Here is a 60,948-nt window from a genome sequence, read left to right on the forward strand (position 1 = left end):
CACCTTGCATCAACTATTAACCCCGTTTGTTACTAATTACGTGACTAAATTAGATTCACACACGCTTTCATATACAAGTGGAGATGGTCCACTGTAGCTTTAGGCGTGATCCGTGCATCATCATGAGCAGAACAGCGCAAGAAGGAATAATAAAGCATCCCATATACAGTATTTTTTTTTAATAAACCTTGTAAGTCTGCTTCTGTGTAGTCCGGCAGGCTGACTTAGTCATAAAACATTTAAAAAGAAAATATGCTGCTGTAGGACACTGAGTTCAAGGACAGTGCTTGTCTTAAGCATGATAGTTTAGTCATAATTTAGTAACGACTTTAAGTAGTCTCGCCAGATCATATATTTAGAGGTATTCAAATCCTGGCTTCGGCATGGCAAAACCACCCTTATTAAAAATGACAATTATTTGGTGGACAGCATATACAGTGGACCCCCGGGTTATGGCTGTTTACGTTTTTTTCACGTTACGAAGTGGAATACTAAGTTTTGTCATCCCCTTTTTACAGCATTTTTCCCGCTTTACGGCATCAAAAAATGTCATGACTTGTGGCGTTGGCTATGTTTATGTTGTTTTGCCTCCCTCTTCAGGCGTTTTGAGGTAATTGCTCTTATTTTTTTTGGTCACGTCGCTAAGATGCTGGTCTGCTATTGGTCGACGTCACACTGTATATATATTTTCTCGCATGTCACGGAAATGCGGATATGCTATTGGTCGATTAAGGCAGTCACTAAGATGCAGACATGCTAAATACTTGATCTCGTGTGAGTGCTTACAATATCATATTCATTGTGCATTTTAGCGCTTAATTCAAACTTTAATTGGTTAACTATGGGTCCCAAGATTGCAACTGATGTTATAGGAAGACGTAAGAAAATAATTACAATGGAAACGAAGCGGGAGATAATCAAGAAATACAAAGAAGGCTAAGCTAGGCTCGCTAGGGCTAATGGCTGCGAGTAGCTCGAGTCAATGTCACTCAAAGGTAAATAAAATGTCCTTTTTCCTTTATATATTATTGATGATGTTATTTGATACGTGTATTTTATATACGTTTAATATGTTTATACATTTTTTTGGATGGAAAAACTTGCTTCAAACTTCTAAAGCTGTTTAGAGTCACGAATGTGGAAAGAACAAAATATTTAGCCCATATGCTGGAAAAACAGAAAGCCTCAGTTGATTTGGGTTTTTCGGATCATCAAAACACACCATTACAAAGACATAATATAAAGTCCCCACAGACTGTGTTAATTAAGAAGAGAATTGCAATAATAATCATAGTCGTATTGAGGGAACGAACCAACCCCAATGCCAAAACACAAGGGTCAAATTACACACTCGAACTCTGATTGAGGAAACTGTTGGGACCAAGATAGTGTGAAATTAAAAGATGTATCTTAGCAAGAGTAATTCTACAGATTGTTGGGACAATCTGCAGCGTACCAAGGAAAAGCGTCCTAGAGTTTTTTTCCCCTCATTTTCAACCCCCATATTCGGGTTGTCGACTTATAACGCATAACTCAAAAGCAGACCAATTTTCTCTGCATATCTTAGTTTGAATAACATCAATTCGAATGCGAAATGAGTAATATCATGTCATGTATGAATCAGATTATTTCTTTTTGATAACAGAAGATCCAAAAGTGGACAATTTATGTTATTTTTTTATGGACTAATACAAATGAATATTGAGGGGTTCTGAAGTTTAAAAATCGGACACTGGTGGCATGTTTTAAACCTTTTTTTTTAACCCCAAAATTATTTGCACTGATTAAGGGGTAGATGGCTGAAAACATTCCACAAAAAGGTTGCGAACCTCTGATCTATGTAAACACTAAAATCAGAGGTACTTATTGCGTTTTTATAAAAGTCACCCAAATTACAGTAAAAAAAAAATTGAGGTTTGACTTAAGATTCAAGATTGAAGAGTTTCATTGTCAGATGCATAAGTAATATTACCACACATTGAAATTTTTATTCTGTTCACTTCCCCGAGCAGACCATAATCGAGCAAATAATAAGGTAGGCAATAAAACAAAACAAAAAAATAAAAAAGGTGAGTCATAAGCGAGGTTGACTTGTACTCAGAGTTCATTCTTGGACCTGTTCTTGCTACTTTTAAAAGCTTATCTTCTCAACTCGAAAGCCACTCACTGTTCGTCTCATTCACAACCAACCTATAATAAAAAAACAACCTTTGACGTCTTTAGCCGTCAATGGCAGTCAATGTCTCCGGTAGTCTGTTGAAAATCCAATTATTTTCTAATCTTGACTCTCAAGGGTCACTTCTTGTTTACGTGGCACAAGTGGAGGTTCAACACAACGTTCCTCCGCCCTGCAACAGCATGACGGTTATATAACAAAATAACATCCAGACCGCTGCGAGAACGTCGATCAATCGGAGAGAGAGAGAAAAAAAAATCCCTTGCTTTGAAGATACAAGCCTGATAGGAAAACTAATTGCTATTAGTGATGATGAAATTGCCATTTTAATCAAGAGTTCATCTCCGCAAGATAAAAGTCTATTCAGAAAGGGGCGTTCAATCAGATGTGCTTGGGAGGCTTTGACTACTCGAAACTGGTGGACGCTTGGAAAATCGGTGGTCTGAATCCACTCCATATGCGTTAACGGCAACGCTTTCAACTCATTTTTGGTTGAATTCCCATTTCAATGACCTTTGGGACGTTTCAAGTTCTACTGCAGCCATAAAAAAAAATGAAAGTACTTTCGTTTTTTTTTTTCCTAGTCTGTGAAAGTCCTCTATTGATCCAAAATGTTATTTCTCACAAAAAAAAAAGTTCTTATGAAGTGTTCTATCTTGTCTAACGGGCTTCATTGTTTTCTCTGATCTAATACAAATTGAACGGTGGCTCCCACTTGGTTCATTATAGTTGTCGCTTACAATGAAGCTCTTGCAATGCCAAGCATATTAACGAGATGTCGGATCGAGCGTGGTGACAAGTACGAATGGCTAGAAAAACAAGTAAAACTGCAAAGAGCAAAGCAACTATGACAACCGCGGATGAATCAACCGTTTATGCAAAACGTGTCAGGAAAAATAATGGCCTGACACTTCTAATTGGTAGATTGCATTTTTTCGGTGGTTTGCAGTCAAAATTATAATCAAATTTACTGTATACATTTGAATATTTGTAGTCAGGTTTGGTAAGAACTGAGCTTGATAATGTTTGTGTGAAATTATCAAAAAATAGTCCCCCCCGAAAAATGACTCATAATACACAGTTTACTCTAGTTTTGATCATCATTTGCTGGCATTGCTCTTTTCATGGAATTCTCAACGACACTACAATTATTATTAACAGCTGTCTTCTTAATCCCATTTGCGTGGTGAATGCAGTGAGTCTTTTGCTGGAGCATAAATGATTGCATAAGCTAAAATTCATTAGAAGAATAATTATGCAAAACTTATTTTTGTTTTTGATCAGTGGTACGATCATATTTAATATCTGGTTTGGTCATGCTTTTTAGCAAGCACAATAGTTCTACAGTGCGATACCCCAGCGTCTACTTAGTAAACAAACAATGACTCAGCATTGGACTACTGGACATCATTATTAATATGTTTTTAGTAGTGCGTTAAAAGTATGCAGATATGAATATTATTGCACCACGGGGGGAAAAAATCGTGCATTTTGACTTCCAGCAAGATTTACAGAGCCTCTTCCATGTTTTGGTGTTTTTTACAGCATAGTGAGTCACTGTTCAAACGATGACTATTGCACTTGTCTGCGTCATTTCTTTCTTTCTTGAAAAGAAGACAAAGCATAGATGTTGCACTTCCCCGCAGAGATCAGCGCCATGAAATAAGGGACATTTTCTGCAGTATATTGTACAGTTTTGAAACTTCGAATTACAAGACATAATTGAATCTCTTTTATTATTTCAAGAATGGACAATGTAGCTTATAATTGTCTGCTTTTCAGTTTGCCATCTCTAATTCAAATGTCTTCATATTTACCTTCACCTTTTGGTGCAAAAAACATGGTGCCTTCCATCTGCCTCCGAATGATTACATTCTTGTAAAAATTCAATCAAAGATCAATCTAGAGTTGAAGTGAAGTTTGACTTATTTGCTTTACTGGTTTCTTTATCTTAATGTGTACTAATGCGCTAAATAACCTTGTACACCTTATGAATAGGTAACAATAAAGGGCAATAAATACACATGTTTGACCAAACACGATGAATAATCGTGATTTTAATATTGACCAAAATAATCACCCTAATATATACAGTGGGCCCCCGTGTTACGACCTTAATCTGTTCAGCGGCTAGCCTCGTAACTCGAACTGCCCGTATGACGGGCAATCCAAACCTATGTTAATTCGTGAATGCGTGCAACGCGTGCAAAAACTTTAGGTAAAAACATCACGACTTTATACACATATTAAAAATGAGTAACATAATCTACTGTACAGTTAAATTAAATAACATATACAAAGGAAAAATGACATTTACCTTTGGGGTGACGTGACTTGAGCTGGGTGGAGGCGGAGGGGAGCAGAGACCAACCCGCAGAATTTATTGATTTATTTTCTTAAATGAGAACTTTTCTCAAACGAGAACATATCACCGGCGATTTTCTTCTCTTTAATCCATAATAGAAGAAGCCTCTCCATTTTGTTGTTGACCGAGGTCCGTCCCCTGGCAAGGAAAGTCATGCCCTTGGAAGACTTGCTTGCTTTAATAGCTTCCTTGTTCTTGAGAATTGTACCGATTGTCGAGCAATTACGGCCATACTCACTTATTAATTATGCGTGCGCCTCTTTCATATTTTTTTATTATCTCCTGCTTCATTTCTATTGTCATCATCCTCTTACTTCTTCCTTTACCACTACTTGCAATTTTAGAAGCCATGTCTAACAGATAAAGTTTGCAAAGTCTTCACAACACACCGACCAGCTCGTGCCATCTAGCAAGATGAGGGAGTTCGGCCAATAGCATATCGGCATTTCTGTGATTGACGTGACGCCGGCCAGTAGCATATCTGCATCTCCGTGACTGCCTTAATCGACCAATAGCATATCGGCATTTCCCTGACATGCGAGAAAAGTTGTTTTTGTCGATGCAGCAAGGCGAAAAAAATAGTGCGGACACACTGACCGGCATGTTGGATGGTTCGTAAGACGAAAGGTTTTTGCGTAAGAGGGGGACAAAAAAATGCCGCGGCCCACGTCGTAAGATGAAAAATACGTAAGACAGGGGGTTCATAAACTGGGGGCCCACTGTGTGTGTGTGTGTGTGTATATATATATATATATATATATATATATATATATATATATATATATATATATTATACACACACACTGTGGTAAAATCTTCATTAACCATACAGGCAATTTTGAGTAAACCTTTTAACTGCCACGCAAGTACAGAAATAAGTGACTTTGTGTTTGACGATTTTCCGTCCATGCCCTTGTTGGTCAATCCACCGCCATCATCCATCAGCTCTCCGCCATCGCTTAGCAACCGTTGCCAAAACACGCAGAATCGACGGCGGGTTAATGAGGCCAAAACCAATGAGAGGTGGCTATAGACTGATGGAGCGTCAGGAAGCGAAAGACCTCCAAGTTCCTGACAGTAAGTCCCCCGTGATTGATGTGTGACCAGCGAGTATAATCTCAGAAAGCCTTGGCTCACCTCAATAACAACCTTGCACAGCAATACTCTCTCACATATCGTCTCTCTTACTCCACTAATCCGTCTCTCTTGTCTTCTTCCCATACTTCCACTTGCTTTAATCTCATAGCCTCCCACATGTTCCAGCGCTCTCCAACAGATCCATTTAATTCATCGGCGCAATTCACTTTCATCATTAGCGCGGGACAACAAATGCTTATCGAGCCAAAACACGTACAGAGGAAATAAATTGAAAAATAAATAAATAAGCAACCCAAGGAGGGCATAAATATGAATAAGGATTTAAGTTGCTAGAGTTATTTTGGCACTCTGCTTTACGTGCGCTCGGTATGCAAATTATTTTTTTGTTCAAATAACTAATTCTGCTGAAAAAACTAAAATATTTCAATATGCTGATCCAAGTGGAGTTTTATCTTGGAACGTGTCATCTGACTCCCCACAGAGTGCCAGGCAGGCTTATATTGCACTTTAACACCTCCACTCACATATCAGCGCACTTACACACAATACACACACAAACCCATTTTTAAGTCTCTTGCTGTCATCCAAATGTCTGCATTAATAATCATAATCACTGTTCAGTCACATACACGCTTAACTCGCATATTTACCATGCAAGCACTTTGTCATACCTTGTGCAAAAATCCCCATGTTAATGCATAATATGAGTTAAGGAAAAGGTGTAAAATTTTTGGAACTTCAAAGAAGTTGCTCCTCTACTTAAATGGGGGGGGTGTGAAATTATGCACCATCAGCAGTGACTCAAATTTTTGACCAACCACAAAAAAAAACATGTTAGATTATCTATCTATCTTCTGCAGCTCCTAAATTTTATGGGTATACGGATATCATGACAAATGTTGTTCCAAAGTTTAATCAATCAGACACAGATGGTGCAGCACTGTTTTAACTCATGTTTTTTTTTGTTTTTTTTAATCAAAAAATGCTTTGCGCTAGGGGACAGTTGGCTGAAAAAAAGATTTCACAGGCTATACATGAAGAAGACATTATGGAAGAATTGATTTTGAGTTTAACTGCTATTTAATTCTGCAATACTCTGTCAGTGTTATGTTGAAAATATCTATTTTTGTCTAAATATGTTGGTGCTAGGCATGTTCAGTCTCGTGAAGAATGTTGCTGTAAGCAGACAATAAAAAAAAGTTCAAAAAAAGAAAGAAAAGAAGGAAAAAGAAAGAAAACCTACAGCCATTTTTCTGCGTCAATATATGATGTTATGACCAAAAATGGGTTTTTGGCTCAATTTTTGCTCCTGCGGCTTATATGGCAGTGCGGCTTATAGTCTGAAAAATACGGCGAATTAAAAATCATGAGTAAAAAAATAAACAAGCCAAGGACTTTTCATTTGAAACACAAACAATCAAACTTTTTTTTTTTTTAAAATCTGATTCAGTACTGGTTAACTTTAACGGGGTTGCAGTCCACTGTTGCTTTCGTATGACACCCCATTCTAAGTGTGGCCATCCTTGCGTTTTCAAGCGTTACCTGGCCTGATGCCGCTCCAGATGGCATGCGAGGGAGTGGAGACGTTGTAGTTGCAGCTTTGAAATGGAAAGAAGCTCTGTTGCGCGCAGATGAAAGTAAGGAGATACACAAGGCCGAGGAAGTCGACATCATTATGTATGAATGTGTACTTATGCGCAGTATGTATCTGCAAAGGTAGGGGTGGGGGTGTTGGATTTTACTCGTACTGCATCGCTACATTTTTAGACCACACTCAAAAACCAAATCTCACCTCAGGGGATCATTAAAATTTCATATTATTGCCCCTTTCAATGTAGCGAACCGTTTAATTATGGGAGTTTATGTTGAAAAGCATTCTTAGATGGACAGCAAACATAATGATTTTAAAGGTGACAGAAGAATCAAAGAATCAGCTGGGAAGTGAGATGGTCGGAAACTCTATATTATATTAATGATCCTTTTGGAAGGGAACTTCTGATAACCGGAAGCTGCACGGAAGCGGCAGTGGCGCAAACGCCGGAGGATCCCGCTCAATACTACCGAATAACTGTGTCCGCTCCTCATTTTTCAATCTTCTATCATCAGATCTAAAACGGCGACATGTGACTCTTTATTCTCACGAGTTTGCCTGCAATTACGAAAGATTTTAATGTTATTCGTTTACGTCCTGTAGATCATGGCGTCCATAAGATAAAGAAAGGATGAAGATGATGTGCACAGTTCAAGCTATGGAGATGGCTTTAAAATATGCATACGAAGAACCAGACATCAGCCATGATCAACTGAACAATTACTTGCAATCAGCAACGCAACTGTATGATACCCAGGCAAACAGTTTCATAACGCAAAAAATGAAGCCAACACAACAACTCATAATACTCTATTTTTTTTCCCCAAAATGGACAAAACTCTACATTAAAAATACAGTGGCGTATACAATACTGTAGTTAAGTACAGTACTGTATTTGGGTTATTTTATAAACACTACAGTATTTAGACCTTGTTTTTGCGTTCATATACCGTACATGATCCAAATACAGCAGTTTTTGTTGACTAGATAGATAGATAGATAGATAGATAGATAGATAGATAGATAGATAGATAGATAGATATAAATTCTATTATAATGGAAGAACGGATAATTATCTGGACCTGGTACCAGATCTAACAGCCTGTTAATGCTCGATCTTGTTAGACAGACAGACAGACAGACAGACAGACAGACAGACAGACAGACAGACAGATAGATAGATAGATAGATAGATAGATAGATAGATAGATAGATAGATAGATAGATAGATAGATATAAATTCTATTATAATGGAAGAACGGATAATTATCTGGACCTGGTACCAATGCGCCTTGTGCATTCACGTGTCAAAATGGGCGCTTTTCAGTAAGACAGGAAATGATCCGCGTAATGTTCTGATTGACTGTATTTTAGTCAAGGCGAAAGCACGTGCGAGTTCCTTTTGGGGTCAAACGCACTTGAAATGTTCTAAAAGCTGTGAAAAAGTCCAACAAAATCTCACCTTGTCCAGGCAGCTGCTTGTGGGCTGGCACCATGACTTCAAAGCGGAGCTGAGAGGAAACGCAGAAGGGAAGCTGGGGAGAAATAAAAAGTTAACATGAGAGCAAGCCTAAAAGCGAGAAACTGCACGCTGTGTGCGCGGAAAACATGAATAATGGATAGAAATGGAGATGAGGACAAATTGACTCCCCATTAGAAGTGCATTGAAAATAGAGAATGACACAAATTGTGAAGGAGATATTTACTGATGCTGATGTATGCACGGTACTGTACTTATGCATTTATTTGACGGAGTCAAAGGCAACGTCGGCACGGGATGCAGCAGACAGGCAAACAGAGCATGTCAAATCATTCTAATATGCGACAAAAATCATAATGTCACCACCTAATCTGGCAGACGCACGCTGCAAGTGGCGATTTGGCAAAACAACGGTCGGCGGCAGATGGTTTAAGGCCGCATCTGCGAACGAGCGTCTGGACAGCGCACAGAGAGAGAAAAAAAAAAGCTAACCTCATTTATAACAGTTTTTTTGGGGCTCCCCGGGGTTCAACTTAAAAGTTCTAAACACGAGTAAATTGAGGCCGCGGAAGCCCGAGGAGACGGTGGCCTCAACGCCTTGGTTTTCTGGCGAGCTACTTGCAGCTGGTGCACGTCACGCGTTATCAATACACTTTGGAACAATTTGGGCGGCGCTCAAGAATATAAGCGTGACAAAAAAACGGCGTTTCGAAAAATCTGAGTTTCTGGAGTTGGTTTCAGACCATGACGCCTCCTGAATCTCAAGATCTTATTGTGCGAATGTCACATTACCAGAACACAGGTGAAATGTGATTGGTTGTTACCAGAGACTGGCGCGTAAGTAATTTCCGGTCAACATCAAGTGGCAAAAAGCGTTGAAATGATTCGGACGATATTAACTTTTCACTGCTTGGAATGACAAATTGTTTTACCGTGACGCCTGAAAATAATCGTACCCTTGCACATAAATACCCAACAACTCCAAAGGTCTCTAAAATAAGTGGAAATTGAAAAACAGAGTTCCTCGACTTACGGCGTGGATCCGTTTTTAAGAAGCAGTATAATTTTTTTTAATATTCAACATATCCTACATTTCCTTTGGATGCAAGCCGAGGTAAAAAGGTCTGATGTCCGCTCATCAAATACAAATGCACCAAGGTCACCTCACGTCTTCCTTCATCCTCGACTCGAGGGCCCCGATTGGCCCATTAAAGGCTATTCATTGAAAATTCCTCGTAGGATAATCATGTCTGAGTGTGTCTTGGTTCTGAATTACTTAAAAAATAACAAGTAGAGGAAGAAGTACTTTTCTGTGCCAGCTCATTTGAAAGACGTAATGTGTGGCCACTATATGGATGAGGTTGGGAAACCCAATGAACAGCAGCAGATTCTTCTCCATGGGGAAAAGGAAAAAATTCAAACCCTTGACAGAGAAACACTGTAACACTCCCCACAGGAACACAACTGGGCTACGTGCTGCATATAATATTTCTTCAACTGACTTTACGGTCAACTTGATCGTATTTTATATCTTTAATTAGCTCGTATACCTTCTCTCTTGGTTCATAGTAATCCGGTGGCATTTTTTACAGCGCTAAACCCCCAACAACTGTGAATTTAGAGCCGAATGAGGTTTTAACGCCTCCCGGTATCATTTAGAATATACACTAAAATGATTGGATTTGCTTTTGTGGATTTTTAGAAGGTGACCTCAAAATCATATCAAATCATATACAGCTGCGTTTCTCCAATGGGGTGTGTGTGAAAGCATTTCAGGGGTTACGTGCGATTCTAACTGGGTTTCTGCAGATATCAGCAAATCCAAATGTCATGGTTTTTAATGCAGAGAAAGGAACAGTACATTTTCCTTTTCAAATTAAGAGCAAATGTATTTGAACATGCTGCAACTTATTGCTAAATGACGTTATAACAATGCTTTTATTTTGGAAAAACGTAAATATATTGTCATTAGTGTGGTGATGCATTTTTTTTTCCCCAACGGACAAACCAGAAATAAAATGGATAAAATGCAGTTAGAGATTCCACTACAAAGGTAGTTCCGAAGTTTAACACTTGTCTAGTTTTATCGGCAAATGAAAACCACTGAGGCAAGTATATTTAGCATTTTCATTTACCTTTCAAGGCCAATAGAATATTGTGTGCTATTTTATGTAAATAAGGCCGCTGCCATATGAAAGATTGACTTCTATTCTTCAGTTACACATGCATGTAGGTAAAAGCTGTGTTGTAAGTGTGAAAACACTGCCATCTAATGGTCACAGTTAGCACTACATTGCTCAATTGGCTTCTATTAGGTAAGCATTAGTCAAGTGTGTTAGCTCCTCTCCAAAAAAATATTTGTTCCAGAATTGTATGATTTATTATTGTTACTACATTTTTCAAAGATGAGAATTCTCGTCCATGGCACTGAATGAGTTAATGAATTAGAAGCCGATGACACAGCCCTCTGTTTGAATGTCATTAGCTGAAAAAATATTTCCCTGGGAATATATTAATCAAAAATGGATGATTACCAGTGATATACAGTATACGTTGGAAAATTTGAGAGAATTTCAGACACTTTCAGTTATACACGTATGGCATTTATGATGACTTTACATGATTTGATATTATGCAACTAGGAATTTCAGCAGCATCATAGAAATCATTGTATTCGACTTTAGAGGATGTCAGTATGCGCGAGTAATTTCCATGAACGAGTAGTCCATTACTCTAAAATTCAGGATGAAAAATTGTAACCAATATCGCGTAAGCAAGGACGAGGGGCATTTGCATTAAAGCGAGGCCGCCAAAGTCCCATTTGTCATCACTCGTCACTTGTGGTGAATGAATATCGTTCGCGTTGAGGATAAAGGAGTGCTGTTTTCATCCTGGATGAAAATTGATGTTTTGCCTGCAAAAGGTTTTCATATGCGCAAATTTCCATCCGCTTGAATGAGAAGCTCTTTGTGTGACTTTATATTTTTAATGTGACCATGGCAACCAAGCTACAAGATCAATGTGAAAGGAGTGTTGCTTTATTAACAATTAAAGCGAACACATTCATATTACGCAATTTTAATTACTATGATTCAACTAGTGGCACAGCATAGAACATTCAATTGTATCGAAAATTGATGCACCCTTAAAAATAAGTTTAGTAAACATCCATTAAAATTTCAAAATGTAAAATTGAATAAAACTTAAGTTTGGCAAATTCCTGCTCCAAAGGACATCTACATGTCAAAAAGAGATCAATTAAAACATAAACAGTAGTTTCCTACAGTTTTTCATTTCAAAACAAGAAAAACCTGAAACTTTCCATATTTTTTTTTTCAAAAACAAACAAAACAACAACTAAAGTTAACTGAAAATGAATGAATGAAGAATGAGTACCATTCTTTTCGGATTATAAACCACACCTTTTTTCTCATGATTTGATCCCTGCAGTTTATAGTCAGCTGCAAACTTTGTTAATTTTTTTAACTATTACCCACCCTCATTGTCACATCATTGCTTCCAAAATAAAAGCCTTTCAAAGTCATTCATTTCGTACATGACTTGATACCTCACATTTTATTTTGAAACATTGTCTGGATTCTCCACGAGCCTCATTAAATTAAGCTGATTAATATTCATTCTTATGACCAAAATAATCACAATCATTTACTATCCCCCCCATTGTCACATCATTGCTTCCAAAATAAAAGCCTTCCAAAGTCATTCATTTCATACATGACTTGATACCCCACATTTTATTTTTAAACATTGTCTGGTTTCTCCGCCATTTTCATTCAATTAAGGTGAATAATATTCATTCTTACGACCAAAATAATCATGATTATTTATTATCCCCCCCATTGTCACATCATTACTTTCAAAATAGAAGCATTCCAAAGACATTAATTTCATACATGACTTGATACCCCCCATTTTATTTTGAAACATTGTCTGGATTCTCATTAAATTAAGCTGATTAATATTCATTCTTATGACATAAGAATGAATATTAATCGTCAAAATTAAATATTTTTTTAAATTTGAAAACCAGATGCATCTGCCTCTGTCAAAACGCTCAACTAAAATCATTTAATAGGAGTAAGTAAGTCCCAAAGCTAACAATATGAAAAAAAAAAAAGGATCATCTTACTGATGATTACAAACAATCCGTGGCGCAAAATGATATTTGGATCAGGTACATAAATGGTTGGAGTCACGTCTCCATCAACAACATTTCCAGCAGGCAGCGTTTTGCCATGACACTGTTAACATGCTGACCTTAGCGATTAACGTGCCCATCAAAACGGCTATTATAGTTGATCGCTCTATTTCCGGAGGGGCGGCACCACTTACGGGCCCAAGGCGCTCAATTGTGAGCTTTTGACCTATGCGTATATAATAGGATTTTAATATCTAATCGCATAATTCAATGTAGATTACGTGAGTTGGCGTCGCATGCCAAATCACTTTGTTCCTCCATCCATCCACTTTATATACCGCTTATCACAACCGACGAAGGGCGAGGGGTATTCCGGACCCGTCACAAATTTTAACACTGACGGGGAATTGAACCTGCATGCGTGAAAGGCAAAAATATGAATCCAATACCTCAACATCGGGCAAGACCTTGGTTCAAATTATTTAAATGTCAAACTGCAAATATGGACTGTTTTATTATGCGCAAACGGCGATATTAAGTTGTAATGTCAACATTCACCACTAGATGGCAGACACGGACTAGTTATTGATCTTCAACTATAAAATTATACAGAGAATGTTTTTGCAAAGTTTGTTTGATTTCAAAGACAAACATAGCGCTCAATTATATAATAAAATTTTGGATTAGTTGAAAAGAAAGCATGCAAAATGAGTCGTTGCTGTTCAGCACATTTCTGCCACTCTTGAAAATCGTGTTAATGATTGCACCAGGAGAAAGAAAAATAATAATTGCATAAATGCGGAGCTGCCAATGTGGAGTAAATATTTCTGGCTAGCAAATGTCTTCAAGTGTAAGTACGTTTAAATGAGGGGTGCAATTACTTGACAGTCAATTTTCAAATCAGTCAAAATAAAATAAAAATATATTTTTTTAAACTACAAAGATATTTCGGGCCAAACATTTTCTGCGCTGTCAATTTAAATGTTTTTATTCATTAAAGGATAGAAATTAAGACTGTTTTTACTGTGAATTCATCAAGTAACCAAGAGAATAATGAATCAAATTTATTGAGATAATAATTACAATCATCATTAGTTGCTAGTTTTTAACATATTTAAATATGTTTTTTCAAATTTAGCTGTGATATTTGAAGACACTTTTTAACGTACCTGTAAATACGTCTGAATGACTCGGCCATTCAAAAATGTATACTTGCATTCGGGGAACAAATGCAATGAATATGAATTACATTAAAGGGGACGTCAATCAAAAACATATTTACAATAATATATGCAAAATCTACCAATTTGATCCATTTCAGGGAGTGGATATCGTTGACTGAAAATGACAGTTGCGGCTTAATTGCTTTTTTATGGTCATGTGACTTTGGCACGCTGAGGCGCAGGTGGATTTTTCCTATTCCGCAAATTCAATATTAATGAGAATCCCACATTTAGACCAGTAGGGCGGTGTATACTCTCTGCCATTTAGAAAAAACTATAAATATTGCAAACAATAGAGGCATAATTGCAAAATGGAAGCGAGCTAAATGGTGACATTTCCATCTTATTGTATTAGCACCCCAGGAGATGCTGTGATACGTTTCAATTTGCACTCGCAAATTAATTAGAAAAGTCATTCTTTCGCTGAGAAACTAATCCTACTTACACAATCCTGCCAATTTTTTATGGCGCATCCTCTTGCAAACTGTTGCTCCCTTCTTATGGTGGCAGGGCAGGGCAGGGCAGGGCAGGGGCTGCTCGATCCAGATGGCTGCTCCTCCTATATAAACAAAGTGGCCATTAATTCAATTCTTTTCTGCAAAATGTGTGCGCTATTAGTGGAAGATGGCTTTCTTGCTCGCTCTATTTTACATGCAGGGGGAGCTGGATTTTTTTTTTTTTTTTTTGCTTTGGCACTGTTGCAATCAATTAACTTAAATTGAATACTTCTTGAGCACATCATTGCCAAGAAGGCAAATGCCCTCTGTTTAGCGAGAGGGGAGGGGGGTGAGAGAGAGGAGAGAGAGAGAGAGAGAGAGAGAGAGAGAGAGAGAGAGAGAGAGAGAGAGAGAGAGAGAGAGAGAGAGAGAGAGAGAGAGAGAGAGAGAGAGAGAGAGAGAGAGGTTTAGTTGAAGCTTGACTGTAGTCTGTGGATTGGACTCGCGTGTGTGTCTGAATTCTTTCTTGTCGGACACGCGACTGAGGATGGGACGTTCCTCCGTGTAGAGTATTAGTTTGGACCATCTCATTTGTAGATTTTTTTTTAAAATTAGTATACTGTATTTTGATTTTTTGCATCAGCACGGTACGGATTTACAAAGCCTCTGCAATGAGAGTGAAGACTTTGGACAGATTCGTCCATTAACGGTAAGCAGAGTTCAGGTTCGCTTGTGTCATGGAAAGATGGGGGGAGTAAAATATACTGTTGAACATGACATGACAAAAATTTACAGGAGCAGTAAAAAAGCTGATTTTTATCATCGCTCTTACTTCCTACCGGTTCCAGTTTGTGACTCTTTCCGCTTCTTTCTTTCTATCTCCCTTGGTGATAAACGATGCGTTTATGCGCGGTGGTTTTTTTTTTTTTTTTAAGCAATTCTCGTCACTGTCTTTAAAATGGCATTATCATTTTGTTGAACGCGATTTCCCGTGAAGCGATCTTGGTGCACGAGTTTTCCTAGCTGCTTGTCAGTTTTGTTAAAAGCCAACTGTTCATTTTGAAGAGTCAGCGAGCGCGTGCCCGACTCGTGCTCGCGCACACGGGCGCGCGCACGCACAACGACAAGCAGGGTCACCGAGAAAATATATGGACGCGACCACCAGACTACCAACACCAATCATATTTCAAAAGAGACTGCCTGATAATGAGAAAGTCACCCCGGGTCTTCCTTGTTGACGGTGCATGAATCTTCAATGAAGTAACTAAAAATATGTTGAACTAATGTGATACTTTTTGCCACTATGACGTCAACAGGAAATTAGTGTGCTGCATCATTAGTGTCCAACTTGCTGTTAATCTTTTTCACGCATTAGCATGCCAAGAAAGCAGCAGTCATGTCACATCACTTTTGACTGATTACCTTGAAATATTGCATCAATAAATTTATAATGACTCGACAGTAATGATGGCTTTATACGGATTGATTAACTGGCCTATTAATTAATGCCAGGACATCCTCAGTTTATATCTAGTTCTATTGCCATGGTGGGAATGTGTGTGTGTGTGTGTATATATATATATATATATATATATATATATATGTGTGTGTGGAGCCACTTATCCTCACTAGGGTTGCAGGCCTGCTGATGCCTATCCCAGCCAACTATGGGCAGTAAACGTGGACAGCCTGAACCGGTTGCCAGCCAATTGCAAGGCACAGAAGGACAAATATGCACCCAATCACACCTAGGAACAATTTATTATGTCCAATGCCATGTTTGTTTTTGGAGTGTGGGAGGAAGCCCAGCGAGAACCCACGCGGGCTCAGGGAGAACATGCTCAACGCCACATATACATTGATCAGTCACACCTTGAAGTGGACACTGATTGGCTGTCATTGTATTTGGACTAGCACAGTAAGCTCCTGTTGTGGGTCGGAGAGTAAAATTAGAAACAGCATCCAGCTGTGATTGCAGCCACAGCTAACGATTGCAGCAAAGCCGTAGCATTTTTGCAAACTGAACTCTAGGGCATCCTACACATGTGCAAGTGAGTTGGACGGGTTATGCAATTTTGATATTTTTGAATTATTTGGCGATTGACAAAGGAAAACAGCAAAATTATTCAACGCTAAAGATCGCAGGCGGGATTTGGGATGAGTCTCACAGCAGAAAATGCATGTTTACAAGTCTAGGAAAATAAAATAACTCAGGCCATTTCTTTATTGTATATCAACCATCAAATCTATTCCTTGACAAAACATTCAATGAACCGTTATAATTGTTAAAGAATGACAAATAAAACTAGTTTTAAATGCAAAGTATAATTCGCAGCAGTCGTCAAGCGCTGCTAAATATCATAAAGTTGAACACTGACCATATCAGGTCTTTTATACCATTTGAATTCTTACTTAACGCGGTCTTTTAGCCGGGATTAAATGTTTGACCTTTTATTTATGATAGCTGAGTGCCGCGGCCACCCGCTATCGCTTTTCGCCGCCTCCATGCTTCGGTGCTGCAGCTGTTTTGCACAGAGAAATTAATTCACACTCTATAAAGGAAGAAAAATGCACATGCCAGGCTCACTCTGGATAAGAGGTGACCCCCCCTCACCCCCCACCCCCACCTCCTCACAACCCTTGTGCTTTTAGCCTGCAGCACTGTAACTGCCTTTGATAGCTCAGAATACAGTCAACTGGCCCTGACAATGAAGTCCCTGATTTAACAGTGTCAATTTTAATGACGCTAATTAGGATTTCTGATGACATTGAACGCGTGATAACGCCCGGCTTCGGCGTTACCTGTGTCTAATATGTCGGCTCAAGCTGTGAGCGACAAGAATTTAGTGCAAATCATAGCGGGGATGTTTCCGCCGTGCCGCTCTCCAGTGTCCTTGAAAGAAATCACATTTGGAGGCGGCGGTTTTTCCTCCGGGTTATTAAGCCTCGGGCTCGACCGTACGCCGATTGCTCGTTCACGTTGTGTGGATGATGAGCCAAATGTAAATTAATCTATCATGCTCAATTTATTAACAGATAAACAGACAATGAATTTTCAGATTGACCCCGCAGGGGTCAGGTTGCACAATCGGCTACGCCTCCCTGTGTTTTATCGACCTGCAAAGGAATATTTTACCTTAGGGCGTGTACTCCGGACAGTCTCGTACACTTGAATAAATAAATACCTCACCCCAGGTAAAAGCCTTTCTTCCCCTCAAGAACAAAGAAAAACTGGCAACTAGCCGGCTGTTATATTTTATATGGCTTATACTGCTATAATGTTGCTGTACCGCACTCATATTGTGACATAAACTGGCAAAAGGACATTTCATTGTCGAGTTTGAAAAGGCTGCATTTTTATTTGATTTTCTACTTTTTCCAGTTGATCTGTTGAGTATATTGTTTATTCATCGATGAGACAGATTTTTTTTTAAAAAAAGTATTAATTTCCACCTCTCTGACACTGCAATAAACGTAAACTAAGATTCAGCTGTGAGTTCTCCCCCCGGGGGGGACACGTACCCCCATTTGAGAACCTTTGGATTAAATAATGGAAATCAGTTCAAATGCGGAATTTCCCAGTCTTGGAATCGATTAACTTGTTAAAACAACAACCAGTCGCACTCCTCTGCATCCAAAAGCAGTGTGCCCCATTTCAAAGGTTTCGCATGACACACAATACGGAGCAAGTCGGCTTTTCATGATTGTGCACTTTGCATGCTCACTGCGCCGTGGACGGTGTTTCTGCATGCCTCGAATTTCATTTATGGACCTCTTTAAAATTCAGCCCTCCCGCTAGAAACTCAATTAAATACAGTATCGCTATAAATACATGAGCAGAAAGCCACCGAGCCGAGTGAAGTAGCGCGCGGCCGCTCAGCCCCCTCACCAATCATTCCAGGCTCTGACCCCGCCCCCATCGCCACCGCATAGTGACCGCTGGTCAATTTGAATGATCGGCCGGAGACAATCATGTGGGAAGCTGAAATCAGACACGATCCGAAACTGTGTACGCCCGCTACGTCAAATGTGATTGTTCTTTTCTGAAGCACTGGTTTTCCACTTAGGAATCCATGGTTTGCAAGGCTATAATCCCCCTGACCTAATGCCTTCCACTCTAATCGATGACCAAAACGGCACGGTCAATCTATAACAAGCCGCACTATTCAATGATGTGGCCTGAGGGACGCGCGAGCGAAAGCAGCCTGCGGGCATCGCACTTCTTTGTAAATACTGTATACTGCTTAATTATAGATCAGAAATGCTAAGCTTGTTAAGCGGGCATCCATTATGGATTGTTTTGTGATCTATTGCAATGCGAACATGGCGTTTGTGGGAGAGCGGAACAAAACTCCGGCGCTTTGCTCGTCTTTGTCACAGAGCAAATGCTCCCACGAGACGCTAAGTAAATGACATAATATCCAGTGAACGGTTCTCTCAAAACAGCGAAATTCAACTCCCCCCTCAGAAAAACCTTGCGTATGTATGTACGGCGTTCCCTCGCTACTTCACGCTTTACGTTCCGTATCCTCGGTGCTTTGTTTTTCTTTCACTTCACAGCAACGCATGATGTGCTGCAGCACTCCCACACTCAGTCCTCGCGTGGGGTCTGAAGCAATTTAACAGCCCTAATGCACAATTTTGTTCAAATGAAGGTACGTTTGTTTAAAATTAAACTACTGCTTCTGTGCGTCTGCCTCTATTTAAGGATGTTTTCACGTAGAGTTGCACGTAGAATTACCTGTGGGGGAGAGGGCGGGGTATGGGCAGTGACAGCACCGACTGAAGCTGGCCCTTTAACCCTTGTGGCACTTTGTTACAAATTTTGGCAATTCCTTTGTTTTTGTTATGATATAAAAGTATTAATGGGGGAAAAAACACTAGGAAGCTGAAAATTCCAGCAGATGATTAAAACGTAACATTTCAAATGATTCTGACATTTCTATGTGATTGCAACTGGACATGTGAGATTTTGTATACAAAAATAATCATTGTCCAAATTTTGGACAACATAAAACCATTATAAATCCAATTTTTGAGATGCATTTTAATCGGATTTATGACATTGATTTTCCTGCGATTTTTGCAACATTCCGTTGCAAAACCAGCAAATTCCAAACAGAAAATTCTTTGTTGACTTGTGTTTCACCTCAAGACAGTAGGTGGCAGTAGAGACCAGTTAAAATGTCAACGTCTCTTCACAGGCTACAAAGAGAGACCATTCCATTTTTCAATTTTTTTGTAGGTGTTAATAAATCCAACCTACATATGGTTGAGTGAGAAAGTTGGAAAACATGCAGGATACCAGCCCGTTGAGGACTCGAGTTTGACACCTGTGATCTCAACCTACAAATACATTCCAATATATCTGAAAATAAGTGTGAACATAAAAAACATTTGAAGATGAGTTCACCAGACGCAATTTTTTACTGCGCATTAGCACTCCGCGCTTACAAAGATTTGCTCTAATCTGTCTTAAAACTAGTTCATATAAATTTAGATTTTATCCAATAATACCACTGTAAAAATTTTTATGCAAGAAAAACACACAAAGGAAATCCATTTCTTAAACTCTTTTCAATAAGTAGATAGCCTGTTGACATAAAAAGCAGGAGGAAGGTCAAACTCATGACTTGCTCAAGTATTTCAAAACGGAGAGGTGGTTTGGGTAAATAAACGGTCGCTTTGGTGTTAGGAAGCCAATAAAGCAGAGTTACAATATGTGGACAATTGCAAATCAAAGACCTAATCCCTTAATGTTGTTGGAGGAGAAAACAAAAGTGCCGCTGCGACTTTTGACTAATAACTGCCAGGTCGAGTGAGACTACGTACAAGGTTTTATGGAGCGATAAAATGTGTCCCATCCGCAGAGCAGTTAAAGACGTTTCCTCATCTGTTTTGACCGGAGGGCTTTTCTTGCCTCTAACTTAAAACGATGTGCTTTCTTCTTTTTTTTTTTTTTTGCCCTTACTCTACTTTTCGTGCATGTAATTAGTTCACCGAAGAAATGATGTTGGTGAAGTTTTGCACATGCTTTAACTGCCCAACAAAAGCGTTTTGGCACCGCGCTGAAAACCACAGAGTGGTAGTAAGGGTGGATAGGCGTGAAATATCGGCGCCATCGCAGCTCTCCAGTCAAGCAGTTATCGGAGATAAACAAGTGATGAGCAAATACATCAGCTAAAGTGCCACACGGTCTGGTTAACGGTCAAGACATATGACACGCTGACTGTATTTCCTCAAATAATGTCTTTCCATCAACTTGATGCATTGATCAAATAGATTCCGTCAATCAGGAAAAAAAATAGCAATTTCATTGAATCTATATGGAATACCCTGTTGCTAACCAAAACAGCAGCAATGAAGCACATAAACCGTCAACAAGTTCCAGGCTGCAAACGTTGGATCAAATGTTTCCTAGATGGTTGCCTGTACTGCTCGTCGCAAGCAAAGGTTTGCGACATTGAACGCACCATGACAAGATGAAAAAGAAAGCATCTCGTGTTTGGCATCTCATGAAGCATTTCGTGTCGTGGGATAAATGTTTCATCTTAGCCTTATTAGATTTTTTTTAATTAAAATTCACCCCCAATTCTTTTCAATGACTTCTTTTTGCACTATTTCTGTAAAACTCCTTGAAAGCTGAAGATCAAAATAAAACGTTTTTCATTTCTAACCAACATTTTTGCTTTTTTTCCTCCAACATCACCATGAAATATTGTCTTTTTTATTCATAAAAGGATGTAAATGTATTTATCTGACTCAATACATTAACAAAATTATCGACATTGTTAGCTGCAACCCTAGTGCGTCGATTATCCATCATCCTCCAAATATTTCTTTTTTTTCTGTCTTCTGTCCATCTGTCATTCATCCATGCATAAAACATCTAACAACTGTATCCATCCATTGTATTTCCATCAAGCTCCTAATACATTTTTCTATCTTCCATCCATGGTTGAAAGCATATTAGCATTCCGTCGGCGAGTATCATCATCCACTCATTTGCCCACCTAGGCCACTTTTCAGTCATTGATGCATCCACCGACAGTTCAATCATCCTGTCATCTCCTCTCTTGAGACATCCTTTCATCCAACCATCCAGTGTCAATTAATAGCATCTTTGCGCTCCGGTTTGCAAAGTCCCTAAAGAAATATTCAGGAACTCATTTCATTTTCCCCCTTCATATTGTTTTTACACATTTAAGCGCTCTGTGTTTTCCATTTAATTTTCTGCAAAATCCATTTCTCAACATGATGATCAAAGAGGAAGACACACCCTGGCAGGAAAGGCAGAATCCTTCAGAGCATTGGATCACTCAACGGTTTCTTTGACAAGTAAACAGAAAATGTCTCAAGGCTCTGTTTAGAGATATAGAGAAATATTGTCGTTAAAGTTGAATTTGCATCTTGCCACGCACTTTATTTCTGTCATGTATTTTGCATGTGTTACCCCACCATACCGTCTTAAAAACTACAGTAAAAATCCTCTACCAAACCTGCATGTGCAAACATACCCACGGAGTGGAAAAAAAAAAAAAAACATCGAAGCCTTTCCCTCTTTCTTACTTCGCCATCCAAAGAAAAAACCCCGTGTTGCATAATGCAAAATGTTTTTTTCTGCATTTGCAAAATTCTCTGCGGCGAAAACAAGCCTGCAGCAAAAGTCCAGCTTGGTTTATGTTTGACGCGCCGGCACGCGTTTTGCAGCACTTTATACTCGGTGCGGCTTTCCCCCGCAGTCAGACGATATTCTCCCATACTCTAGGTGGCAGTAAATGGACTCTACAGCATACAAACAATACAACTCTTGAACAGAGGTAGAGAATCCTAGTAGAGTCGAACGACTGAAAAATTTCCAGGTGTTTTTAAGCAGACTCATCTTCTCTCCCCAACATGGCGCTCGCCAGAAGTTCTTTACATTATTTAGGTCGCCGTAGTCCTTTTCAGCCGATAACACCATAAAAGCGTTTGTACCGGCGAACTTCCATAAGCAATAGTTCGTCCGCCATCTTTTCTGTGCGTAAAGAAATTCCATAAGGTATGCGCTGTGGAAAATCTGGTCCTCGTGGACTAATAAAGATGAAAGATGCATGAAGGAAAGTGAAAGACACTATGCGAGAAATTCATGTATGTATGAAAATGAATGCCTATTGTGGATTTGTTTCTTTTTCTCTCTTTTCAGTGTTGGATGGTTTTGTTTTTAACTTCAGTCAGATTGTAGATTGCACAACAAGATTTTTTTAAGTTCATGTCCGGTCCTACAGTGAAAATTTCTGGCTGCAAACATGATTTCGTTGTAGAGGAGCTTTCCTGTATCATCTTTTATCTGTGCGCTGCAAGCGTAGATTTAAAAATGAGTAGGCCATTGTTTCTCAGTGGCTGTGAAGCATGAAATACACTGGTGCCAGCCTTTCTTCATCACTTCAAAAATAAGACATAAAAACAAAGCAGAAATATGATTTAATGTTACTGGAAGTCTGAAAGCATTCCTGAGAGTCTATAAAATGTAAAATGCCTTATATGCCGCTTCTGAAACTTGTGCCTTTACAGTCATTTGAGAGCAGGTATAGGAACCTGTAAAAAATATTGTTGCGGTATTGGAAGGAGGCTGGCAGTAATGTTTTTCTTCATTTGAGCAGAAGAAGAAAAAAACTGCGTCCGCTTTGCCTCTTGAATCTGTGAGTGCACACGTTCCTCCACGTGTCAGTTGCACTCATGTCTCCTGTAATTAATATATTACTTTTGCATGTTTGCATCACCGAAATAATGTGAGCTCCTGTCCAGATGGTACTTAATTCGGGTGTACAGTTGACCAGCATTCATTTGTGAAAGTGTGCGGAGCATGTGTTGGTCTGATGGGCTTTTGTCTGGACTTTCTTGTGGGTTTCAGGCGTTTTTGTTTGCCTGAGAACATAGACGTGTAATTAATTTGGGAGAAGGCTGGCAGAAGCCGCCCAATAAAAATCAGGTGCAATCTGGGACTTAATGTAATAACGCTCACTATAAATTCACTGCAATCTGTAAATCTAAATCCCTAGTTTGTATCTATTCAGTCATGCTTTAAATGGATCCTAATTCAAGGTTATGGAAAACAAGGTTTCTTTCTGGCTTTGAATGGATTGCTACTTTCAAAATAGTAGTGAAATGTGAATATGAAGTTTTAGTCAGTACACATTCAGCTCCCGTACTTACGATGCAGGAACTGTAATAAATCGCACAAAAATCATCACGTTAATGCATAAAATGATCGTAGGACATTTGGCCTGAAATGGGGGTACATGAAAGCACTTCAAGGGGTGCATGAGATTTTAAAAAGCACGCAAAAATAAATCATTAACTTGACAGGTAACGAGAGGTGGCACGTGAGAAGTTGGGTCCAACCATTTTGTAATGGGGAGAATCTTTATAAACTTATGTTTTCTTGAAACATCCACTTATCTCAATAATTATTTTTGAATGATTTTTGCACGGTTGTTTTATTTAAAATCTTGAGTAACCCCTGGAGTTCCTTAAAAAAAAACAGAGGTACCCGTACCCCCATTTCAGAACCGCTGTTGTAGTTTCTTAACACAAAAAAGCCATTTCTGAAAATCAACTGCAAAACCCCAGAACTAGGTAAAAAATAATAATGAATCATCAAACAATTCTCCCCTAAACTCTTATAAAAATAATTAAAACAAAAAATATTGGGGAGGTGGGGGGGTGCATTTAATCGATCAGAAAATTTGCATGAAATGCAAAATGTCTGCCAATCCAATCAGGCGTCTAATCAGTGTGAATCTACAGTACATTGGACAAAACCACACATGCAGGCATACAAGGGGAGGTCTATGGTCGTGGTAATGACCGGGGGGGGGGGGGGGGGGGGGGGGGGGGGGTCATTGCTTTGCTCAAGGGCACCTCCTCAACATTAGTCAACAACAATCTTTTTTTTTTTTTTTTTTTCCATCTGCAGCGGGACTCACAGAGCGACCCTGCGGTGCAAAAAGCAAAGTGCTGACAGATGAGATCCATTGTACCGCCGCCATCGTATTGTGTAATATGTTGATTATTTATGCTTTGGGAAGAAGTAGCAGGCATGTGCTTGCACGCAATTATGCTTCGCCATATGCCGTCTGCAGTGATGTAGATGTTAATTAATTATGGCACAGTCCGATAAGTCAACGACGTCCTTTGCTCTGTGTGTGCGTGCAACTATGAGACTCAGCCAAGGGGGATGAAAATCCATTTTTCATTTCTTTTCTCTTCTAAAGATGAACCGGTATTGTCTTTCAGGGTCAATACCGATTGAATAGATTCAAAAAAACGATCAAAATTTGACCCAATATTCATTTTCTGTTCAAAGAGTATCAAATATTGGCATCAAAAGTTTCCAATCTAACTTTAGAGAAATGTTTGACAGCATTTTTGTAAAAGACTACTTTTCAGCTTAGCATATATTTTTTTTTAAATTCTTAGAACAGTAGTTCAACCTCCTGCTGTTCATATTGAAAAATGATCTAAATCTTACACATTGTCCCTTTAAATCACCTTGGGGGCCAAGTCCGGCCCGCGGACCATATGTTTGACACCAGTCGAAAAAAAACTCAATAGTCCTGAGGTTTAAATTGATAAATACAAATTTTGAGCACCGATAATCCATGAATAACATCTACGCAGAACATGCATAGCGCTTAATGAAGCATCTGTAGCTCGTTGCTTCTTCGAGCGAGGGGAAACACCCAAAACCTCCACCAAACCATTTTTTTTTTTCGAGCGGTGCTGTGGAAGGTGCGCTTTAATTGCGTTGTTTGTAATGAAACCGACCCCAGGGACTCAAACGTTAGGCTTGTAAGGCAAGTAAGGCTCTCGTGATTTAATTGCAGCATAAACACACATGCAGCAGGCTGCAGGTTGGCGCGAGCCAAGAGACTGCATCCCGCCGCCCTCAGCATTCCCCTCTCGTTTGTTTTTTGCTGCCCTTATCCAGAATGGTGCAAATTCACCATTTTTTGGGGGCGCGTGAGGTGAGCTCCGGCATAGTAGGGTTTTAACCCTGCTGTATGCAGGATTACCGCCATGGCGCCCCAGTTTGAAAGGAAGCGTAACAATAGCGTAAATCAGCATCAATGGAGATCAATTGTGACAGTGGGGGCTGGGGTTGGGAGTCAGTCTGCTTCAGCCGCCACCAGTAGACTGATTAGCTCGCAGCGGCAGCCGCTTTCTGGGGAGATGCGCGTTCTTGGCGTTGCGAGGCAGAAACATCTGCTTGTGTGTCACCGCCTCTGGGCTGTGGAGGACTTGTCTCGCTCTCTCCTCACCCCCTCCCTCTACACTCAGCCATCACTCCCCATAACCTCAACTCACCTCCCTGTTTTCCCACTCGCAGCACTTAAAAGCAACATCTCCGCGCACCCAGCAGTCATGTAGTCCTTAAATGTACTGCTGGTGTCCATAAAGTGGACGGGAAATATGTCAACACATAAATGGCGGCACACTTGTTTTTTTGTTTGATCTTGTTTTCACTGATGAGCCGTTTTTCCCGTTTTTCTCTTACCGTTCGAATGCCTCTCGGCTCAGCGGGGTGCTAATCGGCGTTCGGCGTGACACTCTACTCTGCAATTAGCGGGGAACCTCTGCAAAAACAATGACGGATAAAGATGAAACGTTTCACGCCTTGCCTGTCAACGACGCATTCAAGACAAGGCCGTTATCGACACTTTCGAGGGGAAGTCAAGTCAAAAATTGTTTAACACAGCATCCTGATTAATATCGTGTTTGTGAGGTGTCAATTAACTAGCAGAATCCACCCACTTTTAGCAATCTCAGGCGGCAGCCATGTTGGTATTCGTTGACTGTGTCATGGTGTAGTATGGCCAGTGAAGAGGAGGAAGTTAGTAGATCCAAAAACGCAGGTAAGCCAGAAGTCAAAAATGTACGTTGATTATCGCTTAGAGGCGAGCCCAACACAAACAAACTGTAAAATAACCAACAAAATTAGGAAAACTACAGGGTAACAACAGGGGCAGCAAAATGACACATAATGTCCTGACAACTAACGAAACACAAATGGGAACTAAGACACACTCACACTAATCAGGAAAAAACAAAAACCTGGACAGGAACAAATGCCGGGAAGCTGATTGGATGACATAAGGAGGGCAGGTAAGGACAGAAGGAACCAAATCACACTAACGAGGGACACCAAACAGGACATAGAACCCCTCAACAGCAAAGATAAAAAAAAAAAAAACATTCAATGTAAGCACATAACAAAAAAACCCAACAAAATACCAACAGAACATGACAAACTAAAAATGACTAAAATTGAGATGTTATTTACCTGCTGTAATTGCCCAGTCTTAATCGTTGAATATTTTTAACTGAAAGCAGTGAGCCAATCAGAAAAGGGGGTTCTCTTAGAAGAAGACAAAATTGAAGAAGTGGGGAACATTGAGAAGGAATGAAGATATACTTTTATGTAAATATAATTATATGGAATAATATATAAGCATACTTTTCAGATAAAAATGTACTTTTACTCCAATTTGACAGTATTTTTTGACCAGTTGCAATAAGCAATAATCATGCAAAGAAAGAATAAAGGTTAGGGTTAGAAGAATATAGCACTACCATCTAAAACACAATGTAGGAAAACAATTTTAACCATTGAATTCAAAAGTGTTCCCAAAATCTGGACCGGTACCCCAATGAGCACCGTTCTTCATAAGCGAAGCCGACAGAAGACGCCGACAGAAGCAAGCCTGCGTTTCTTCCGATTTTTTTTTTTTGAAAGACTCAAAGCGGCCGTTTATGTGGGAGTTGTTCCTGGAATTGAAGATGAAGCAGTGTCGGGCGCTTCATCTTTGTCCACGCAGCTCTCTGGCAGCTCGGCGGAAAGCCGCTGCCCACAGTTTTTGGTCCGAGCCAGAGACGCCGGCTGCAGCCACCGCCAGGCCGAAAGCTTCATCATCCGGGAAACATTGCTCGTTTATCCCGAGATGGCCGCGACAGAAAGCGATTACTCAAGGAAGTACAAAAGAAAAAATGTTTTTTCTTCTTTTTTCTCGGCTCCCTCATTTCCATTTTCTTCGATTTCTCCCATTTCTTTCTTCAGAATGTTTACGCTTAATGAAAGCCGACCAGTTGAGTCCCAGAAGCATGATGCCTTTGAACGTTTTTCTTACCCGCAACAGATCAATATCAACTATGTTGTGCATCCGTCTGTTCATAATGACTAAAACTTTGTTGCAATAGATTTTCTTTCTTGCGTCAACATCTCAGTGGAGAAGTGAACAAGCAGCATATGGCTCCCACAGTAAACGCTGTCTGGACTAACGTCAGATCTCCTGCGCCTCACAAAGCTTTTTTCTCACCCTTAATAGGAGAGTGGCAGAACCAAAATGCTCTGATTCCCGATCACAGCAGTCACTCACTTTGATGCCAAGCGATTCAGAGTCAAACAACTAAGGAGGCAGCCAGTCGCACAACGGGGGCAACATATTATATAATGGTCCAACAAGCGCTCTGCTCGGTCGCTGTTTAGCCTTCGGAGACCGTCCACGAGAGGCAAAGAGGTCAATCAAGCGGAGGCAGGCTCGCTTCTGTGGATTGGGCCGGTTTCACAAGATCTCCGTCGATAACGGTGACAAGCTACAAGGCACACTGCGCCCTTGGATGCTCTGATAAACCTTTGCTAAAGCTCCATAGAGAAAGAACAGCCCCCACATACCCCACACGCGCGGATATATTTTTTCTTTAAAACTATCCCTAACTTTCAGGCTGAAGCCTACGGGTCAGAATCTGGTCATTTTCATATTCTTTCCACAAATCAGTACAATTGATTTATTCGTATGTTGCCCGGCATCTCCGTCACGTGACGGCAACAGAAAATAAGTGCAATTACCTAAAAATGCCTGCAGATGGAGACAAAACAACACAAATACAGCCAACCCCCTAGGGTCATGACAGTTGTTTTTGTTGCAAACCAAGGAAAATACTGTATAGAGGGGGTGAAAACTCAGTGTTCCACATCGCAAAATAGAAAAAAGCGAAAGCCAGGGATGTTGTAACCAGGGGGTCCACTGTACATTTTTACACACACACACATATACATATATATATAAATATATATATATATATAAATATATATACATATATATATAAATATATATAAATATATATATATATATATATATATATATATATATATATATATATATATATATATATATATATATATATATATATATATATATATGTATATATATGTATATATACAAAGCTTGTGACTGTCATCAGGTAAGCATCCTATTATATTTTGGAGAGAGTTGTCGAAGTCATCGAATAAAAGGTCCAGGCCATCTAATTAGGATGTCTCATTGTTTCCTACTAAGTGATTTCACGGAAAAGGTCAAGTTTACTTTCCCCCTGTTAAGAACACAAATTATTTGTCAGCCGTCTTGGCCCAAAGCTACTCTAAAATCCAGACTGGCTTAATGATGTTGTGTTTCATCTAAGGGACAAATGATTGCCATAGAGCGGTCGGAAATAATTAACCAGCAGATGTCAAGATTTTAATGGCAACGATTAGTCAACACTTTGGCGGAGCGCTTTTATTTGTAACAATGCTGTGCCACATCCAATCTTTTAAATCGAAGTGCTTGAGAGCGGCAGGTCAAAACAAATGCGGCCAGCGGTTATTACATGTGTTCTGCGGAGCTATCATTAAGGTAACTACCGCTGATAAAGTGCGTCGGGAGTGCGGGGCGTTTAGTCAGACTGACGCAAACATGCTAGGGCAAACGCATGCATACACCGTCTCAAAATGGCAGCGCCGGCGCATACACAAAAAGCCGAAAAGGTAGCGTTTTAGGATTTTACAAAAAAATGCTTTTGGGCGAAATGACGTTTCGTAATATCAATTACTACAGTCGTTTTACTGCATATATTTGTCGAAGTGTAATAAGCAAAGGAGCTGTCTGAATTTGTATTTGCTGGATATTTTTCTTTGTGCCACAACTCATATAATCCCGAAATGCAAATTGTTCATAGGCCAAAACACTAACACTAACTAGCTCCCATTCAATCATAACCACAAATGTCAGGCTAGCAATTGTGCAACACTTAATGTCACCGTTTTGAGACTTTATCGTTAGATTATAAACGTATGAAATGCAAACCATTGAAATTACAATGCGGTATCAGACTTGAAAAAAAAAAATGTGCATGGATGAACGAGCCAAAGGAACGTTTTCTGTCAGTTCGATACATTCGAAAAATAATGCATGTTGGCCAGTTTTGTTTTGATTTTTTGCACTGTATTATTTTTATATTAGTGGAAAACAGTATTTGAAGACGCTCCAATGTATATTCTTCATATATGATTTAGAGGATGTTGTGCTGCCATAGCTTCCATACATCCACTCCTGCAATCCAATTACTTATCTATGCAGTACAAGAGGATAACCCAGTTGACTTTGGGTATGAAGGGAGTCGTTCGTTTTGCCATTCAATCGCATTTACAATTAATGACAAACCGCTTTTGGAATACGAGGGGAAGAGTACCTGGACGGAATTGATCCGAGCACACGGAAAGCTTTAAGCTTAGAATCGAACTCAGAACTGCGAGAGACATTCTAACCACTGGTGCTGCCCATTCGGAAAATCCTGTAAAGCAAATTGTTAATCCAGCTTCAAAGCCGAACCTCAAATGGACCCATTCAACCTCAACCGCAAATGCCAAGTTAGTAGTTGCGTGACATTTAATTTCGCCGCTCTCAAATTTAAACTTCCATCCATGGGTGGCTCTTATTTTCAAAAGTCACGCGTGAGCGGGAGCCGGTCCTAGCTGACTTTGGATGAGGCGTAGTACAACCCCGGACTTGCTGTCAAATCTCACTATGCTGTTTAATATTTGATTATAAATAAGAGTGTTTAGCTCAAATGAAATAACAAGCATCCGGCGGACCAAAGCAAACCAATAATATGCATGAATGGGAACTCGACATGTGATCACAGGGTGTAAAATTTCTTTCCAAAGTATTGTTTATTTGCTATGCCTACATATTCTTGTGAGGAGGGGAAATTTGACAAAGGAGCAAACATGACACGGAAATGGAGACTTAGAAAGTCTTCATACACAAAAATCCAACATAACTACGACTTGGAAACTCTAGACTCGGAAACTAAACCCATAAATAGACATTTGATTCAGAGTCATAAATTTAACTCCTATATAACTACAACTTGGAAACTCTAGACTCGGAAAGTAAACCCTTAGATAGACAATTGCCTCTGAGTCATAAATTTAACTCAGATACTTGGAAGACATCTTGACATGTCAGCTTGTGAGCTTGACTTTACCTTCTGGCAATGTGTCATTGCAAACTTGCGGCTTGAATACTATCAGATATCAATCTTACAAAATTGTAATTATAATGGTTTGCTATGGTCCAAAATTTGGACAATGATTATTTTTGTGCAGAAAATCTCATACATCCAGCTGTAATCCAAAAAGTTAAGGCCCCTTTAAAAAAAATTTTAAAAAGACATAATCCCATAGCAACTTATATCACAACATGCTCGAAAAGGAAAAAAACTCGGCTTGTACGCTGAGAAATACGGTGGTTCCCAATTGCTTTTTTTTTTTTTTTTTTTTTTTGCTCATGTATTATTTGTAGAATGTTGTGTACCCAGAGCTTCCATATTTGCACTCATGCAATCCTGCAGAACATCCAACTCGGTTCACGAGTAATCTGGAGTCTTTTCCATCTGACCATGACTAGGTGTCAAATATAACCATAGTTAGGTTTGATATGCGAGCCCAAGAATTTCCAATCAAACATAAAAAAATGCAGCAAAGACAAAAATCAATAAGACGTACGAATGAGAGTGAGATAAATTGAACATTTGTATCCGTTAAATATATCTCATTGTCTCCGTGAGTCGGCCGTTTTCAACATTCTGCTTGATTTGGCCCGATATTATCGGCCGACGTATTCTTGGCGAAACCATTAGCGGACGCGATCGCTCAAAGTCTTCAAAAGTGCGGCGCGTTTTTCCGACAGATTTCGCCTAAGACAATTGCTCAGACGAAGCGGATCGAACGCAGCCTTTTGACTAATCGCGGAGGAACTTGTTCATCAATATCTTGTCTTAGAGCGAAATCCCGGCTAAGTCTCTTGTTCCGCTTCCGCAGCTCGAGCTTTCCGTCAGTTCCGACTTCCATCGCAAATTGAGCAAGTCGCTACATGGTTGCTTCCGTCCCGTCGCATAGGTTAACAGGCTTGTCACCTTCCGTGTCACGGCGGGAGACTCCAAGTGTCTCATACCTTTCCCACGCGTGTCCTTCCTCAGCACCCTTAATATAAAAATAAATCTAAACAAAAAACAAAAAAATCGAGGTTGCAGTGCTTGCATGATTTATTTTGCCCTGCGCACCAAGGTGAGACCTTGTCCTGGCGTGTCAGATTCCCAGAGACGCGCTACGTCAGGCAGAAGCAAAATTATACGAAGATAAAAGAAGCAGGAAGGAGCTTAAAAGCTCGCCACCGCTGCAGGTGTGCGGCTGTGTGGGAACGATAGAACGCTTGTGTCGTTCATCGGCTTGCCGCTCACGACTGCGGTTAATTATTCACCGGGGTTGTGCCGCAGAGTTGAACCGAGCGGCTGCGGGATAAAGGCACCGGAGGAGGAAGATGAAATTATAAAACCTAATGATGGAACTCTGGCTGAATTGTAATTTTCTCAAATTGATTTTCAAGAGGTTCCCCGACCTAACTAACATGGACGGACACCGAGAAACGGAGACGATGTCAACGTTTCTTTTCCCCCTGACACCGTCGGTATGATCGGACAGTTTCGCGTCGCCCCCCTTTGTTTGAATCCCTTCTTGTTAACATCAAATTCATATCCCCTTTCCGGTTGGCATCTCCCAAGAATTGAATGATCTAAAACCGCCTCAAACACACCAGAGCCCAGAAAGCGCTAGAACGTTACAGCTATTCTAAATCCTCACCCAAAACCGTTTCCTATAAAATCGTGCAAAAAGATTTACGCAGAAGCACAGAGGCGCGTGACCTTATAATAACAGCAAATCACCTGAAATTAAGAGAAGTTTCTCTTTCATTGCCATGGCAACCCCCGACAACCGACTTTAGTGGGCTGTAATATTGCCGGGAAAGCTCTCATGTTGTTACCCTGATGTCAATACGGATTCATAGTTTTAGTACCGCACGATAAAACAAACGGCTAAGTAAGCAAATCTTAATGGCGTTGCATCATTTTAGAACAAGGATCTAATGTTTTCGTTGCAAATATTTGACAGCAAGATAACGAAAAACTATCATTTCCACTCCAGCATTGATAATAAACTATTAATTGTTGATTTCTTGAAGCCACTGAGGCAAAACAGAATGGCCAGTAATGGGAGGGCAAATAATAAATAACCTTGTGAATTCAAGTGTCAATACACGAGTTATCCTTGTGAGTGTTTTTGAGCGGAAACTCCAATAAAAAGTTAAATACATTTTCAAAAAGGCAATTTTTCAGCAAGCGCTTCATGCGCAAATCCCCATAGCAACCCACTCGACTAATACGGCAGATATGTTGTGCTCGGAACACTCGATTCATCCCAGAAGTCAAAATCAATTTCACTCCTCTGTTTAATTGGTATTACGTGCGATACGCTACAAAGAAGTAATTCCCGTCGAGGATAGCGAACATGAAGTCAAGGGAAAATTGGCAGTGTGCCTTGCTCAAGGGTGACAGACAAGCAGACGCAATTTCAACCCGAAGCAACGTCCTTGTCGACTGAGCCACTTCGGCCTTCTAAAGAAGACGTGAGGTAGCTATGCATTATGGATACCATACTAACTACATGCACTATTCCAGGGGGACATAGATTGAGCCCTGTGGGACTAATAACTTTGTTGGCCTTGAAGACTTTCTCTGCCTCTTCTTCTTAAGTTAATTACCACGTTGTATCTGTTACATTAGACCTCAGTGCTCGGCTTAGGTTCTTACCAGAACCATGAACATATTATAAAGCCTTTACACAGGCTTTCATAAAGCTGTAAAATAGATTCTCAAAGTCTGCTACTGCTCTTCAAATTACTGAATCGTAGGAAACGCAGATTGAATATCGGGCTGCAAGGCATGATTGTGGTGATATTTTTCAAACATGCATCAAAGGGATAGTAAGATTTAGAGTGTTTTTCATTACGGTCAGCAGGAGGCGCTGCAGGTGCTGCATTTACCATTGTCCGTAGCTATAACAAACATGGCCGCCTCTGGAGTGCCACCCCACCATGTGACATAATTTCATGATAACTAGACATATGATTATATTTAAAACATACTGTTGGTTAATTAAGAACACACACATTCTTTTGTAAGCTTTTGAAATTTGCAGTCATTTAATGTATTCCGTTATAATGAAAAATGGTCTAAATCTTACACACTGTCCCTTTAATTTCTATCATTTTATTTAAAGAAAAAAACAAAAGAACATTTTATTTATCAAATTGAAAAAGCAGAAAATGCACTAACAAATCGAAGAAACTTTACTCGGTATCACAACATTTATTTGGTTTGGTTGGTAAGGTTGTAAAAGCGGCAAAAATAATTATTGTTTTGATAAGTAAAAGCAGATGTGTGTAAATGTCTTATTTTGACTTGCTACTGGTAATTAGTTTGCTTTCATTGAAGACTAAAGAAACCTGAGAATACCGTTGAGACTGATATGACAATTTTGAATGATTAAAAAATGATAATCAAATATGGTAAAGTATAGAATATATAACCAATGGTGCTCTGTGTTTGAGAGACAAGGTCAAAGAACTCATTCAGCGCCACTGACAACTTTTGACATCAAAGCTCCATTTTTACTGGGCTCTATTGGCGACTTTTCACATTAAGCTCTATTTTAACCAGACTGGCGGCGGATGTCTTATTTCAAAGTTCAAAGCCAACACGGTGAATCGACATGTAGCTGTTTTGCTGCACGGGAATATAATCATCAGCCGAACCGAAGTCCAAAAAAAAAAAAAAATCTTCAAAGCCACTCGTTTCAGACTCACCCGGAGTAACCCAAATACGTAGCCGTCTCCCGCTAAATCGAGTCCATTACCCTTCCTTCCAAGTCACACTAAATCGTAATGAGCGCCGGCTCCTGATTCTCATGTCACTTGATTCTGTCCTCCCTGTCTATCGCTTGTCCTCTGTGACCACCACGCCTCCCTGGCTACGCCTGTTACCCTGCTAAATGTGCAGCGGGCCGTGGAAAAGAGCAAAAGGCTCAGTGATTGGCAGAGATAAGGCCTCTAATTAGAGGCAGTGATTGGGAGTTGCGGAGGGGCGCTTCGCTGGTAGGCAGAGACGGAGGAGACAGACGTATTCAGGGCGCCCAACCCCGCCGCAATTAGACACACATCTGCTATCAACGATCAGTTCAATGTCCTTACAACAGACGTTCTGACGCATGTCGCCTGTCAATGTCATTCATTGTCCCCGTTTTTCTTCGCTCGTACAGCCGGCTGACACGCCCGCTTATTGGTTGTGGAGATGCTGCCTTGCGGATGCGAGCACGCGCACAAGGCAGAAGCGTGATAAATGCGACTTCATGCAAGGATGCTAGGCGAGAGAAAACCGTAAATGGAGCCCATAGGATACGGAACGGCTTAATCGTGGACTCAAGATAAACAAGTACAGGCTGTTTGATAAGCAAATTGTTGGTATTTTGAAGCAATTTGTTCAGTTCCTCCCATTAAATCAACAACAAATCAATTTATACAAAAAAAAAACAGGATGAGGCTAAAACGTCGTATAGATATCAAAACATGTCGACTTTCAATATGCCATGCTGCCGTCCCGTCTAAATGCTTGCAAAAAGGGGGTTGCGAGGTACATCCTATAGGTGACAAATTAAGCCCATGTCAGGCTCAAATACTGAAATTAAAAATTCGGAACTATTGTCATTTGTGGACATATTGAACACCCAATATTTTATCATGCATTCCCCCTGATTTTTTCATGAATCCTTTTAGCTGCATTAGGTGCATTAGAAATTTTTCTGTTGACTCCCCAAAAACCACCAGGTGGCGCTAGCGGACAACTTGTAACATTTGCAAGCCTTTCAATAACTTAATTGATTGGCTTAGCTTGGACTACCATACTGCAATTTTTGCCCCCACCTAAGCCCCCACACACACACACACACACTCAAATGTATATGTATATGGATAGGGCTGATGTAATTGAATAAAGGGCCTGGGGATAAAAGTAAAAATATAGTCGCATTTGATGACATTGAGACTTTTTAATCATCAGCCCAAATTGGCCAAGTAAGGCCAGGTTAGTGAAAAATCCACTCAGGGGTTAAATATCCTCTATTGTGCCTCTGGTTGTTGAAGCTGGAATAAATGTTGCTAAAAAATAAAATAAATTAATGATTAAAAAAATGAATACAAAAAAGCAAAATGCTCACCTTTGATAATCACTGAACTTGAGTATGTTTTATGCAAGTTTAGAGATTTTTGTTGTTTTTTTAACGAACCAATCTTGGGCTCTGGAGGACCCACTGTTCGCTGTTTTTTGCCTCATATAAATATCCGCGCGATTAGCGTCAGACACCGTAGCGGACATCGGCATAGATTTGTTTAATATATGAGATAAATGCACATGCAATAATGCTGTCCCGTTGTTTATGCAGACAATTAACATATTCACCACAGGCAAGACAGTATGTGCACCCTGCAGAGATTTTACAGCGGCGGTGAAATGTCACATCATCTGAGCGCTAGGTTTTATTAGCCTAATCTAGTCTGCTGACACAGACGCAGCACCCACTAGCATGTTCCAAATGGAATAATAGCACATTGTACTCCATCAGGAGGCTCTTTGCTGCAGGGGGTTGTCGTTCCATCCGCGCAATTTATGAGCTGATACTTCAGCGGCCTAATTTAAGATATGGTGGACTCATCATTTACAATAATCAACACTCTCCAAGTAAAAGGCTGAAGAGATGTTGGCCGTGATGTATTAGCCCAAGCCGCGCAACTTCTGCTATCTGTTCAAGCCTTAAATCTGGAGTCCCGGCGTTTGGCAGAGAACGAGTCGGCTTTTTGACGGTTGCGCTAAAGAAGGCTTCGGCTCGGAGACGCAGGGGAGTGCTTGCGCGTTGCCTTTCAGCAAAGACATCGCTCAACAGACAGAGGCGGCGACCAACAGGGAAATTTTGTCCGGCAGGCGTAATCCATAACCGTGAAACAGGCTAAGTAGTGTCTCTCCAAGGTGGCATAATCTTAATTGTGAGCCCACTCTGTAATATTACACTCAATTTTCCACTATGAAGTGTGCATCCATTTTATTGGGGGGAAATTAATGATCAACATATTGGTTAATTGTTTTTAAACTAACACTTGCAATTTGTGCCAGGTGAATAACTCACATTCCATTCTTAACATTGGTAAATACCGAGCATTTAACATTCAGCGGAACAGAGCATAAATAGTGGTTATCAGTGGTAAATGACCAGGATCATAAATGTGCTCCAAGATGAGGAGCAAGATTGAATTTAGCCCACACCACACTGTATGAAAAATTAATGACGGTTAATGTAACTGCAGCAACGCTATTACATCACCCACAAATACTCATTTACCGCACTGTGAGAGGAGTGTTTGTGTAAACAACATTGCACATTACAATGTATATAACAGATATATCGCGTGCCATTTTTGTTCCACTTTGATCATCTCTATCAAGAAGACCAGAGGAAACTTTCGTTAAAGTTCTGTTGTATTGACGGCGAATGCGACGCGATGGCTTAAAGATGCAAAAATTTGAAACCGCCCTCCAGAGGAATAGTTGAATAAGTTCCACCATTGCATTTCTGTAGCACAGCTTTAATCAAAACAAAATGTTTTATCATTTGCACATCTTCATATTTTCTTGTTTTATTATGTATGTATGACAGTTATAGACGTCAATAATCCTCTATATATATATATATATATATATATATATATATATATATATATATATATATATATGTATATGTATATATATATATATATATATATGTATATGTATATATGTATATGTATACAGTATATATATGCACACTGTATTAGATGTTATTGTTGTTGTGCGTCGTGTGTGCAGGGTTGTACTACATTATCTGGCATTTGGTTTTTTTTGTTTTTTTTTTTGCTGCACCTGTGTTATTATATTTATTTATTTATTTTTTGCTGCGCTATCCTGCGGGAGGACAAAGCCCAATAATGTCGAAAAGACGTCTCACTCACCAGATGTACTGGGCAATAGAAATCAATGCAGCGATGATTCGAATACATATTTTGTTTCTTCTTCCTCTCTCTTTTCCTTCTGTCATAAATGAGCTGAGCACCCACAGGGAGAAAAAAAAATGCTTCCATTTTCCCCCTCTCCCTCCAACCTTCTCCTTACTCCACATCTCAGCTGCCCTGCTTTCTTTGCTATCTCACTGAGCTTGTTTGACCTGCGCTAAGGGAATATGGCTGAGCCCTCTTCACGTTCAACTATCTTCTCCCTCTCCCTATTATGCTGGACGATTGTGGTACACAAGTCCCTTAGGGTCATGCGTTCATGGCAATGCTCACACAATTCGTGTTTACATAGTGAGAGAGCGAGCCATCTGAATCTCAAACATTTCTACATTCTACAAACATTGCTCTGATTCATCTATACTGGATTGAACTGTGAGGCGGACATGCTAACCACGCTTCCACCGAGCAGCCCCACTTATAAGAAGATGTTATACGTAATATTGTTTTAGCATAGTTCTGTGCAATGTAGTGACTTGTAGTTCTAGCCTGAGAGAGTCCAGATAACAGTTGTTTTGGGAGCAGCCCAACAAACAATGTGGTCGACCCTGAGTCCAAAGCATGAGACAACCACGCAGCATTTAAAGCTATTAATTACACGTGAAAAATCATTTAGTTATCTAATTAAGTATAAAAAAAACAAATGTTTTACTGCTGAAAATGGGTGAATATGTTTTGTTTTCCTTTAATGTGTTTGGTAACTTATTGTTTAAAATTAAAATTCACAAAATATTAAACACCGACAAACATTGAATTAGAGAGTTATCCAAACTTTATCACATTTTCCCGCTTACTGAAATCAACCCAGTTACCACTATGAAAGCTAAGAAAAAAAATCGATTTATAATGGGTTGAAAGGAAAAAAAACCTGAAAATAGTCTCGAAAGTCTCCACTGATTATTCCTCATTAACCAATAAAAGCCAAGGAAAATCACATTTTTTTCCCCTCAATCTTAAAAGACACTCTGTATTTTGTGCTATTATTGCAATTTTAGTTTCCTGTATCACAATTGATTGCATACAGGCGCTTCACCTTTACCAAATTACAGCGTGCATACTTCCTCTATAAGATCCTTTTGTGCTTTCAAACTGCACAATGCAGAAAATGTGAAAAGCTTTTCCTCATAATTAGAATGGCCGCATTTGTATTGTTTGCGGGCAACTTTAAGCCTTCTTTCCATGACTTTCCTGGGCTCCTGTCAAGATGCATTTTATGTTTCCATCTTTTTCTGCTAGTGCTTGTGTTATTAAAGCATTGCTTAAGGGAGGCTGAGGCACTGGAGTCTCATGGAATCGGTTACCGCAGGACAAAGTGAAGTCTCGCTATTTATGAATGGCCTTTAACTGCCAGAGAGAAATGCACTGCTCCGTGTCCTCTGTTTCTCTTTCCTCCCTCAATGCAAAGCATCGCAGTCTACATTAGCATATGTGCACGTATGCGTGCTTGCATGATGAAAGCGAGCTGGTGAAGGATAGCAGAGGAACACAGAATTATTTATGACCAGGGCGCACTATAATTAGTAAAAACTAAATTGCGTGTCAACATCGACGGCAGTTAATTCCGGCCCGGCTTCTGTCAAACGATATTATGAATGTTCGGGGGGACCATAGCAGCAACTGACCGTGTTGGGCCAGGAAAAATAAAATAAGATTGCCCGATGGGATGCCATGCCCTGAATTATTTTAGACCTAATTGAGTGAAACCAACGCATAAATAAACTCATGGTGGCATTTTGAGGGAACAAAAGTCATCAACACTGCTTTTCGTGCGTTTACATCCCCCTCTGTGCATATATGAGATACAGCGCTTTCACTTATGAGCCCCCCCTCAGATAAAAAAATAATTAAAGAGGAAAAATACCCAATTACCATGCCAAAAAATTGCTTTATTTTTTACCTTAAATGACCTACATGAAGATGGATTCGTATGGCTAAAGGATAGTCAGTGTTTCCAGCTGCTGGCTCATTTATTCTGATCAGCGTCTCTCTATAGCAACAGCTTCAAACACGATGAGGGTTACAGGGGGGCAAAGAAAATGATAGAAATTAATGTTCCAGGAATAAAGTTATAAGTTTTGTGCACCGTGCCTCTCACCCAAAGTCGGCTCCAGCTCACCCGCTTCAAATGAGAAGAATAAATATAAATCAGGCCAATCACGTGTCTTGTAGGAGTGCCGTGAGTTGACTGACAGATTAGCTGTGCAGTCTCCCTCATGAAACTCACAAGTTGTGAGGGAAACAGAAGGCAGGTAGTGGAGCAGCAAAGTGTTGTCATTCTCTTTCCTAGATTTCTTTTGTAATAATTTTGAATTTCAAGTGTTCCCATGTTTAATCAGCGAAAGGCTTCACTATAATTTGACTTCCGGGTGCCGCTAATCCGAGGCCAACAGCGGCTTTCCGTGATCCCAACTACAGCCAAGGGATGGAAACGGGAAGGGATAACAGTACAGTTACTGTATAAGGGTTAATAATTTAGCTGTACCATATCAAATTGAACCATAAACCCATTGATTTATTACAGTTTCGAACCAAACTGTCCTTGAATTGTTTCACACACCAAATATCAAAAAGTACACTGACTCAACTTTTGCAGATGATCAGAACTTCCATCTGTAGTAAACGGAAGAATGGGTCAAGCTTTTGTTGAGTATCATAATTTCTGCACTGGCGCACCTCACTAAATTAATTTTTTCAGTCAAATGAAATCCACTTCAGGTTTTATGGTGCATTCTAGTAATGTCTCTGCAGTCCTGAAAACTTGTGTGTTTCTATTTAGAAAGGCACAAATTAACAGGAGTTCATTAGTGGGACCCATCTGCTTCCATCGCCTTTGTTGGACTTTTCTCTTCAGACGAGTTAATGTGTTATTTGTTATTATTCGGGCCATAGATCCTTTTAAAGATTGCAATATGACAGCCTGGTGAGTTGAATGAGTAATTATAGAGGTGGTAGATGTACACAAATGACCCTACTGTGTCGCGAATTAGCATGTTAATTAGTTGTGAGTCCACAAACTGACACCTGTGACATAATTATCACTCAGTATAAGAAGTGCGCCGATTGAAAAAGCCCGGCCTTAATTGTTTCTAAATGGCAAAACTAAAGACATAACTGTCTAGTGTCTCACTAACACATAAGAGTGTCAGGGCAGCAATATATTTGTTTTTTGTTTTTTTAGGGACCACATTCTGGCACTCAACACTCAAAGATTTGTCACTCATAGATTTAATTTTTCTTGAGCACAACTGTATAACAGATCATTTTAAATAGAAACATGTTTCCTCTCTCCAGGGTCCAAAAAGGTACACAAGTGTTGATTTATTTTTTAATATATGTATTTTCTGCACTACTGTATAACGCGTAAATAAAAACCTTGGCAGTGCGCCTTATAATAACAATCATATCTGTTGGAATTCCCTTTAGCTATGCAACCCCAGCCACTACTGTAGCTTCTATTCTATGTGCTTTATAAAGCGATTTGCGCTATGTGTGAAAATAGTTTTAAAATGGGAAATTCATTGAAGTTTTGCCTTATAATCCGGTGCACTTTATAGTGTGGAAAATACGGTAATAGCATGAATAGGATCCCAGGCACGTGCTGCAGGAACAGGTGGTGAATCATCCAGTCAGAATCCACGGGACATAACCTAATGACAACTCAAGGGATGAGGAAACCAGAAGCGTTTTTATCCGCAGACCTAACGGACCAGCACATCTGACTCTGATTTCGGATTTTTGATGTTGGCTAGAATGCAAGGTCTGAAATAGGTGCTTATCAAGCAAGTCTACACACCAATGTCATTAGGTGACTGGTGCTGCCTTTAGGGAATTCACTCCCTATTCAAAATAATGCACCAGACATATTATAAAAGAATTCATGAAAGAAAAAAATCTGCAATATGTCTTTCAGTTTGGGAATTTTTTCAGCTCCTGTGTTGCACAGAGTTGGTGAATAGGCCCATGCCGTTGCAAAGGTCTGCCCTTTGAGCTGTTGTGACAGATTGATTGGCTGCAAGTCAGAGTTGAGGCACCGGTACCCTTTTTGAGGTGTGAGAGAGCATGAAGACATATTTTTCACACCAAAATGCCAATTTCCTCTGTCGACTTTTCTTTTTACAGGCTGCAAAAGCCTGAGTTTTTTTTTTTTTTTGATGTCCAATGCATGAGGTGAAAAATACTAAAAGGTGAGTGGCAGCAGTGAATATGGTGACACAAACCTGTGGCGTTTGCAAGCAAATACTTTGATGCGTTACATCTAAAAAAAAATATGAGGTTGTTGGAGGCATGGATGGCTTTTGCCTTTCTCCAACCAATTCAAGTAGTCATTTATACAGTATCCCAGACGGTTTCTGGTCCAGTCGTGAAACAAGTCTTTCCGGCATGTCCTGAATCGTCCCTGGGGTCTACTTCTTTTGTGATCGTTTTAGAACACCTAAACGGGAAAGTGTCCAGGGGCTATTCTTTTCAAATGCCGAAGATCTCTCATGTGGTTTCTCTTGATGCGGAGAAACAATGGCTCTATTCTGAACCCCCTTGAAAATGACCAAGGGAAACCCCGGGCATCTCGCTACGAAAACTAATTTTGACCTTCTTTATCCAGGATCATGTAGATTTGATCACGACCCACAACTGAGGGTAAGATCGTTGATCGGACAGCAAATTCAGAGCTTCACCAGTCAGCTTCACTCCTTCTTGACTGACGCAAAGTCAATCAACCTGCTAAACTCCACCCCCACTTTTCCCTCACTTGTGAACAACACCAAGATACTTTAAGTGCATCATGACAGGATCTCATCTGACTGAGAACCATGGACGTAGACTGTGAAGTGCCTTTTCTCATCCTAACCACTTTGCAATCAGTTGCGATCACTCGTAGGGTCATTTAAAGGTAGCAGCTTGTTGAAGCCAACAGAACTCTCTTAACGCCTTGAATGTGCCTAGAAATTCTGTCCCTAAATGGAGCATTGGCACAGTTCAATCCTGCCTGGAAATAATGCGACAGTTGTTTTTGTCGCAAAACTGGCAAAATACCATAAAGAGGGGATGAAAAAAACTCAGTATTTCACATTGCAACATGAAAATAATGTAAGCCAGGGACACTGTAACATGGGGGTCCACTATATATATATATATATATATATATATATATATATATATATATATCATTCCAAAACATTCAGTTTTCCATCATTGGAAAGCTTGGTCTTCAATTCCCCAGTACGCTGGTTAGCCAGAGCGCCACATTCAGTGTCAGGCTGATTTCTCTTGGCGCTTAGAAGAATTGCATCAAGAAACCATTTGTTTGTTGGACCATCAGGCTTTGTTTCATTCCCGCACTGAGCAAAGGGGCGGCCGTGCTGGGATCATGGGAGATGGCAGGCAGCCAGGCCTCATTGTACGTAGGCATGTTTGCAAATGGAACGGAATGATTTATTTCTTGCATTGTCAAGCTACTGTTGTGAAGTATTCTGCTTCGGCTCTCAATATATTGTTCACAAAAAAAAAAAAAAAAGGTATTTGAATTATTTCAGTACATTTTCCATGAATTAAACAATAGTTATTTTTGCTTGTCAGCATAGATGAGATGTGGTTAGCATATTTGCTGTTCTAAGGAAATCGGCGGGAATCTCAACGCTGGCCTTCTCGTATGTGCTCTACAAACGCCGATCTAGTCTTGGATTGACCTGCAATTTGAGAAGCTGCTGGGTCATCATTTGGGAGCCGCACTTGTATTAATGCTCGGCTCAGTCATTTTCAAAACGTCTCGCGGGGGTGGAACCAACAGTGAGGATGTCTCCCCACTGTCTCCCCATGCAGCCTACTCTAGAACCCTTGCTCTTCAATCTCAGCCAAAGCTAGAAGCTTGCCGTTTCAGTCTGCCAAATCCTTGGATGTCCTGGTCAACTTTGGCCCAGATACTCCCACGTTCCCCAGGAGGCAAATGACGGGAGATCCCATCTGCTGCCAACCTCCATCGATAATGATTCAAATTCAGTATGCGGTTTCTAGATATGCAGTTGCCAGGTCAGAGTATCCGTCTGTCTTAAAATGTTTCAATCCTTTCTTCGAAACTCTGTTACGGTCTCCAAGGGACGAGGAACAGGATGATGTCCATTTCCTGGACACATTGCCGCAATTGCTGGCGTAAACTGACAATGTCTACTCAGAGATTTCAGGAACATTTTAAGCCTTTGCAGTAATTTTCTGGGCAATGAGAATGTGTTTTTGTGTGTGTGTGTGTGTGTGTGTGTGTGTGTGTGTGTGTGTGTGTGTGTGATGTTTAATGATGACCATGTCTTTGGATGATTCCAGCCGATGCGTCTCAAAGACTTATTCTGCTGCACTTGTTTTAGCTGCTAACTAGAACGAGGTGGACGGTTGGGTTACTGAAATGCAGCTGTTTTGCTCACCACCCTACGGCAGAACAGTTGCCGGTACTGGAGAGGTTGCGCCAAAAATGACGCCCCTCAACCTGCCTTCAACAAATGATTCCTAGGTTGTCCAACTTCTGAGCTTCTACTGACCAGTAACTACCAGGTCTTTCGTGTAACACTTGCTCAAAGTTGCTTCTGAAGGCACTTCTTCCAGATTGTGTTCAATCTCTTCCTCTTCACGCGTACAGTTGAGGTGCGGGGGCCTTAGTGTTCAGGTTTGTTTATTTACAAATTGATGTGTGGATACCTAATGAGGACACGCCACACAAAGATCGATTGCTGGATAATGTACTGTAATATTTTCGACCTGTTGAAAAAATGTTTCCCCCAGGGTCTGAACGGGGGACTCGGTGAATAATGCAATTTTATTTCTATTTATTGAATGCTTCCTTTGGCCCGCAACTACATTTTTTCTTTACACCTCTAGGCTGTGGAGACAAAACCCCAAACGTCTCAACCACTGTTTAATTTAAATAGTCTCCCAGAGTATGGTGCCGGTTGAAGAGGGCAAAAATAATTGGAAATGGTGTCATATTTATACCGTGCAGCTCTTTCAAAGTTGAGTCCACACAGCCCGAAACGTTTGCCAAGAAGTTTGACACTCTGATTTTTGCACATGCAACAGTAGTCTAATCCTGAGCGAATTATTGTTTCCTGTTCCATTACCATGCAAAGCGGGGTTCAACTTCAGAAGCAAGTGCTACTGTGGGGCTTTTTCAAAAGACTTTTTTGGCACTGTCAAAAGTAGTAGAACTTTACAGAAGCTTTATTTATATGTGCACTAATTCCTGATTCCTCTATGAGCTTGTTACATGCGTTGGCACATCGGTGCTCCTGGGCCCATCACTAATATATATATATATATATATATATATATATATGCACTCACATTTTCTAAATTTAAATAAATGTTTCCCTGGTTTGAAACGGTTTTCGTTCCACTCCTAATATTTACGTTTTGTATCGGTAAAATTAATACTTAAAATGAAAAGGCATGTCTCAACCCATCAATACAATTCCTTCATTTACTTTTTGAAGAGGTCTGATTTTCCGACATGACTTATTGGAAAGGAAATCTCTCACTTCGCCCGTCATTAATCCTCGGCTGGTAATATTTAAATCCTCTGCTAAGCAATCCATTTTAACTCCTGGCTCATTAGCAGCGCATCAAATCCTCTCTGTATCACATCTCTTCTGCCTTTTCATCAATCACATGCAACAGCAACCTTTGCTCTGCTGCATTTCATTCCACTCATCCCCAGGATTTTTTTTTTTTTTTTTACCCCTGCTGTGTTGCTTTTGCCTCCCACGACATATTGAAGGTGACAGGTGTGTTGATGTTTTATGCAAACACTCGAAGGCTCATGAAGTCCCCGTACTTAATAAGATTTGCATCTATACACTCGGGGTATTTCATTAGCAAGGTGATATTGCACATTGTTCTCATGATTCAGCTGTTCATGGCGGCTTGTAATTCTGAGCATTTTTTCTTTTAAAAGCTCACGCTGACACACGGCCCACCTGATGAATACTGAAGAAGTCCTGTGAGATATTTGTCTTTGAAAAGTCATTTTACCCTCAAGTGAAATGGAGCAAGCAGTAAGGTGGCGTGACTTGAATGCGACTACGGATGCCATCTCCCACAGGGTGGCCACATTTGACATCCTTATAGTGAGTACAGGTGGAGGAATAACCAAAGTAAGGGAGGCAATTATTGACAGAGCAATAAGTTGATATTGCTGCGTAATTGGGGGGTTCTAATGCCGCACGCCCCCAAGCAGTGGTGAGCACGTCTGCCTCAAAGTTCAAAGTCCCGAGTTTGATTCCTGTAAGGAGTTTGCATGTTCTCCCCATACCTGTGTGGGTTCATTTCACTTTTATCCCCCCCCCCCCCCCCCCCCAAAAAAAAATGTAGGGCAAAAGTATGTGTGCAGCTAACAGCAGCTTGCATTAGTTACACTTATTATGGCATTATTGTCAGGAAAAGAAGCGAGATGACTGAACCAACGTTCGAGTCCATCTTTGTTGACACACAGGAATATTACCAAAACAGAGAGGATCGTGTTAAGGTTATGACGTGTCCAGCTGATTCAATTAAGAGTGGCATGCGATAGAGAACGCGGATTGATGCGTTCCATGACGCGTTCATTAATTGTGGTCTTTTGGCATGTATACACAATCTCAAATTTGGTGAAACACAGATTTTGCGCAACTTTGAGTATTTATGGTCAAATGAACTCGACCTGCGTCGCAAGGCGTTCACTGATCACTCACAATGTGGGAAATATGAAACACACTTAACCCGCAACAAATTTATGACTTACGTCTGAACATAAGAAAATTTGAGGAATTTCGACCAGAGATTTAATCTGTTTTGCTATAGTTTTTACATTGTTACCAAAGTGTTGGTGTGTCTTATGCACAAATAACACAGAGAACACCAGAATTTGGCCCTAAAATTATGAATGCTCCCATACACAGCTGCATTCTGCATTTGGGATTTACGGTATTAACTTTTATAAACCAAAAAAAATAATAATACCTAACACGAGAGTTGATATGTATTTTGGAGACAGGGACTCTTCACACTTTGCTTTTTAGAAGCAAGTCTTTATAAAATTATGATTAGAGCCACATTTAATTATACAATAAAACTTTCTATAGTGCTATAGTAGCCATAATGTGGATTGTAGACTTTCCGTCAGCACTTATTTACTTGAACTTGACTGTGAGACAGTTATGGTCGATGCTTAGGAACTCCGTCTGTAATGAATTGTCCCGGGGAGTCCGACATTTCTCCACGAGAGTAACTTGGTTTAATAATAGAGTGAAATCACATCGAGCGCCCTTTTTGCTCGTAAAATTGGGTTACCTCCTTCAATCTCCTGACTGATGCCTCCACTTTGTAATTGGATGGGCCTCCGCAGTCGATGGCTAATGCCCATCACGCAGGTACTCTATTGGAACAGTCAAATGAATTTGAAAAGAGTACTTGAGCCCACGAGCGTGTATCTACTCCTAGAAACACAAATACTGGCTGAAAAAGCTGCCTCCAGTAGACCAAAGCCACAAGTTTGGCCTGTGATGATCTGTTGTTATCACAAGAAGAGATGACTTGGTGCACTGGGTGTCATTTATAATTCAACGAGACACCAATGGCGTATACTCCAAACGGGAAAAAGTGTTGTATTACACGCTCCGTTTATAAATCAGGGGAAGTGAGCAAAACGCAGGACAAGCTTTTCTTTCAAACAAATGGGATTTTAGAGGAAATCTGATCTCTCTGGACACAGCTCCAAACTACTTGAGAAACTTTTGGCTTTTGGGGGGGAAACACAAGTGTCTCCTCTAATCATTCGTGAGACGTGAGAGGCCACACACTTCACTTTGATGAAGACTAACTCAGTGCGCCGTGCCTCAGATCTTCTCCTAGTTTTGTGAAGAAGACTGACACCGCTGAGAATAGGAGCAATTTCAGGAGAGCCAAATGCAATCCTGTCTGTGCAGTTTAGTTGATTCATTTCGGCGCACTTAATATAATCGCAATATAATCACGCACAATGTGGTCTTCCGCCAATTTGTTAGGATTTCACGACAATTTCCTCGTTGGTATATTAAAAAAAAAAAAAAAGGAAAATAATACAACTTCCATTTAGGACTGCCACTGATGATTCTTCAGCCAGACAAATGTCCAATCAACATTCTTCTTTTACATATTCCAAAAATATACTGCAGCGATACATTTAGCCTGCCACAAAGGCGAGCTTTGGCACTCCTTGAATTGGTCTTTTGATCCACATGACCACAAAAGGGAAGCAAATGCTGCCCTATTCTATCTTTTACAGCCAATTGTCTCGGGAAAAAAAAGACAAAATGTCAGCGTTGCCATGTACTCATTTGTTGGCCATTATGTGAACTCTACCACTCAGTAGACATGCCTAGATAGGATGCAAGCAACACATGAAAGCGCCAAGCAATCGCAAACGGCGATTCACCCCATCTTGTTGCGACACGCATTTAATTTTAGCCGCATTTGATCAACGCCCACCGCTATTTAGAAGCCCTGACAGCTGGGAGATAGATGACGGTTTATTTCCAGTTCTGCACTACCATGTACCTTCTGCGCTTATCACACAACATGACATGGTGAAGGAGCGTGAGAATCATCAGTCAAAAGAGATAGGAAAATAAGCTTAGAAAATAAGAAAATGGGAAAGTTGGATATGTGTGTGTACAATAGGTTTTGAATTAATGAATAGAAGGGAGGCACAAAGCATGATAGGACAAAGTGACATTACAGTCTTCCTCTGCTATCTTGTGACTCATTTTTGGTTTGTCATTCATTATAGTGGAGAATAACAAGATGAAGGTACGAGTATTGCTAGTGAAACACAAGTGCGCTTCAGTGAGTAGGTGAGATTTTAAAAGGGTTTCTGCTTTTAAAGAAATGTATTTCATTTTGTTTGTTTGTTTCTTGCCATGAAAGGGGGTGTTCCTTTTTCTTTTCAAATTAGGAACAAATTAATTGTAATGTAAAGCAACATATTGCTAAATTGCAAAGAGTTGTGTGCCGACTTTCAATTCCAAACTTCCGCTCAAGGATGAGCGAACAAAAACAATAAAACGTTAACAACCAAAACTCAAAACTGAAACAAAATCACGGGGAACAGCATGGAGACAGCGAAGGTAGGCAGGGAGTACTCAGACCAAAGTAGACGATGACATCAGAAGTATAATACACTGGTACCTCGGTACTCGACCATAATCCGTTCTGAGGTGGTGGTCGAGCACCGATTTGTTCGAACACCGAAACCAATTTTCCCATAAGAAATAATGGAAAGTATGTGTGCACAAGTAAATGTGCACAAGCAGTACATGATAAAGATAAAGATAAAGATAAATAGAGCATTATAAACCATTTTGTATCATTTACTTACGTTTTGGAGAGTGGTTGCTGGCATACAGGAATGGATGTGGAGAGGACGGGAGGGAGTTACTCCTTCCATGATGACGCTAGCTAACTGCGACGCGAGGTCGGACACTCGTACACCACGTTCATATTTTGCTATAATTTCCTTCTTCAGTTCAATAATGGTCCTCATTGTTTTCCTCTTTGCCTTTCCCTTATCACTGTCTTTCTTTGGACCCATTATTAAGGGCTAGAGCAACACGAAAAAGTTTAAATCCGGGAAGAAATACTCGAACGTCTTACTCCGCTGGCGGTCTGAGTTGAACTGGCGCTACCGCTGGCTGAGAAGGGCCGAGGAGCGCGTTCGGGTCGGCTCGGCTAGTCGAGAACCGAAAATCTGTTCGAGGTCCGATGCATTATCTACTTGAATTTTTTGGTCGAGCACCGATTTGGTCGAGTATAGAGGCGTTCGAGTACCGAGGTACCACTGTATATGACAATAACCCGACAACAAACAGAACGCAACTGGGCACTAAAATACACTGACACTAATTAGGAAAACACAAAACAGCTGGACAGGAACAAAAGCTGATTGGTTGACACACGGGAGGGGGGGAAGGTAAACATAGACAGGTGGACACAATCACTCTAAAAGGAACACTACAAGGACAAACCTGAGAGGATCAGAAACATGAACTAGAACCTGAACAAAACCCCAAAAAAACAGAAACCCACAACACCCAAAACAATGAACCCCAACAATAATATAAGCCATTTCGGCACTGTAGTGCTAACTGTGACCATTGGATGGCAGGTTTTCCACACTTACATACTACTTTTACATACATCATTTCTAACTGAAGAATGGAAGTCAATCATTCGTATTCATATGGCCCCCTAGAGGTTTCCTTTTCCAATAAGGCTTGGCATTGAAAGATGCTTTTGTTTGCTTTCGTTTTTGGGAAATAAAATGTGTCTTTCGAATTACGGGGAATCACGGTTACTTCCTGTCGACGATCCATTGCATTACCATTAAGCTAAATGGCATACGATTAGGTTCAAAATTTCAATAAGAAATGTTAATCGTTCTTTTGTTTTATGTGTCAGTTTTGTTGTAGATTTCATCTGAGTAACCCATAAACTGTGAGGCAAGCATATTTTATATGGACACCATGCAAACAAAAGTGCGAGACCAGGCACTTAACGCCGGTTAAAAGTGCGTGTTAATGGATTTATGTGCATTTTAATACTTTTAAATGTGTTTTACAGCATACGAGATAGCTATTAACTATAACTATTAAGAAAATAGTTTTTTTTTATACGGTCTGTCCATATCACAACACAATTGCGGGTGGTTGTGGTGTATCCCCTTTGAGTTATTTGGGGAATCCTTGTTCGTCAAAGTGAGCGCAATACACAACCACGAAATTCCCTGGAGGACCACTTTAATACAATTAGCAAACACGGCAAAGTGATTCCGGGGATGAGAGCGAGATGTGTTTAGCGATTTGGGTGGTAGCACGTTGCCATGTTATAATCATGAGCGGATGGGGGCTAATATACTTCTGCATTACTCGGAATGAATGATGGGATCAACGCATGGGACACAAAATGAAATCGTGTCAACAAACATCAAGGATGAGAAGATCTGAGTTGATACAATGCACATCGCTGTCACAGCACGGCGACAGTATGCATACAAGCATGCGTTAGATTGAGCTGTGTTGGCGAGATTTAAGCCTGTCTGTCACTTCTTTAAAACTGGTCAAGCACCGAATCGTAAATATGACGAATGGCGCCGTCACCATTTCAGTGAAAAGCGAATCTATGGGTGACCAAGCAGGACACAGACCCATAAAAAAAAGAAATCCAGGCTTACCTGGAGAAGCTGAGATCCATCTGAGAGAATGCCAGATACACATAAAAAGTCAAGAGTTTGGGTTAGCTGGTCTGTTTAATTTACAAAATTGTTTTTGATTTTCACGCAACATGATGTACTTGATGGGGCAACATCAAATCTACATTTTTGGGAGCCCGTCGGGATTTAACATTTTTTTGGTAAAAAAAAAAAAAAAGAGTGCTGTTTATATATATATATATATATATCGTATTTTCCGTCTATGAGGCGCACCTAAAAGCGTTAATATTTTGAAAAAGCTGATGGTGCGCCTTATAATCAGGCGTGCCTTATATATGGATCAATATTGAGATTGGGATTCGTAGATGGGGAATGAACCAATAAGTAAACTTCACCTGTTTCTTTTGTGTGTTGAACAAGGTTGGTCATATTGACATTGAGTTATTATGTTAGAGAGTTTAGAGTTATTATTTGAGTTATTATTGTTATCACTTTGAATATTACTATATTATGATTTTAAAAGTTTGAAAATGTCATTAATTGAGGGTGCGCCTTATAATCTGGTGAGCCTGTGTGTGTATATATATATATATATATATATATATATATATATATATATATATATATATATATATACGTGTGCGTGTTCGACTCATGTCGTGGAAAATAGTGTATACCCAGCTGAGTTTTTTTTTTTATGTTGTCCTCAGAAGAAGAAGCAAAAAACAAATGGAACATAGCAGTGCACGTCAATTATTTTCCTCCACCAAAAGCACTTTTCAACACAATAGTAACAAGAGTGAATAATATGAACTGGCCGTCAACATTCATTAGAGTGCCACATGCATGCCTAAAATCAAGGTCACCGCATTGATATTCTCACATTGGTTGTAATCAACTCATCAGGTCTGAAGAGTGTCCGCCTTTCTGAAAAAGCAACGCCATTTAAATGGCAAAGTGATGCTCTGCCTATATTTGGGTGCGGTCTCATTCGTCATAAAATGTAAAATGATCTGCAGCGTTTCCCTAATCAGCCATTTAATCATCATCTTTGGAGCGTAATCTCTCTCTTAGGCTGTGTTCTACATAATGGGTTTATACATTCAAAGCCATGCTTGGATTACTAATGAGGCTGGTGGGCACTGTTTTGTTTACGGAGGTCTTAGGTGATGTTAGGGGTCATGTTCCAAACGCCGCATTTAAGCTCAAGGCTTCAAGACTTATAAACAGCATTTAACCACTTCACGCACTTAGTTTAGCTTTCATTCTCGTATCACGCTGAGAAGGTGGAAGATTTGACACAAATTCAAATTGAATAACAACCAACATCGCTCTGAATGACATAAATTGATACATATATTTTACATGAAGTAGCCTAATGAACCATGCGGTTTCAGTCAACACATACTGACTCATCATGCATTTCAATTGCAAATTGGTTTATTATCAATACTTCATTCGCCCTCAAGTACATGCGCAGGGGTGCAGTCTTACTTATGCATAAGTTTAAAGTGCACTTCCAGCAAAATTTTCAAGGAGCTATAAGTATGTTGAACACTTCACACTAACCATGACCGTTGAATTGATGTCGATTCAAAGTGCTTGAAGTACCTTGAAGTTAGAACGCACTCTACAAGTGAAAGGCAAATTACTTCTCGTAGACATTTTGATGAAATTCTTTCAATAAAGAGTTGAGCACCGAAGTGAAAGAAGAAAATAAGGATAAACTTTGCTTTGCATGGGTTTTAAATGGTTAGCTAGCGATTTAGCTAGCTAGCCTTGTGACTGATGGCTCGCAGTCCAAAAAAAAAAAAAAAAAATTATATATATATATATATATATATATATATATATATATATATATATATATATATATATATATATAATATTTTTGTTACCAAATAAAGAGCATGCGATTGCTTTGCTTTTACAGTGGTGGTTCAAAAATATTTCACAACACTACTAGAGGGGAAAAGTAGCACTAAAATGATTCCTAATTATATTGTGTTATTAAATCAATGGCTCATCTTGTAATTTTGGAGATGTGACAGCCAGAAACATTTAAATGACTCATTAGTGATTGAGCAGTAAATGATGCTGAGGCCCATCAAATGTGTACCAACAACAAACAACTTTCTACATAGATAAAACATTTTTTTTTTCTATCTTTAACTCTCTCCACGTTAATGCTTCCTGTGTTATTTATATACTATAGTCGAGTTTGTGTATCTTGGGTACAGTTTTGTAGAGAAGGATTATCAAGGCGTGGCAGCTCTTCCTCGCAGCATGAATTTTAAATAGACTCAAGCAGAAAACATCTCAAAACATTATTCAAAGTAAACTGCAACCAGAGGCTGCAATCGGACCTTGAAATGAAAAAAAGATGACAGCAAAGTAGATAAGTATATTTTTTTTGTTTTTAAATATGGCACTTTTGTCAGCAAGCACTCAGAAAGTGCTTCACACGCTTGGAATACCGAATCAAGCAAAAATAATACATTACATTCGAAACAAAAACACTCCTCCATACAAAACAGTCTTTCGTGACTGCGTCGCTAAAAAGGTGGATATATAACTTTAAAAAAATGTGCCCTTTTTATTCACCAACAGTTTCAATTTGACAAGTATATTTGCTACTCTTCAGCCATTTTGAAGGATACCAAATAACAATACTGGGTCATTTTCCCCCGAACAGGTTGCTACCAATTATTCAGTCAAAAACAGCGTCATAAAATAAAATGCCGCTTTACCTTCACCGGCTTGATGGCCTGAATTGTAGACACCAAACGCATTTTGACAAATTTCAAAATTAAAATTAACTTACGATGATTCCACTTGATTACACGCGGATTGTAAATTAAGGGTCAGAAACGCACCCTCGTTTCTTACAGGGCATGAACCCGATGGACATCAACAGGCACAAATGAACTATTTAAAACAGTTGTTTTACTTGGGAACGCGCCACTCCCGCCATACACAGGAAATGAAGTATTTGTTTATTCATTTGCTCCGGCTCAAATTGAAAGCGTAGCGCAGGGTAATGATGCAGAAAAATGGAGCGCCAAAAGGATATAGGCTAACTAGCCGCTGTATGTGACTTGTGAATTGGCTCCGCTCTCCAAATGACACCGCTGGGTGCCGTGTGCTAAATGGAATTTCATTTGAGGATAAGAAGGCCCGTGGCTAGATGACCAGAGACACACGACACGCTCTCGACAGAAAGGTGAAGCAATCTTATTATACCTTGTCTTGCGCTATATGCATCGGTGCCAAGCTGACACATCACTCGAGCGCTGGTGCGCGCAACCGCTGCTGGCAACGACAACTGTGTTATATACCCTGCGGCGCTGACAGCTTTCTCTCTCCCCGCTCTCCCTTCCATTTCCATCTACCCCCTCCGTCCCCCGCCACCTCTTCATTTCATCTTCCCCTATCCTCCAGGCTGAGGAGAAGCTGCCACGTGGCAAGGAGGAGGAGGCGGGGATGGATATTCAACCCGGTGTAAGAGCCTCCCCGCGGGGATGCCGGCGTAGGACGCAAGGCCTCACGGGCCGTTGACCCGCTGTCTCCGTGATTTATGGCGGCTTTGGGAGGGAGGAGGCTCCAGGCCGCTGCAGACTCCTCGCTCTCTCCTAAGTCTCCCTTCACTCACGCGCCGCCATCTGCGGGAGGCACGCGTCGAGGAATTCTCGCCGCGCCGTGATTTGCGTCACGCCCGCGCACGTGCGTCAATCCGCAAACCGGATCCTCGACGGCTCTCCTCCATACTCCATACGGCTCCTCCTCCATATTCCTGCGCCGCAGCCGTCCCCGAGACAAAACCCACTGTGGGAGTGTGTGTGGATTACCATCAGTCATGGCGTGTCAGTTGTAGAGCCCTCGGCGATGCCGCTTGGGGGGCGGGCACAGCCAAATCGATGGAAGCGCGGCCAGTAACAAAGTGATGTTCCCGTACTCGCGCCGGTCTGCTTCCACGTAGCGGGCAATCCCAGCTAAAGAAAATCCTCCTCAAGGTGTCTAGCGAAAGCGTCCCCCGCCATGGTGTTGCCACCTCCCGACAAACGTCACGTGTGCCTGACCACCATCGTCATCATGACGAGCATGGCCTTCATGGACGCTTACCTGGTGGAGCAGAACCAGGGTCCCAGGAAGATCGGCGTGTGCATCATAGTGCTGGTCGGGGACGTGTGTTTCCTCATCGTGCTGCGCTACGTGGCGGTTTGGGTCGGGGCCGAGGTGCGCACCGCCCGGCGAGGCTACGCCATGATCCTCTGGTTCCTGTACATCTTCGTGCTGGAGATCAAGCTCTACTTCGTCTTCCAGAATTGCAAAGCCGACAGGAAGAGCCTGGAGACGGTGGCCCGGAAAGCATTGACGTTACTTTTATCGGTGTGCGTGCCCGGTTTGTACTTGGTTCTGGTGGCGCTTGACAGCATGGAATACGTGAGGACTTTTCGCAAGAAGGAGGACATGCGCAGTCGTTTGTTCTGGGTGGCGCTGGACTTGCTGGATCTTTTGGACATCCAAGCGAATCTGTGGGAGCCCCAGCGCACGGGTCTCCCCATCTGGGCGGAGGGTCTGATGTTCTTCTACTGCTACATCTTGCTCCTCATCCTCCCCTGTGTGTCGCTCAGCGAAATCAGCATGCAGGGCGAGCACATGACCCCTCAGAAGATGATGCTCTACCCCATCCTTAGCCTGGTCACCATCAACATGGTCACCATCCTGATCCGAGGCGTCAACATGGTGCTTTTCCAGGACAGCCGCGTGTCCACCATCTTTGTGGGCAAGAACGTGGTGGCCATCGCCACCAAGGCGTCCACCTTCCTGGAATACCGCAAGCAGGTCAAGGAGTTCCCTCACCCGCAGAACGCCATGGCCATGGAGCTGCAGCAGAACTCAGTGGGACACACGCAGACGCTGCCCAATGCCACCACTTTGCCGCATGAACCCACGCCGGCGCAGGAAGTCATCGACACATGACCGTCAGCGTCCGGCTGCTGGAACAAAGTCACGGAACTTATTAACATAAAAAAATCACTAGATTCTGGAGACAGAAAAAAAACTGAAAAAAACTTTGACGAACCCTGACTTTTGATTACCCCAACAAGTTTTTCCAGTTACAAGTCCTCACTCGATCGATTTTTTTTGCTCGGTGTTAGGAGCCGTGAAAAAATAAGACAACCGCCGCCACACTTTCGTACAGAAGCGCAAATTGACTGGCAAATTCCTTTGAACGGATTTGCATGTTCATTTGCTAAAAAATAGCATTTCCTCCCGTATCGATGCGGCGTCTTGACGAACTAAGTCGTAGCATTATGGGAAAAAAATGCTATATCTTTAGCATTTAGCTCCCAAGGATTTTCAATCGTACTGTTTACAAGTACACTTATATTTTAGTGGTTTCAAACGGATATGCAAGTATATTCAAGCGTGTTTGTAAGTATTTTCAAACGTGCTGGTAAGCACGATGAAATCCTTACCAAATACGTCGGAACATACTTTTAAATACGTTTGATCGTACTTGTGAATAAGTGTGCCGGTCAAAAACGTTTACTTCACATTGGCGCTATGTCCATACGTCATGGTATTATGGGGGAAAGTTTTTAGCAGTTAGCAACAGCTCTGTATAAACATATTTGCTCGTACGATCATATCAGTAGCTCAGCATTTCCGCAGTTTTGAACGAGACAGTCAAATCATGAGCAAGGCATACATTGACGAAACATCCAAACATGTTAGTCCAACAAACATGTCTATGTGGACAGCGGTTATTGATGTGCATCAATAGGCCACGCCCCTTAACTCATTCACTGCCAGCTGTTTTTAAAGCCGAATTCAGTTTTAGAGCACTTTAACTGCGCTCCACAAAATATTGTGTATGAAAACTCACCTAAGAAAAGCAGACTTGTTCCGTTCTTTTGCAATCAGTAGTTGAACCAGAGCAGACAAGTTTTTGTTACGTTGATTCATGGGCCTGAATTTCACAGTTTGTCGCTTGAAAATGACCTGCTGTTGTAGCTACTGCTACATATTTACTGCCTTTACTACTACGTCTGTAGCAGTTTGAAGACAGTCGAGGAATATAATCACCATCAGCAGTGAATGGGTTAAAGGCCAACACCCAGTTGGCTTTCGGTTTGTCCCGACGTACGGTAACATACACAAGAATTTCATTTCTCTCTTTTATTTATTTATACAACCTGATTAAAACTGTACTCAAAATTGTGGATTCTTAGCATTTAAGTTCATTTCAACAGGGAATCTTTTTACGTCACGGAACAAATTGAACTCCTCGGCGCCGCGTTGGAAACGTTTAAAAAGTTCAGACTGCGCCGAGAGACTCCGAACCCAGCGGACCAGAAAATTTATGTTGTGTAAAAATTGCTCCCCTCTCTGTGAGTGTCTTCTATTTTTTAAAGGTCACCGGTACCAGCACCAAACGAGGGAACGTTTAACGTCCCCGTTTCCCTTCAATTGGGGCAAAAGAGGAGCAGATGGTGATAAACGGCCACGGCGAGCCGCCCCGTGTGGTCGATGGCGGCCGACGCCGAGCCGCGTGCGTTTGTGTTGTATAACTTGTGGAATCTGCGGCCTCTGGCGGTTTGACGCTTTGGAACTACGGGTCTGATTAAAGCAAAGCACTACAGCAGCACCGGACCGTCCACTGCGTGTTCACACACACACGCACCAAAACACTCGGTGTGTTTGGCGCCGTACGTGGAAGAGCATGCACACATTATATATAACGTATGCCTGCAAGTGTGTGTGCGAACGTGTGCTTGTTTACCACGGGGGTTTGTTTATTACAGATCATTTTGTAATACACGTGTGTGTGTTTGCGCGTGAAGTGCAAATGAGATGAAACTGTTGTGTCAGGAAGAAAAAAAAAAAACAATAGGGGGAGACATTTTATTTCTCAACTGTACATTCCTCAAAACGTCTCAAACCTCGAAATGAAAGAATACGAAGTATCAGAGTGTTTTATTAAAAAAAAAAGAAATTAGTGTAACAAAGCTGAAGATACTTTCATTGGGTTCGTTATTTCTTTTAATGTTCATATTGTTGTAGCTATGATTATCCTGTAACATTATTTACGAGTGGAAGGCCAATGATGTTTAATAAAGAATATTGCTGACAATAGTGTTACTGTTTTCATATTGTTGCGTAAGAGGAATTATTACCCCGGATAAAGCGGAAGAAAATGGATGGATCGTAACGATTAGTAAACATATCAATACGCAACACTGTATTTTTAAAAATCAATACCGGTGTCCATTATCACAATGAGTTCCCACTGTAGTATGCTATTTTCAGAACAGGCCCATGTGGTCTTGATTGTTTGCGGGTCCATAGTTGCGAATGTAACATTTTGTTTGTGTACCGTTAGCTTTGCCAAATTCTTAATGAAAACAGCTTTGCGGGAGTTTTAATTACATTTTCTTTTACACTTCACACTAAATTCCCCCGCTAAGTCGCTAACTTATGCAAAAATAATTAAAGACAGCTTTTAAAAACATCACATAGGATATCCCAGCACTGCACGAAGGATGATTTTATCTCCTTTTTATCTGAGCCATGCTTGCAAAAATCTGGCCCAGCAGACATTTAAGCGGCATCCATATAAATGTTATGGCTGCCAAATAGACAAAGGGGCTTTATAAACACTCATGTCGGAAGTTGCCAAGCAAGCAGCAGAGGAAGGCCACCGACAAACCGGAGGGCATCACTCAGCGCTGTGTAATTGCTCGCAGATGTCTGGGCTTCCACGTAATGCCCCTTTTCCTCATTTGGAGGGAAATGTCATCTTGTATTTTGGGCCAGAACGCAACTATTTACAACATCTGCCCCGTTTGCTTTCTAACTGATGAGTGTGATGCTTTTGTCTCATGTGCTGTCGGACTATGACTAATTGTTGCGCTCTTCGCATTAGGCCCGGCGGAGCTCTTGTTTACTCTTGGTTACGTTTGCTATGTGGATCTTTCTCCAGATTAAAGCATCTTTTCATCTTTATGAACTGCGCTGGCATTGTTTTCAGCAACTTTTCACTATTATTAGTGTCTTCGGATGTAAAACGAGAACTTTTTCTGGGAATTAAGCATAGGATGATAGAAAAAAAAAAAACTCCAAGACACTCAAAATAGTTAACTTGTTTTTCCCTCCCGCGTCATCTGCTTTATCAATATTTCTTTAACCCTTCTGGCATTATGTTACAACTTATGGTTTTTTTTTCATTGATATCATAAGTGATAGAGAGATTTTGTGCACAAAAATAATCATCGTCCAAATTTTGGACTATATAAAACCATTATAATTACCATTTTTTAGATGCATTTGAATGTGATTTATATTGATTTTCCTGCAATTGTTGCAAAATTCTGTCGAGCAGTGGTCAAACTATGTCAGAGAACAGAAAATTCCTTGTTGACTTGTGTTTCACCTCAAGACAGTAGGTGGCGGTAGAGACCAAATCATGGCTATGTTTTAAAGGGTCATCATCACCTCACAGACGACAAAGACAAGCCATACCATTTTTCAGTTTTTTTGTGGCCGTAATAAATTTAACCTACATCTGTATGGATAGAACTGAACAATTAAGAACTGAACAATTAAAGTGGTTGAAAATAAAAGAAATTTCATAAATAATTACAACGCCTTTAAAAGCCTTTACAAAATCATCAAATCTTTGAAATATCTCTCTTCTAAGATACAAAACTGGACCAAAAAAAAAAAGTAATGTCTAAATATGAGTTTGAACTCTGGAATTCTGACATATTTATCAGACTGTACAAACTATGGGCCATCTGCTGGATTTAAAATCTTCATTTAATTGTAGCACCTTATTTTAAGCGCCTTTGTTAGCCGCTGTAGCAGTTAATCTCGCTTTGTCAAAGTATTTAATTACACACCAAAGTGAGGCCTCGACTCTGCAACAACTGTAATTGTGTTGCTATTATCTTTTAATTCACAGCACCAGTTTATGTCACAGTTTGGCCCCGCTGCTGTTAAATCTGTTTGTATGGAATCCGTTCAAAGGCAATTAAGAATCAGAGCCCAACTTTAATTAAGAAAGTGTCTCCTGGGACATTTGACACCAAATATTGATGCCCATGAATGTGAAATGCTAATCTGTAGCTCTGGATGCGATGGTATCTTTATTGTCGGGTTTTCCGTATTATGCCACGATTGTGTTCATAAATCTTGTCTGTGCAAAATGTATGTTTGAAGGTGGGAAAGCAAATGAAAAGCTTGAATAAATAATGCCTTGGCTTCAGCACAACAGATCACCTTTTGCTGGCCCTGGAAGCGAGTCATTCATAAATCAGCAGCTGCGCACCGCGACGTATTCTCACGCGCTCACACGTATTTCGTTGGTATTAAAAATAAAAAAAAGATGTTTACCTAGCGTGGATCCAGCATCTCCAGAGGCGATCTGCAAAATAAAATCAGTCAGTCAAATAAATGAAGCCACTTTGTACGGGACACGCACAAACTAGCGCTGACTTTGTTCACTTACTTGCTTCAACGCTCCCATTTCAGGTAAACGTCTCCGGTGTCATAACACGCCGGTCGCCTCGCGAGCAATGTAACAGTTAAACCTGCTCACAACACTAATCTAAATGCAAATCGCCCTCGCTCGCTCATAAAACAGCTGCTAGGATGTTTCCGACACACATGCTAAATGCTTGAGAGACCGATTAGAAAACTCATGCGGCTTTGATCGGTTATAATTCGCAGGTCTGCCTATGTACTGAATGAATAGTACCTAAAAATTCAGTATATATTATATATACACACATATATTCTGGGCTGTGAGCTAGTCAATCACAAGGCTAGCTGTGAGCTAGTCAATCACAAGGCTAGCTAGCT

The 60,948-nt window shown here is 40.5% G+C and overlaps 1 protein-coding gene across 1 annotated transcript; it reads left to right on the forward strand.

Annotated features, from left to right (window-relative positions):
• Positions 1-15,052: 15,052 nt before the first annotated feature.
• On the forward strand, positions 15,053-58,219 carry tmem121ab (transmembrane protein 121Ab). Its single transcript, XM_088404117.1, has 2 exons — positions 15,053-15,238; positions 54,520-58,219. The coding sequence occupies exon 2, from the start codon at positions 55,117-55,119 to the stop codon at positions 56,059-56,061; it is 945 nt and encodes a 314-aa protein (XP_088260243.1). The 5' UTR covers positions 15,053-15,238; positions 54,520-55,116; the 3' UTR covers positions 56,062-58,219.
• Positions 58,220-60,948: the final 2,729 nt, after the last annotated feature.

The sequence above is a fragment of the Hippichthys cyanospilos genome, chromosome 20 (assembly GCF_059441005.1).
Source record: "Hippichthys cyanospilos isolate Australia breed blue-spotted pipefish chromosome 20, RoL_Hcya_1.0, whole genome shotgun sequence".
Classification (NCBI taxonomy): Eukaryota; Metazoa; Chordata; class Actinopteri; order Syngnathiformes; family Syngnathidae; genus Hippichthys; species Hippichthys cyanospilos.

What these genes read in the sequence shown, in the direction of transcription:
- tmem121ab (XM_088404117.1), top strand. Translation starts at nt 55,117, where the DNA reads ATGGTGTTGCCACCTCCCGACAAACGTCACGTGTGCCTGACCACCATC.